Below are 72,089 nucleotides of genomic sequence, written 5' to 3'. Positions count from 1 at the left end.
AAAACGCATACGCCCTTTTTGGCCAAGTGCATCATTGTGGACGTTCTGCCTCTTTTCCTATGCTTTACATGCAATTCCAGTCTACCTCCTGAAATCGGTTTCCTGCAATTCTGCCCCGCTTTCAACTCCTCTTGGCAGCCTTACTTCAATATATTTTTGGAAGATAGCTGTCATTTATAACTCTGCAGGTTGGTGAATTACAGTGCCCCTGAGCTCCTTTCTTCAACTCGCTTTCTTGTGAGCTGGCCGCAACACCACAGGATTGCTTTAGGCCTTAGTGTGCTTCTGGCATGGCACGCTGAGCCTTTGGTTATTTCCTCTTCCTGGTGGGAAATGAGAGTTAAATTTGCCCGTCCAGACACCTCCAGCTAGTCTCTCATTGGTTATCCCTATTCCTGTTCATCTTACGCAGAAATTGCAAACTGGGCCAAACAGGAGGTTAAAGGCACTCACTCTCCAAGTGGGGGAGGGTTAGTAAAGCGTCTGGAATGTTGCACCCGAGTACCAGGGGAGGAAAACTGAGACACATTTTAACACGTTTCCCGATCACACGGTGGATCATACTCTGGGTTCCACATGCATGTTTTAGCTGAAGGAAGAATCCCTTAAACCTGGAGAGTTGAGACCCATGGAATGGGTACCATGCAATATGACTTCAAAGGGTCTGCATTTGCTCACCGAACCTCACCACTCCTATCACTGCTGCGTTTATGCCACTGTACACACGCTTGATTCTCTTTCGGAGACATATAAATCCATAGGTTTTAAGATTCTTACTAGTCAGGTATATTGTTAGGCGTTTAATATGGGGTGTTGAGTCCACTTCGTTGAGCAAGGAGTAGCTCTTGTCTATTACATATTTGGCTTATGGAACGGTATCTGTGCTAATTTCAATCTCTGGTTTTATGCAGCACCCCAACTCACCTTTCCCCTTAAGCAAGCATAAGTTGGTTTTCTACATTTGACACCATGTTCTGTTTTGTAATTCAGTTCCTGTGTAGCCAAGTTTACATTCCGTGTAGTAGTGATATCTTATGATGTTTCTTTTTCTGTGTGACTTATTTCACTTAGAATCATCGTACCTGAATCCACTCATTATGCTGCTATGGGCCTGATGACATAGATTTCATTGCTGAGTGATATTGCATTGTACGTAAGTACCACAACTTCTTTATCCATTTTTCGCTTTCTGTGATATTGAACTTGTACCGTAAACGAGGTTCTTGTAAACAGAGCCGTCCCAAACTTTGGGGTGGCTGTGTCTTTTTGATTTTAATTTCCCTAAGCTATAGGACCATAAGTGGAAGTGCCCTAGGCTCTGTTGCTTTGTTTTTTGGATGTTTCAGGAAACACCATACACTTCTCCAGAGTGGCTGCTGGCAATTTACATCCCGCCCATCAGCATAACAAGGCTCCCAGTTCTCCTTGGCCTGTCCTGCCTTTCTGGATTTTACACTTTTTTCAGATGGCCCTTTTGACCGGGAGGCAGTGAGACTTCATTGTAGTGCAGATTTCCTTTGCAAGCTTGCTTGGTTGGCCAAAAAGGGCGTATGCGTTTTTTCCTGAATATATTCAGGAAAAAACGCATACGCCCTTTTTGGCCCAGTGCATCATTGTGGACGTTCTGCCTCTTTTCCTATGCTTTACATGCAATTCCAGTCTACCTCCTGAAATCGGTTTCCTGCAATTCTGCCCCGCTTTCAACTCCTCTTGGCAGCCTTACTTCAATATATTTTTGGAGGATAGCTGTCATTTATAACTCTGCAGGTTTGTGAATTACAGTGCTCCTGAGCTCCTTTCTTCAACTCGCTTTCTTGTGAGCTGGCCGCAACACCGCAGGATTGCTTCAGGCCCTAGTTTGGTTACGGCACGGCATGCTGAGCCTTTGGTTAATTCCTCTTCCTGGTGGGAAATGAGAGTTAAATTTGCCCGTCCAGACACCTCCACCTAGTCTCTCATTGGTTCTCCCTATTCCTGTTCATTTTCCACAGAAATTGCAAACTGGGCCAAAGAGGAGGTTAAAGGCACTGACTCTCCAAGTGGGGAGAGTGTTAGTAAAGCATCTGGAATGTTGCACCCGAGTACCAGGGGACGAAAACTGAGACACATTTGAACACGTTTCCCGATCACACGGTGGGTCATACTCTGTGTTCCACATGCATGTTTTAGCTGAAGGAAGAATCCCTTAAACCTGGAGAGTTGAGACCCATGGAATGGGTACCATGCAATATGACTTCAAAGGGTCTGCATTTGCTCACCGAACCTCACCAATCCTATCACTGCTGCGTTTATGCCGCCGTACACACGCTTGATTCTCTTTGGGAGACATATAAATCGGTAGGTTTTAATATTCTTACTAGTCAGGTATATTCTTAGGCGTTTAATATGGTGTGTTGAGTCCACTTCTTTGAGCAAGGAGTAGCTCTTGTCTATTACATATTTGGCTTATGGAACGGTATCTGTGCTAATTTCAATCTCTGGTTTTATGCGGCACCCCAACTCACCTTTCCCCTTAAGCAAGCATAAGTTGGTTTTCTACATTTGAGACCCTGTTCTGTTTTGTAATTCAGTTCCTGTGTAGCCAACTTTACATTCCATGTTGTAGTGATATCTTATGATGTTTCTTTTTCTGTGTGACTTATTTCACTTAGAATCATCGTACCTGAATCCACTCATTATGCTGCTACGGGCCTGATGACATAGATTTCATTGCTGAGTGATATTGCATTGTACGTAAGTACCACAACTTCTTTATCCATTTTTCGCTTTTTGTGATATTGAACTTGTACCATAAACGAGGTTCTTGTAAACAGAGCCGTCCCAAGCTTTGGGGTGGCTGTGTCTTTTTGATTTTAATTCCCTAAGCTATAGGACCATAAGTGGAAATGCCCTAGGCTCTGTTGATTTGTTTTTTGGATGTTTCAGGAAACACCATACACTTCTCCAGAGTGGCTGTTGGCAATTTACATCCCGCCCATCAGCATAACAAGGCTCCCAGTTCTCCATGGCCTGTCCTGCCTTTCTGGATTTTACACTTTTTTCAGATAGCCTTTTGACTGGGGAGCAGTAAGACTTCATTGTAGTGCAGATTTCCTTTGCAAGCTTGCTTGGTTGGCCAAAAAGGGCGTATGCGTTTTTTCCTGAATATATTCAGGAAAAAACGCATACGCCCTTTTTGGCCAAGTGCATCATTGTGCACGTTCTGCCTCTTTTCCTATGCTTTACATGCAATTCCAGTCTACCTCCTGAAATCGGTTTCCTGCAATTCTGCCCCACTTTCAAGTCCTCTTGGCAGCCTTACTTCAATATATTTTTGGACGATAGCTGTCATTTATAACTCTGTAGGTTTGTGAATTACAGTACCCCTGAGTTCCTTTCTTCAACTTGCTTTCTGGTGAGCTCGCTGCAACACCGCAGGATTGCTTCAGGCCCTAGTGTGCTTCTGGTATGGCACGCTGAGCCTTTGGTTAATTCCTCTTCCTGGTGGGAAATGAGAGTTAAATTTGCCCGTCCAGACACCTCCGCCTAGTCTCTCAATGGTTCTCCCTATTCCTGTTCATCTTACGCAGAAATTGCAAACTGGGCCAACCAGGAGGTTAAAGGCACTGACTCTCCAAGTGTGGAGAGTGTTAGTAAAGCGTCTGGAATGTTGCACCCGAGTACCAGGGGACGAAAACTGAGACACATTTGAACACGTTTCCCGATCACACGATGGATCATACTCTGGGTTCCACATGCATGTTTTAGCGGAAGGAAGAATCCCTTAAACCTGGAGAGTTGAGACCCATGGAATGGGTACCATGCAATATGACTTCTAAGGGCCTGCATTTGCTCACTGAACCTCACCAATCCTATCACTGCTGCGTTTATGCCGCTGTACACACGCTTGATTCTCTTTTGGAGACATATAAATCCAAAGGTTTTAAGATTCTTACTAGTCAGGTATATTCTTAGGCGTTTATTATGGGGTGTTGAGTCCACTTCGTTGAGCAAGGAGTAGCTCTTGTCTATTACATATTTGGCTTATGGAACGGTATCTGTGCTAATTTCAATCTCTGGTTTTATGCCGCACCGCAACTCACGTTTCCCCTTAAGCAAGCATAAGTTGGTTTTCTACATTTGAGACCCTGTTCTGTTTTGTAATTCAGTTCCTGTGTAGCCAAGTTTACATTCCGTGTAGTAGTGATATCTTATGATGTTTCTTTTTCTGTGTGATTTATTTCACTTAGAATCATCGTACCTGAATCCACTCATTATGCTGCTACGGGCCTGATGACATAGATTTCATTGCTGAGTGATATTGCATTGTATGTAAGTACCACAACTTCCTTATCCATTTTTCGCTTTCTGTGATATAAACTTGTACAGTAAACGAGGTTCTTGTAAACAGAGCTGGCCCAAACTTTGGGGTGGCTGTGTCTTTTTGATTTTAATTTCCCTAAGCTATAGGACCATAAGTGGAAGTGCCCTAGGCTCTGTTGCTTTGTTTTTTAGATGTTTCAGGAAACACCATACACTTCTCCAGAGTGGCTGTTGGCAGTTTACATCCCGCCCACCAGCATAACAAGGCTCCCATTTCTCCATGGCCTGTCCTGCCTTTCTGGATTTTACACTTTTTCAGATGGCCCTTTTGACCGGGGGGCAGTGAGACTTCATTGTAGTGCAGATTTCCTTTGCAACTTGCTTGGTTGGCCAAAAAGGGCGTATGCGTTTTTTCCTGAATATATTCAGGAAGAAACGCATACGCCCTTTTTAGCCAAGTGCATCATTGTGGACGTTCTGCCTCTTTTCCTATGCTTTACATGCAATTCCCGTCTACCTCCTGAAATCGGTTTCCTGCAATTCTGCCCCGCTTTCAAGTCCTCTTGGCAGCCTTACTTCAATATATTTTTGGACGATAGCTGTCATTTATAACTCTGCAGGTTTGTGAATTACAGTGCCCCTGAGCTCCTTTCTTCAACTCGCTTTCTTGTGAGCTGGCCGCAACACCGCAGGATTGCTTCAGGCCCTAGTGTGGTTCCGGCACGGCACGCTGAGCCTTTGGTTAATTCCTCTTTCTGGTGGGAAATGAGAGTTAAATTTGCCCGTCCACACACCTCCAGCTAGTCTCTCATTGGTTCTCCCTATTCCTGTACATTTTCCGCAGAAATTGCAAACTGGGCCAAACAGGAGTTTAAAGGCACTGACTCTCCAAGTGGGGAGAGTGTTAGTAAAGCGTCTTGAATGTTGCACCTGATTACCAGGGGACGAAAACTGAGACACATTTGAACACGTTTCCTGATCACAGGGTGGATCATACTCTGTGTTCCACATGCATGTTTCAGCTGAAGGAAGAATCCCTTAAACCTGGAGAGTTGAGACCCATGGAATGGGTACCATGCAATATGACTTCAAAGGGTCTGCATTTGCTCACCGAACCTCACCAATCCTATCACTGCTGCGTTTATGCCGCTGTACACACGCTTGATTCTCTTTTGGAGACATATAAATCCAAAGGTTTTAAGATTCTTACTAGTAAGGTATATTCTTAGGCGTTTAATATGGGGTGTTGAGTCCACTTCGTTGAGCAAGGAGTAGCTCTTGTCTATTACATATTTGGCTTATGGAACGGTATCTGTGCTAATTTCAATCTCTGGTTTTATGCCGCACCGCAACTCACCTTTCCCCTTAAGCAAGCATAAGTTGGTTTTCTACATTTGAGACCATGTTCTGTTTTGTAATTCAGTTCCTGTGTAGCCAAGTTTACATTACGTGTAGTAGTGATATCTTATGATGTTTCTTTTTCTGTGTGATTTATTTCACTTAGAATCATCGTACCTGAATCCACTCATTATGAGGCTACGGGCCTGATGACATAGATTTCATTGCTGAGTGATATTGCATTGTACGTAAGTACCACAACTTCTTTATCCATTTTTCTCTTTCTGTGATATTGAACTTGTACCGTAAACGAGGTTCTTGTAAACAGAGCCGTCCCAAGCTTTGGGGTGGCTGTGTCTTTTTGATTTTAATTCCCTAAGCTATAGGACCATAAGTGGAAGTGCCCTAGGCTCTGTTGCTTTGTTTTTTGGATGTTTCAGGAAACACCATACACTTCTCCAGAGTGGCTGTTGGCAATTTACATCCCGCCCATCAGAAGAACAAGGCTCCAAGTTCTCCATGGCCTGCCCTGCCTTTTGGATTTTATACTTTTTTCAGATAGCCTTTTGACCGGGGAGCAGTGAGACTTCATTGTAGTGCAGATTTCCTTTGCAAGCTTGCTTGGTTGGCCAAAAAGGGCGTATGCGTTTTTTCCTGAATATATTCAGGAAAAAACGCATACGCCCTTTTTGGCCAAGTGCATCATTGTGCACGTTCTGCCTCTTTTCCTATGCTTTACATGCAATTCCAGTCTACCTCCTGAAATCGGTTTCCTGCAATTCTGCCCCACTTACAAGTCCTCTTGGCAGCCTTACTTCAATGTATTTTTGGACGATAGCTGTCATTTATAACTCTGTAGGTTTGTGAATTACAGTACCCCTGAGCTCCTTTCTTCAACTCGCTTTCTTGTGAGCTGGCCGCAACACCGCAGGATTGCTTCAGGCCCTAGTGTGGTTCCGGCACGGCACGCTGAGCCTTTGGTTAATTCCTCTTCCTGGTGGGAAATGAGAGTTAAATTTGCCCGTCCACACACCTCCAGCTAGTCTCTCATTGGTTCTCCCTATTCCTGTACATTTTCCGCAGAAATTGCAAACTGGGCCAAACAGGAGTTTAAAGGCACTCACTCTCCAAGTGGGGAGAGTGTTAGTAAAGGGTCTTGAATGTTGCACCCGATTACCAGGGGACGAAAACTTAGACACATTTGAACACGTTTCCTGATCACAGGGTGGATCATACTCTGTGTTCCACATGCATGTTTCAGCTGAAGGAAGAATCCCTTAAACCTGGAGAGTTGAGACCCATGGAATGGGTACCATGCAATATGACTTCAAAGGGTCTGCATTTGCTCACCGAACCTCACCAATCCTATCACTGCTGCGTTTATGCCGCTGTACACACGCTTGATTCTATTTCGGAGACATATAAATCCGTAGGTTTTAAGTTTATTTCTAGTCAGGTATATTCTTAGGCTTTTAATATGGGGTGTTGAGTCCACTGCGTTGAGCAAGGAGTAGCTCTTGTCTATTACATATTTGCTTATGGAACGGTATCTGTGCTAATTTCAATCTCTGGTTTTATGCAGCACCCCAACTCACCTTTACCCTTAAGCAAGCATAAGTTGGTTTTCTACATTTGAGACCCTGTTCTGTTTTGTAATTCAGTTCCTGTGTAGCCAAGTTTACATTCCGTGTAGTAGTGATATCTTATGATGTTTCTTTTTCTGTGTGACTTATTTCACTTAGAATCATCGTACCTGAATCCACTCATTATGCTGCGACGGGCCTGATGACATAGATTTCATTGCTGAGTGATATTGCATTGTACGTAAGTACCACAACTTCTTTATCCATTTTTCGCTTTCTGTGATATTGAACTTGTACCGTAAACGAGGTTCTTGTAAACAGAGCCGTCCCAAACTTTGGGGTGGCTGTGTCTCTTTGATTTTAATTTCCCTAAGCTATAGGACCATAAGTGGAAGTGCCCTAGGCTCTGTTGCTTTGTTTTTTAGATGTTTCAGGAAACACCATACACTTCTCCAGAGTGGCTGTTGGCAATTTACATCCCGACCATCAGCATAACAAGGCTCCCAGTTTTCCATGGCCTGTCCTGCCTTTCTGGATTTTACACTTTTTTCAGATGGCCCTTTTGACCGGGGGGCAGTCAGACTTCATTGTAGTGCAGATTTCCTTTGCAAGCTTGCTTGGTTGGCCAAAAAGGGCGTATGCGTTTTTTCCTGAATATATTCAGGAAAAAACGCATACGCCCTTTTTGGCCAAGTGCATCATTGTGGACGTTCTGCCTCTTTTCCTATGCTTTACATGCAATTCCAGTCTACCTCCTGAAATCGGTTTCGTGCAATTCTGCCCCGCTTTCAACGCCTCTTGGCAGCCTTACTTCAATTTATTTTTGGAAGATAGCTGTCATTTATAACTCTTTAGGTTTGTGAATTACAGTGCCCCTGAGCTCCTTTCATCAACTCGCTTTCTTGTGAGCTGGCCGCAACACCGCAGGATTGCTTCAGGCCCTAGTTTGGTTCTGGCATGGCATGCTGAGCCTTTGGTTAATTCCTCTTCCTGGTGGGAAATGAGAGTTAAATTTGCCCGTCCAGACACCTCCACCTAGTCTCTCATTGGTTCTCCCTATTCCTGTTCATTTTCCACAGAAATTGCAAACTGGGCAAAACAGGAGGTTAAAGGCACTGACTCTCCAAGTGGGGAGAGTGTTAGTAAAACGTATGGAATGTTGCACCCGAGTACCAGGGGACGAAAACTGAGACACATTTGAACACGTTTCCCGATCACACGGTGGATCATACTCTGGGTTCCACATGCATGTTTTAGCTGAAGGAAGAATCCCTTAAACCTGGAGAGTTGAGACCCGTGGAATGGGTACCATGCAATATGACTTCAAAGGGCCTGCATTTGCTCACGGAACCTCACCAATCCTATCACTGCTGCGTTTATGCCGCTGTACACACGCTTGATTCTCTTTTGGAGACATATAAATCCAAAGGTTTTAAGATTCTTACTAGTCAGGTATATTCTTAGGCGTTTATTATGGGGTGTTGAGTCCACTTCTTTGAGCAAGGAGTAGCTCTTGTCTATTACATATTTGGCTTATGGAACGGTATCTGTGCTAATTTCAATCTCTGGTTTTATGCGGCACCCCAACTCACCTTTCCCCTTAAGCAAGCATAAGTTGGTTTTCTACATTTGAGACCCTGTTCTGTTTTGTAATTCAGTTCCTGTGTAGCCAAGTTTACATTCCGTGTAGTAGTGATATCTTATGATGTTTCTTTTTCTGTGTGACTTATTTCACTTAGAATCATCGTACCTGAATCCACTCATTATTCTGCTACGGGCCTGATGACATAGATTTCATTGCTGAGTGATATTGCATTGTACGTAAGTACCACAACTTCTTTATCCATTTTTCTCTTTCTGTGATATTGAACTTGTACCGTAAACGAGGTTCTTGTAAACAGAGCCGTCCCAAGCTTTGGGGTGGCTGTGTCTTTTTGATTTTAATTCCCTAAGCTATAGGACCATAAGTGGAAGTGCCCTAGGCTGTGTTGCTTTGTTTTTTGGATGTTTCAGGAAACACCATACACTTCTCCAGAGTGGCTGTTGGCAATTTACATCCCGCCCATCAGAAGAACAAGGCTCCCAGTTCTCCATGGCCTGTCCTGCCTTTCTGGATTTTACACTTTTTTCAGATAGCCTTTTGACTGGGGAACAGTGAGACTTCATTGTAGTGCAGATTTCCTTTGCAAGCTTGCTTGGTTGGCCAAAAAGGGCGTATGCGTTTTTTCCTGAATATTCAGGAAAAAACGCATACGCCCTTTTTGGCCAAGTGCATCATTGTGCACGTTCTGCCTCTTTTCCTATGCTTTACATGCAATTCCAGTCTACCTCCTGAAATCGGTTTCCTGCAATTCTGCCCCACTTTCAAGTCCTCTTGGCAGCCTTACTTCAATATATTTTTGGACGATAGCTGTCATTTATAACTCTGTAGGTTTGTGAATTACAGTACCCCTGAGTTCCTTTCTTCAACTTGCTTTCTTGTGAGCTCGCTGCAACACGGCAGGATTGCTTCAGGCCCTAGTGTGCTTCTGGTATGGCACGCCAAGCCTTTGGTTAATTCCTCTTCCTGGTTGGAAATGAGAGTTAAATTTGCCCGTCCACACACCTCCACCTAGTCTCTCATTGGTTCTCCCTATTCCTGTTCATCTTACGCAGAAATTGCAAACTGGGCCAACCAGGAGGTTAAAGGCACTGACTCTCCAAGTGTGGAGAGTGTTAGTAAAGCGTCTGGAATGTTGCACCCGAGTACCAGGGGACGAAAACTGAGACACATTTGAACACGTTTCCCGATCACACGGTGGATCATACTCTGGGTTACACATGCATGTTTTAGCTGAAGGAAGAATCCCTTAAACCTGGAGAGTTGAGACCCATGGAATGGGTACCATGCAATATGACTTCAAAGGGCCTGCATTTGCTCACTGAACCTCACCAATCCTATCACTGCTGCGTTTATGCCGCTGTACACACGCTTGATTCTCTTTTGGAGACATATAAATCCAAAGGTTTTAAGATTCTTACTAGTAAGGTATATTCTTAGGCGTTTAATATGGGGTGTTGAGTCCACTTCGTTGAGCAAGGAGTAGCTCTTGTCTATTACATATTTGGCTTATGGAACGGTATCTGTGCTAATTTCAATCTGTGGTTTTATGCCGCACCGCAACTCACATTTCCCCTTAAGCAAGCATAAGTTGGTTTTCTACATTTGAGACCCTGTTCTGTTTTGTAATTCAGTTCCTGTGTAGCCAAGTTTACATTACGTGTAGTAGTGATATCTTATGATGTTTCTTTTTCTGTGTGATTTATTTCACTTAGAATCATCGTACCTGAATCCACTCATTATTCTGCTACGGGCCTGATGACATAGATTTCATTGCTGAGTGATATTGCATTGTACGTAAGTACCACAACTTCTTTATCCATTTTTCTCTTTCTGTGATATTGAACTTGTACCGTAAACGAGGTTCTTGTAAACAGAGCCGTCCCAAGCTTTGGGGTGGCTGTGTCTTTTTGATTTTAATTCCCTAAGCTATAGGACCATAAGTGGAAGTGCCCTAGGCTGTGTTGCTTTGTTTTTTGGATGTTTCAGGAAACACCATACACTTCTCCAGAGTGGCTGTTGGCAATTTACATCCCGCCCATCAGAAGAACAAGGCTCCCAGTTCTCCATGGCCTGTCCTGCCTTTCTGGATTTTACACTTTTTTCAGATAGCCTTTTGACTGGGGAACAGTGAGACTTCATTGTAGTGCAGATTTCCTTTGCAAGCTTGCTTGGTTGGCCAAAAAGGGCGTATGCGTTTTTTCCTGAATATTCAGGAAAAAACGCATACGCCCTTTTTGGCCAAGTGCATCATTGTGCACGTTCTGCCTCTTTTCCTATGCTTTACATGCAATTCCAGTCTACCTCCTGAAATCGGTTTCCTGCAATTCTGCCCCACTTTCAAGTCCTCTTGGCAGCCTTACTTCAATATATTTTTGGACGATAGCTGTCATTTATAACTCTGTAGGTTTGTGAATTACAGTACCCCTGAGTTCCTTTCTTCAACTTGCTTTCTTGTGAGCTCGCTGCAACACGGCAGGATTGCTTCAGGCCCTAGTGTGCTTCTGGTATGGCACGCCAAGCCTTTGGTTAATTCCTCTTCCTGGTTGGAAATGAGAGTTAAATTTGCCCGTCCACACACCTCCACCTAGTCTCTCATTGGTTCTCCCTATTCCTGTTCATCTTACGCAGAAATTGCAAACTGGGCCAACCAGGAGGTTAAAGGCACTGACTCTCCAAGTGTGGAGAGTGTTAGTAAAGCGTCTGGAATGTTGCACCCGAGTACCAGGGGACGAAAACTGAGACACATTTGAACACGTTTCCCGATCACACGGTGGATCATACTCTGGGTTACACATGCATGTTTTAGCTGAAGGAAGAATCCCTTAAACCTGGAGAGTTGAGACCCATGGAATGGGTACCATGCAATATGACTTCAAAGGGCCTGCATTTGCTCACTGAACCTCACCAATCCTATCACTGCTGCGTTTATGCCGCTGTACACACGCTTGATTCTCTTTTGGAGACATATAAATCCAAAGGTTTTAAGATTCTTACTAGTAAGGTATATTCTTAGGCGTTTAATATGGGGTGTTGAGTCCACTTCGTTGAGCAAGGAGTAGCTCTTGTCTATTACATATTTGGCTTATGGAACGGTATCTGTGCTAATTTCAATCTGTGGTTTTATGCCGCACCGCAACTCACATTTCCCCTTAAGCAAGCATAAGTTGGTTTTCTACATTTGAGACCCTGTTCTGTTTTGTAATTCAGTTCCTGTGTAGCCAAGTTTACATTACGTGTAGTAGTGATATCTTATGATGTTTCTTTTTCTGTGTGATTTATTTCACTTAGAATCATCGTACCTGAATCCACTCATTATGAGGCTACGGGCCTGATGACATAGATTTCATTGCTGAGTGATATTGCATTGTACGTAAGTACCACAACTTCTTTATCCATTTTTCTCTTTCTGTGATATTGAACTTGTACCGTAAACGAGGTTCTTGTAAACAGAGCCGTCCCAAGCTTTGGGGTGGCTGTGTCTTTTTGATTTTAATTCCCTAAGCTATAGGACCATAAGTGGAAGTGCCCTAGGCTCTGTTGCTTTGTTTTTTGGATGTTTCAGGAAACACCATACACTTCTCCAGAGTGGCTGTTGGCAATTTACATCCCGCCCATCAGAAGAACAAGGCTCCAAGTTCTCCATGGCCTGCCCTGCCTTTCTGGATTTTACACTTTTTTCAGATAGCCTTTTGACCGGGGAGCAGTGAGACTTCATTGTAGTGCAGATTTCCTTTGCAAGCTTGCTTGGTTGGCCAAAAAGGGCGTATGCGTTTTTTCCTGAATATATTCAGGAAAAAACGCATACGCCCTTTTTGGCCAAGTGCATCATTGTGCACGTTCTGCCTCTTTTCCTATGCTTTACATGCAATTCCAGTCTACCTCCTGAAATCGGTTTCCTGCAATTCTGCCCCACTTTCAAGTCCTCTTGGCAGCCTTACTTCAATATATTTTTGGACGATAGATGTCATTTATAACTCTGTAGGTTTGTGAATTACAGTACCCCTGAGTTCCTTTCTTCAACTTGCTTTCTTGTGAGCTCGCTGCAACACGGCAGGATTGCTTCAGGCCCTAGTGTGCTTCTGGTATGGCACGCCAAGCCTTTGGTTAATTCCTCTTCCTGGTTGGAAATGAGAGTTAAATTTGCCCGTCCACACACCTCCACCTAGTCTCTCATTGGTTCTCCCTATTCCTGTTCATCTTACGCAGAAATTGCAAACTGGGCCAACCAGGAGGTTAAAGGCACTGACTCTCCAAGTGTGGAGAGTGTTAGTAAAGCGTCTGGAATGTTGCACCCGAGTACCAGGGGACGAAAACTGAGACACATTTGAACACGTTTCCCGATCACACGGTGGATCATACTCTGGGTTCCACATGCATGTTTTAGCTGAAGGAAGAATCCCTTAAACCTGGAGAGTTGAGACCCATGGAATGGGTACCATGCAATATGACTTCAAAGGGCCTGCATTTGCTCACTGAACCTCACCAATCCTATCACTGCTGCGTTTATGCCGCTGTACACACGCTTGATTCTCTTTTGGAGACATACAAATCCAAAGGTTTTAAGATTCTTACTAGTAAGGTATATTCTTAGGCGTTTATTATGGGGTGTTGAGTCCACTTCGTTGAGCAAGGAGTAGCTCTTGTCTATTACATATTTGGCTTATGGAACGGTATCTGTGCTAATTTCAATCTGTGGTTTTATGCCGCACCGCAACTCACCTTTCCCCTTAAGCAAGCATAAGTTGGTTTTCTACATTTGAGACCCTGTTCTGTTTTGTAATTCAGTTCCTGTGTAGCCAAGTTTACATTACGTGTAGTAGTGATATCTTATGATGTTTCTTTTTCTGTGTGATTTATTTCACTTAGAATCATCGTACCTGAATCCACTCATTATGAGGCTACGGGCCTGATGACATAGATTTCATTGCTGAGTGATATTGCATTGTACGTAAGTACCACAACTTCTTTATCCATTTTTCTCTTTCTGTGATATTGAACTTGTACCGTAAACGAGGTTCTTGTAAACAGAGCCGTCCCAAGCTTTGGGGTGGCTGTGTCTTTTTGATTTTAATTCCCTAAGCTATAGGACCATAAGTGGAAGTGCCCTAGGCTCTGTTGCTTTGTTTTTTGGATGTTTCAGGAAACACCATACACTTCTCCAGAGTGGCTGTTGGCAATTTACATCCCGCCCATCAGAAGAACAAGGCTCCAAGTTCTCCATGGCCTGCCCTGCCTTTCTGGATTTTACACTTTTTTCAGATAGCCTTTTGACCGGGGAGCAGTGAGACTTCATTGTAGTGCAGATTTCCTTTGCAAGCTTGCTTGGTTGGCCAAAAAGGGCGTATGCGTTTTTTCCTGAATATATTCAGGAAAAAACGCATACGCCCTTTTTGGCCAAGTGCATCATTGTGCACGTTCTGCCTCTTTTCCTATGCTTTACATGCAATTCCAGTCTACCTCCTGAAATCGGTTTCCTGCAATTCTGCCCCACTTTCAAGTCCTCTTGGCAGCCTTACTTCAATATATTTTTGGACGATAGCTGTCATTTATAACTCTGTAGGTTTGTGAATTAGAGTACCCCTGAGTTCCTTTCTTCAACTTGCTTTCTTGTGAGCTCGCTGCAACACCGCAGGATTGCTTCAGGCCTTGGTGTGCTTCTGGTATGGCATGCTGAGCCTTTGGTTAATTCCTCTTCCTGGTGGGAAATGAGAGTTAAACTTGCCCGTCCAGACACCTCCACCTAGTCTCTCATTGGTTCTCCCTATTCCTGTTCATCTTACGCAGAAATTGCAAACTGGGCCAACCAGGAGGTTAAAGGCACTGACTCTCCAAGTGTGGAGAGTGTTAGTAAAGCGTCTGGAATGTTGCACCCGAGTACCAGGGGACGAAAACTGAGACACATTTGAACACGTTTCCCGATCACACGGTGGATCATACTCTGGGTTCCACATGCATGTTTTAGCTGAAGGAAGAATCCCTTAAACCTGGAGAGTTGAGACCCATGGAATGGGTACCATGCAATATGACTTCAAAGGGTCTGCATTTGCTCACCGAACCTCACCAATCCTATCACTGCTGCGTTTATGCCGCTGTACACACGCTTGATTCTCTTTCGGAGACATATAAATCCGTAGGTTTTAAGATTATTTCTAGTCAGGTATATACTTAGGCGTTTAATATGGGGTTTTGAGTCCACTTCGTTGAGCAAGGAGTAGCTCTTTTCTATTACATATTTGGCTTATGGAACGGTATCTGTGCTAATTTCAATCTCTGGTTTTATGCAGCACCCCAACTCACCTTTCCCCTTAAGCAAGCATAAGTTGGTTTTCTACATTTGACACCCTGTTCTGTTTTGTAATTCAGTTCTTGTGTAGCCAAGTTTACAATCCGTGTATTAGTGATATCTTATGATGTTTCTTTTTCTGTGTGACTTATTTCACTTACAATCATCGTACCTGAATCCACTCATTATTCTGCTACGGGCCTGATGACATAGATTTCATTGCTGAGTGATATTGCATTGTACGTAAGTACCACAACTTCTTTATCCATTTTTCTCTTTCTGTGATATTGAACTTGTACCGTAAACGAGGTTCTTGTAAACAGAGCCGTCCCAAGCTTTGGGGTGGCTGTGTCTTTTTGATTTTAATTCCCTAAGCTATAGGACCATAAGTGGAAATGCCCTAGGCTCTGTTGATTTGTTTTTTGGATGTTTCAGGAAACACCATACACTTCTCCAGAGTGGCTGTTGGCAATTTACATCCCGCCCATCAGAAGAACAAGGCTCCCAGTTCTCCATGGCCTGTCCTGCCTTTCTGGATTTTACACTTTTTTCAGATAGCCTTTTGACTGGGGAGCAGTAAGACTTCATTGTAGTGCAGATTTCCTTTGCAAGCTTGCTTGGTTGGCCAAAAAGGGCGTATGCGTTTTTTCCTGAATATATTCAGGAAAAAACGCATACGCCCTTTTTGGCCAAGTGCATCATTGTGCACGTTCTGCCTCTTTTCCTATGCTTTACATGCAATTCCAGTCTACCTCCTGAAATCGGTTTCCTGCAATTCTGCCCCACTTTCAAGTCCTCTTGGCAGCCTTACTTCAATATATTTTTGGACGATAGCTGTCATTTATAACTCTGTAGGTTTGTGAATTACAGTACCCCTGAGTTCCTTTCTTCAACTTGCTTTCTTGTGAGCTCGCTGCAACACCGCAGGATTGCTTCAGGCCCTAGTGTGCTTCTGGTATGGCACGCCAAGCCTTTGGTTAATTCCTCTTCCTGGTTGGAAATGAGAGTTAAATTTGCCCGTCCACACACCTCCACCTAGTCTCTCATTGGTTCTCCCTATTCCTGTTCATCTTACGCAGAAATTGCAAACTGGGCCAACCAGGAGGTTAAAGGCACTGACTCTCCAAGTGTGGAGAGTGTTAGTAAAGCGTCTGGAATGTTGCACCCGAGTACCAGGGGACGAAAACTGAGACACATTTGAACACGTTTCCCGATCACACGGTGGATCATACTCTGGGTTCCACATGCATGTTTTAGCTGAAGGAAGAATCCCTTAAACCTGGAGAGTTGAGACCCATGGAATGGGTACCATGCAATATGACTTCAAAGGGCCTGCATTTGCTCACTGAACCTCACCAATCCTATCACTGCTGCGTTTATGCCGCTGTACACACGCTTGATTCTCTTTTGGAGACATATAAATCCAAAGGTTTTAAGATTCTTACTAGTAAGGTATATTCTTAGGCGTTTATTATGGGGTGTTGAGTCCACTTCGTTGAGCAAGGAGTAGCTCTTGTCTATTACATATTTGGCTTATGGAACGGTATCTGTGCTAATTTCAATCTGTGGTTTTATGCCGCACCGCAACTCACATTTCCCCTTAAGCAAGCATAAGTTGGTTTTCTACATTTGAGACCCTGTTCTGTTTTGTAATTCAGTTCCTGTGTAGCCAAGTTTACATTACGTGTAGTAGTGATATCTTATGATGTTTCTTTTTCTGTGTGATTTATTTCACTTAGAATCATCATACCTGAATCCACTCATTATGAGGCTACGGGCCTGATGACATAGATTTCATTGCTGAGTGATATTGCATTGTATGTAAGTACCACAACTTCCTTATCCATTTTTCGCTTTCTGTGATATAAACTTGTACAGTAAACGAGGTTCTTGTAAACAGAGCTGGCCCAAACTTTGGGGTGGCTGTGTCTTTTTGATTTTAATTTCCCTAAGCTATAGGACCATAAGTGGAAGTGCCCTAGGCTCTGTTGCTTTGTTTTTTAGATGTTTCAGGAAACACCATACACTTCTCCAGAGTGGCTGTTGGCAGTTTACATCCCGCCCACCAGCATAACAAGGCTCCCATTTCTCCATGGCCTGTCCTGCCTTTCTGGATTTTACACTTTTTCAGATGGCCCTTTTGACCGGGGGCAGTGAGACTTCATTGTAGTGCAGATTTCCTTTGCAACTTGCTTGGTTGGCCAAAAAGGGCGTATGCGTTTTTTCCTGAATATATTCAGGAAGAAACGCATACGCCCTTTTTAGCCAAGTGCATCATTGTGGACGTTCTGCCTCTTTTCCTATGCTTTACATGCAATTCCCGTCTACCTCCTGAAATCGGTTTCCTGCAATTCTGCCCCGCTTTCAAGTCCTCTTGGCAGCCTTACTTCAATATATTTTTGGACGATAGCTGTCATTTATAACTCTGCAGGTTTGTGAATTACAGTGCCCCTGAGCTCCTTTCTTCAACTCGCTTTCTTGTGAGCTGGCCGCAACACCGCAGGATTGCTTCAGGCCCTAGTGTGGTTCCGGCACGGCACGCTGAGCCTTTGGTTAATTCCTCTTTCTGGTGGGAAATGAGAGTTAAATTTGCCCGTCCACACACCTCCAGCTAGTCTCTCATTGGTTCTCCCTATTCCTGTACATTTTCCGCAGAAATTGCAAACTGGGCCAAACAGGAGTTTAAAGGCACTGACTCTCCAAGTGGGGAGAGTGTTAGTAAAGCGTCTTGAATGTTGCACCTGATTACCAGGGGACGAAAACTGAGACACATTTGAACACGTTTCCTGATCACAGGGTGGATCATACTCTGTGTTCCACATGCATGTTTCAGCTGAAGGAAGAATCCCTTAAACCTGGAGAGTTGAGACCCATGGAATGGGTACCATGCAATATGACTTCAAAGGGTCTGCATTTGCTCACCGAACCTCACCAATCCTATCACTGCTGCGTTTATGCCGCTGTACACACGCTTGATTCTCTTTTGGAGACATATAAATCCAAAGGTTTTAAGATTCTTACTAGTAAGGTATATTCTTAGGCGTTTAATATGGGGTGTTGAGTCCACTTCGTTGAGCAAGGAGTAGCTCTTGTCTATTACATATTTGGCTTATGGAACGGTATCTGTGCTAATTTCAATCTCTGGTTTTATGCCGCACCGCAACTCACCTTTCCCCTTAAGCAAGCATAAGTTGGTTTTCTACATTTGAGACCATGTTCTGTTTTGTAATTCAGTTCCTGTGTAGCCAAGTTTACATTACGTGTAGTAGTGATATCTTATGATGTTTCTTTTTCTGTGTGATTTATTTCACTTAGAATCATCGTACCTGAATCCACTCATTATGAGGCTACGGGCCTGATGACATAGATTTCATTGCTGAGTGATATTGCATTGTACGTAAGTACCACAACTTCTTTATCCATTTTTCTCTTTCTGTGATATTGAACTTGTACCGTAAACGAGGTTCTTGTAAACAGAGCCGTCCCAAGCTTTGGGGTGGCTGTGTCTTTTTGATTTTAATTCCCTAAGCTATAGGACCATAAGTGGAAGTGCCCTAGGCTCTGTTGCTTTGTTTTTTGGATGTTTCAGGAAACACCATACACTTCTCCAGAGTGGCTGTTGGCAATTTACATCCCGCCCATCAGAAGAACAAGGCTCCAAGTTCTCCATGGCCTGCCCTGCCTTTTGGATTTTATACTTTTTTCAGATAGCCTTTTGACCGGGGAGCAGTGAGACTTCATTGTAGTGCAGATTTCCTTTGCAAGCTTGCTTGGTTGGCCAAAAAGGGCGTATGCGTTTTTTCCTGAATATATTCAGGAAAAAACGCATACGCCCTTTTTGGCCAAGTGCATCATTGTGCACGTTCTGCCTCTTTTCCTATGCTTTACATGCAATTCCAGTCTACCTCCTGAAATCGGTTTCCTGCAATTCTGCCCCACTTTCAAGTCCTCTTGGCAGCCTTACTTCAATGTATTTTTGGACGATAGCTGTCATTTATAACTCTGTAGGTTTGTGAATTACAGTACCCCTGAGCTCCTTTCTTCAACTCGCTTTCTTGTGAGCTGGCCGCAACACCGCAGGATTGCTTCAGGCCCTAGTGTGGTTCCGGCACGGCACGCTGAGCCTTTGGTTAATTCCTCTTCCTGGTGGGAAATGAGAGTTAAATTTGCCCGTCCACACACCTCCAGCTAGTCTCTCATTGGTTCTCCCTATTCCTGTACATTTTCCGCAGAAATTGCAAACTGGGCCAAACAGGAGTTTAAAGGCACTCACTCTCCAAGTGGGGAGAGTGTTAGTAAAGGGTCTTGAATGTTGCACCCGATTACCAGGGGACGAAAACTTAGACACATTTGAACACGTTTCCTGATCACAGGGTGGATCATACTCTGTGTTCCACATGCATGTTTCAGCTGAAGGAAGAATCCCTTAAACCTGGAGAGTTGAGACCCATGGAATGGGTACCATGCAATATGACTTCAAAGGGTCTGCATTTGCTCACCGAACCTCACCAATCCTATCACTGCTGCGTTTATGCCGCTGTACACACGCTTGATTCTATTTCGGAGACATATAAATCCGTAGGTTTTAAGTTTATTTCTAGTCAGGTATATTCTTAGGCTTTTAATATGGGGTGTTGAGTCCACTGCGTTGAGCAAGGAGTAGCTCTTGTCTATTACATATTTGCTTATGGAACGGTATCTGTGCTAATTTCAATCTCTGGTTTTATGCAGCACCCCAACTCACCTTTACCCTTAAGCAAGCATAAGTTGGTTTTCTACATTTGAGACCCTGTTCTGTTTTGTAATTCAGTTCCTGTGTAGCCAAGTTTACATTCCGTGTAGTAGTGATATCTTATGATGTTTCTTTTTCTGTGTGACTTATTTCACTTAGAATCATCGTACCTGAATCCACTCATTATGCTGCGACGGGCCTGATGACATAGATTTCATTGCTGAGTGATATTGCATTGTACGTAAGTACCACAACTTCTTTATCCATTTTTCGCTTTCTGTGATATTGAACTTGTACCGTAAACGAGGTTCTTGTAAACAGAGCCGTCCCAAACTTTGGGGTGGCTGTGTCTCTTTGATTTTAATTTCCCTAAGCTATAGGACCATAAGTGGAAGTGCCCTAGGCTCTGTTGCTTTGTTTTTTAGATGTTTCAGGAAACACCATACACTTCTCCAGAGTGGCTGTTGGCAATTTACATCCCGACCATCAGCATAACAAGGCTCCCAGTTTTCCATGGCCTGTCCTGCCTTTCTGGATTTTACACTTTTTTCAGATGGCCCTTTTGACCGGGGGGCAGTCAGACTTCATTGTAGTGCAGATTTCCTTTGCAAGCTTGCTTGGTTGGCCAAAAAGGGCGTATGCGTTTTTTCCTGAATATATTCAGGAAAAAACGCATACGCCCTTTTTGGCCAAGTGCATCATTGTGGACGTTCTGCCTCTTTTCCTATGCTTTACATGCAATTCCAGTCTACCTCCTGAAATCGGTTTCGTGCAATTCTGCCCCGCTTTCAACGCCTCTTGGCAGCCTTACTTCAATTTATTTTTGGAAGATAGCTGTCATTTATAACTCTTTAGGTTTGTGAATTACAGTGCCCCTGAGCTCCTTTCATCAACTCGCTTTCTTGTGAGCTGGCCGCAACACCGCAGGATTGCTTCAGGCCCTAGTTTGGTTCTGGCATGGCATGCTGAGCCTTTGGTTAATTCCTCTTCCTGGTGGGAAATGAGAGTTAAATTTGCCCGTCCAGACACCTCCACCTAGTCTCTCATTGGTTCTCCCTATTCCTGTTCATTTTCCACAGAAATTGCAAACTGGGCAAAACAGGAGGTTAAAGGCACTGACTCTCCAAGTGGGGAGAGTGTTAGTAAAACGTATGGAATGTTGCACCCGAGTACCAGGGGACGAAAACTGAGACACATTTGAACACGTTTCCCGATCACACGGTGGATCATACTCTGGGTTCCACATGCATGTTTTAGCTGAAGGAAGAATCCCTTAAACCTGGAGAGTTGAGACCCGTGGAATGGGTACCATGCAATATGACTTCAAAGGGCCTGCATTTGCTCACGGAACCTCACCAATCCTATCACTGCTGCGTTTATGCCGCTGTACACACGCTTGATTCTCTTTTGGAGACATATAAATCCAAAGGTTTTAAGATTCTTACTAGTCAGGTATATTCTTAGGCGTTTATTATGGGGTGTTGAGTCCACTTCTTTGAGCAAGGAGTAGCTCTTGTCTATTACATATTTGGCTTATGGAACGGTATCTGTGCTAATTTCAATCTCTGGTTTTATGCGGCACCCCAACTCACCTTTCCCCTTAAGCAAGCATAAGTTGGTTTTCTACATTTGAGACCCTGTTCTGTTTTGTAATTCAGTTCCTGTGTAGCCAAGTTTACATTCCGTGTAGTAGTGATATCTTATGATGTTTCTTTTTCTGTGTGACTTATTTCACTTAGAATCATCGTACCTGAATCCACTCATTATTCTGCTACGGGCCTGATGACATAGATTTCATTGCTGAGTGATATTGCATTGTACGTAAGTACCACAACTTCTTTATCCATTTTTCTCTTTCTGTGATATTGAACTTGTACCGTAAACGAGGTTCTTGTAAACAGAGCCGTCCCAAGCTTTGGGGTGGCTGTGTCTTTTTGATTTTAATTCCCTAAGCTATAGGACCATAAGTGGAAGTGCCCTAGGCTGTGTTGCTTTGTTTTTTGGATGTTTCAGGAAACACCATACACTTCTCCAGAGTGGCTGTTGGCAATTTACATCCCGCCCATCAGAAGAACAAGGCTCCCAGTTCTCCATGGCCTGTCCTGCCTTTCTGGATTTTACACTTTTTTCAGATAGCCTTTTGACTGGGGAACAGTGAGACTTCATTGTAGTGCAGATTTCCTTTGCAAGCTTGCTTGGTTGGCCAAAAAGGGCGTATGCGTTTTTTCCTGAATATTCAGGAAAAAACGCATACGCCCTTTTTGGCCAAGTGCATCATTGTGCACGTTCTGCCTCTTTTCCTATGCTTTACATGCAATTCCAGTCTACCTCCTGAAATCGGTTTCCTGCAATTCTGCCCCACTTTCAAGTCCTCTTGGCAGCCTTACTTCAATATATTTTTGGACGATAGCTGTCATTTATAACTCTGTAGGTTTGTGAATTACAGTACCCCTGAGTTCCTTTCTTCAACTTGCTTTCTTGTGAGCTCGCTGCAACACGGCAGGATTGCTTCAGGCCCTAGTGTGCTTCTGGTATGGCACGCCAAGCCTTTGGTTAATTCCTCTTCCTGGTTGGAAATGAGAGTTAAATTTGCCCGTCCACACACCTCCACCTAGTCTCTCATTGGTTCTCCCTATTCCTGTTCATCTTACGCAGAAATTGCAAACTGGGCCAACCAGGAGGTTAAAGGCACTGACTCTCCAAGTGTGGAGAGTGTTAGTAAAGCGTCTGGAATGTTGCACCCGAGTACCAGGGGACGAAAACTGAGACACATTTGAACACGTTTCCCGATCACACGGTGGATCATACTCTGGGTTACACATGCATGTTTTAGCTGAAGGAAGAATCCCTTAAACCTGGAGAGTTGAGACCCATGGAATGGGTACCATGCAATATGACTTCAAAGGGCCTGCATTTGCTCACTGAACCTCACCAATCCTATCACTGCTGCGTTTATGCCGCTGTACACACGCTTGATTCTCTTTTGGAGACATATAAATCCAAAGGTTTTAAGATTCTTACTAGTAAGGTATATTCTTAGGCGTTTAATATGGGGTGTTGAGTCCACTTCGTTGAGCAAGGAGTAGCTCTTGTCTATTACATATTTGGCTTATGGAACGGTATCTGTGCTAATTTCAATCTGTGGTTTTATGCCGCACCGCAACTCACATTTCCCCTTAAGCAAGCATAAGTTGGTTTTCTACATTTGAGACCCTGTTCTGTTTTGTAATTCAGTTCCTGTGTAGCCAAGTTTACATTACGTGTAGTAGTGATATCTTATGATGTTTCTTTTTCTGTGTGATTTATTTCACTTAGAATCATCGTACCTGAATCCACTCATTATGAGGCTACGGGCCTGATGACATAGATTTCATTGCTGAGTGATATTGCATTGTACGTAAGTACCACAACTTCTTTATCCATTTTTCTCTTTCTGTGATATTTAACTTGTACCGTAAACGAGGTTCTTGTAAACAGAGCCGTCCCAAGCTTTGGGGTGGCTGTGTCTTTTTGATTTTAATTCCCTAAGCTATAGGACCATAAGTGGAAGTGCCCTAGGCTCTGTTGCTTTGTTTTTTGGATGTTTCAGGAAACACCATACACTTCTCCAGAGTGGCTGTTGGCAATTTACATCCCGCCCATCAGAAGAACAAGGCTCCAAGTTCTCCATGGCCTGCCCTGCCTTTCTGGATTTTACACTTTTTTCAGATAGCCTTTTGACCGGGGAGCAGTGAGACTTCATTGTAGTGCAGATTTCCTTTGCAAGCTTGCTTGGTTGGCCAAAAAGGGCGTATGCGTTTTTTCCTGAATATATTCAGGAAAAAACGCATACGCCCTTTTTGGCCAAGTGCATCATTGTGCACGTTCTGCCTCTTTTCCTATGCTTTACATGCAATTCCAGTCTACCTCCTGAAATCGGTTTCCTGCAATTCTGCCCCACTTTCAAGTCCTCTTGGCAGCCTTACTTCAATATATTTTTGGACGATAGATGTCATTTATAACTCTGTAGGTTTGTGAATTACAGTACCCCTGAGTTCCTTTCTTCAACTTGCTTTCTTGTGAGCTCGCTGCAACACGGCAGGATTGCTTCAGGCCCTAGTGTGCTTCTGGTATGGCACGCCAAGCCTTTGGTTAATTCCTCTTCCTGGTTGGAAATGAGAGTTAAATTTGCCCGTCCACACACCTCCACCTAGTCTCTCATTGGTTCTCCCTATTCCTGTTCATCTTACGCAGAAATTGCAAACTGGGCCAACCAGGAGGTTAAAGGCACTGACTCTCCAAGTGTGGAGAGTGTTAGTAAAGCGTCTGGAATGTTGCACCCGAGTACCAGGGGACGAAAACTGAGACACATTTGAACACGTTTCCCGATCACACGGTGGATCATACTCTGGGTTCCACATGCATGTTTTAGCTGAAGGAAGAATCCCTTAAACCTGGAGAGTTGAGACCCATGGAATGGGTACCATGCAATATGACTTCAAAGGGCCTGCATTTGCTCACTGAACCTCACCAATCCTATCACTGCTGCGTTTATGCCGCTGTACACACGCTTGATTCTCTTTTGGAGACATACAAATCCAAAGGTTTTAAGATTCTTACTAGTAAGGTATATTCTTAGGCGTTTATTATGGGGTGTTGAGTCCACTTCGTTGAGCAAGGAGTAGCTCTTGTCTATTACATATTTGGCTTATGGAACGGTATCTGTGCTAATTTCAATCTGTGGTTTTATGCCGCACCGCAACTCACCTTTCCCCTTAAGCAAGCATAAGTTGGTTTTCTACATTTGAGACCCTGTTCTGTTTTGTAATTCAGTTCCTGTGTAGCCAAGTTTACATTACGTGTAGTAGTGATATCTTATGATGTTTCTTTTTCTGTGTGATTTATTTCACTTAGAATCATCGTACCTGAATCCACTCATTATGAGGCTACGGGCCTGATGACATAGATTTCATTGCTGAGTGATATTGCATTGTACGTAAGTACCACAACTTCTTTATCCATTTTTCTCTTTCTGTGATATTGAACTTGTACCGTAAACGAGGTTCTTGTAAACAGAGCCGTCCCAAGCTTTGGGGTGGCTGTGTCTTTTTGATTTTAATTCCCTAAGCTATAGGACCATAAGTGGAAGTGCCCTAGGCTCTGTTGCTTTGTTTTTTGGATGTTTCAGGAAACACCATACACTTCTCCAGAGTGGCTGTTGGCAATTTACATCCCGCCCATCAGAAGAACAAGGCTCCAAGTTCTCCATGGCCTGCCCTGCCTTTCTGGATTTTACACTTTTTTCAGATAGCCTTTTGACCGGGGAGCAGTGAGACTTCATTGTAGTGCAGATTTCCTTTGCAAGCTTGCTTGGTTGGCCAAAAAGGGCGTATGCGTTTTTTCCTGAATATATTCAGGAAAAAACGCATACGCCCTTTTTGGCCAAGTGCATCATTGTGCACGTTCTGCCTCTTTTCCTATGCTTTACATGCAATTCCAGTCTACCTCCTGAAATCGGTTTCCTGCAATTCTGCCCCACTTTCAAGTCCTCTTGGCAGCCTTACTTCAATATATTTTTGGACGATAGCTGTCATTTATAACTCTGTAGGTTTGTGAATTAGAGTACCCCTGAGTTCCTTTCTTCAACTTGCTTTCTTGTGAGCTCGCTGCAACACCGCAGGATTGCTTCAGGCCTTGGTGTGCTTCTGGTATGGCATGCTGAGCCTTTGGTTAATTCCTCTTCCTGGTGGGAAATGAGAGTTAAACTTGCCCGTCCAGACACCTCCACCTAGTCTCTCATTGGTTCTCCCTATTCCTGTTCATCTTACGCAGAAATTGCAAACTGGGCCAACCAGGAGGTTAAAGGCACTGACTCTCCAAGTGTGGAGAGTGTTAGTAAAGCGTCTGGAATGTTGCACCCGAGTACCAGGGGACGAAAACTGAGACACATTTGAACACGTTTCCCGATCACACGGTGGATCATACTCTGGGTTCCACATGCATGTTTTAGCTGAAGGAAGAATCCCTTAAACCTGGAGAGTTGAGACCCATGGAATGGGTACCATGCAATATGACTTCAAAGGGTCTGCATTTGCTCACCGAACCTCACCAATCCTATCACTGCTGCGTTTATGCCGCTGTACACACGCTTGATTCTCTTTCGGAGACATATAAATCCGTAGGTTTTAAGATTATTTCTAGTCAGGTATATACTTAGGCGTTTAATATGGGGTTTTGAGTCCACTTCGTTGAGCAAGGAGTAGCTCTTTTCTATTACATATTTGGCTTATGGAACGGTATCTGTGCTAATTTCAATCTCTGGTTTTATGCAGCACCCCAACTCACCTTTCCCCTTAAGCAAGCATAAGTTGGTTTTCTACATTTGACACCCTGTTCTGTTTTGTAATTCAGTTCTTGTGTAGCCAAGTTTACAATCCGTGTATTAGTGATATCTTATGATGTTTCTTTTTCTGTGTGACTTATTTCACTTACAATCATCGTACCTGAATCCACTCATTATTCTGCTACGGGCCTGATGACATAGATTTCATTGCTGAGTGATATTGCATTGTACGTAAGTACCACAACTTCTTTATCCATTTTTCTCTTTCTGTGATATTGAACTTGTACCGTAAACGAGGTTCTTGTAAACAGAGCCGTCCCAAGCTTTGGGGTGGCTGTGTCTTTTTGATTTTAATTCCCTAAGCTATAGGACCATAAGTGGAAATGCCCTAGGCTCTGTTGATTTGTTTTTTGGATGTTTCAGGAAACACCATACACTTCTCCAGAGTGGCTGTTGGCAATTTACATCCCGCCCATCAGAAGAACAAGGCTCCCAGTTCTCCATGGCCTGTCCTGCCTTTCTGGATTTTACACTTTTTTCAGATAGCCTTTTGACTGGGGAGCAGTAAGACTTCATTGTAGTGCAGATTTCCTTTGCAAGCTTGCTTGGTTGGCCAAAAAGGGCGTATGCGTTTTTTCCTGAATATATTCAGGAAAAAACGCATACGCCCTTTTTGGCCAAGTGCATCATTGTGCACGTTCTGCCTCTTTTCCTATGCTTTACATGCAATTCCAGTCTACCTCCTGAAATCGGTTTCCTGCAATTCTGCCCCACTTTCAAGTCCTCTTGGCAGCCTTACTTCAATATATTTTTGGACGATAGCTGTCATTTATAACTCTGTAGGTTTGTGAATTACAGTACCCCTGAGTTCCTTTCTTCAACTTGCTTTCTTGTGAGCTCGCTGCAACACCGCAGGATTGCTTCAGGCCCTAGTGTGCTTCTGGTATGGCACGCCAAGCCTTTGGTTAATTCCTCTTCCTGGTTGGAAATGAGAGTTAAATTTGCCCGTCCACACACCTCCACCTAGTCTCTCATTGGTTCTCCCTATTCCTGTTCATCTTACGCAGAAATTGCAAACTGGGCCAACCAGGAGGTTAAAGGCACTGACTCTCCAAGTGTGGAGAGTGTTAGTAAAGCGTCTGGAATGTTGCACCCGAGTACCAGGGGACGAAAACTGAGACACATTTGAACACGTTTCCCGATCACACGGTGGATCATACTCTGGGTTCCACATGCATGTTTTAGCTGAAGGAAGAATCCCTTAAACCTGGAGAGTTGAGACCCATGGAATGGGTACCATGCAATATGACTTCAAAGGGCCTGCATTTGCTCACTGAACCTCACCAATCCTATCACTGCTGCGTTTATGCCGCTGTACACACGCTTGATTCTCTTTTGGAGACATATAAATCCAAAGGTTTTAAGATTCTTACTAGTAAGGTATATTCTTAGGCGTTTATTATGGGGTGTTGAGTCCACTTCGTTGAGCAAGGAGTAGCTCTTGTCTATTACATATTTGGCTTATGGAACGGTATCTGTGCTAATTTCAATCTGTGGTTTTATGCCGCACCGCAACTCACATTTCCCCTTAAGCAAGCATAAGTTGGTTTTCTACATTTGAGACCCTGTTCTGTTTTGTAATTCAGTTCCTGTGTAGCCAAGTTTACATTACGTGTAGTAGTGATATCTTATGATGTTTCTTTTTCTGTGTGATTTATTTCACTTAGAATCATCATACCTGAATCCACTCATTATGAGGCTACGGGCCTGATGACATAGATTTCATTGCTGAGTGATATTGCATTGTACGTAAGTACCACAACTTCTTTATCCATTTTTCTCTTTCTGTGATATTGAACTTGTACCGTAAACGAGGTTCTTGTAAACAGAGCCGTCCCAAGCTTTGGGGTGGCTGTGTCTTTTTGATTTTAATTCCCTAAGCTATAGGACCATAAGTGGAAGTGCCCTAGGCTCTGTTGCTTTGTTTTTTGGATGTTTCAGGAAACACCATACACTTCTCCAGAGTGGCTGTTGGCAATTTACATCCCGCCCATCAGAAGAACAAGGCTCCAAGTTCTCCATGGCCTGCCCTGCCTTTCTGGATTTTACACTTTTTTCAGATAGCCTTTTCACCGGGGAGCAGTGAGACTTCATTGTAGTGCAGATTTCCTTTGCAAGCTTGCTTGGTTGGCCAAAAAGGGCGTATGCGTTTTTTCCTGAATATATTCAGGAAAAAACGCATACGCCCTTTTTGGCCAAGTGCATCATTGTGCACGTTCTGCCTCTTTTCCTATGCTTTACATGCAATTCCAGTCTACCTCCTGAAATCGGTTTCCTGCAATTCTGCCCCACTTTCAAGTCCTCTTGGCAGCCTTACTTCAATATATTTTTGGACGATAGATGTCATTTATAACTCTGTAGGTTTGTGAATTACAGTACCCCTGAGTTCCTTTCTTCAACTTGCTTTCTTGTGAGCTCGCTGCAACACCGCAGGATTGCTTCAGGCCCTAGTGTGCTTCTGGTATGGCACGCCAAGCCTTTGGTTAATTCCTCTTCCTGGTTGGAAATGAGAGTTAAATTTGCCCGTCCACACACCTCCACCTAGTCTCTCATTGGTTCTCCCTATTCCTGTTCATCTTACGCAGAAATTGCAAACTGGGCCAACCAGGAGGTTAAAGGCACTGACTCTCCAAGTGTGGAGAGTGTTAGTAAAGCGTCTGGAATGTTGCACCCGAGTACCAGGGGACGAAAACTGAGACACATTTGAACACGTTTCCCGATCACACGGTGGATCATACTCTGGGTTCCACATGCATGTTTTAGCTGAAGGAAGAATCCCTTAAACCTGGAGAGTTGAGACCCATGGAATGGGTACCATGCAATATGACTTCAAAGGGCCTGCATTTGCTCACTGAACCTCACCAATCCTATCACTGCTGCATTTATTCCGCTGTACACACGCTTGATTCTCTTTTGGAGACATATAAATCCAAAGGTTTTAAGATTCTTACTAGTAAGGTATATTCTTAGGCGTTTATTATGGGGTGTTGAGTCCACTTCGTTGAGCAAGGAGTAGCTCTTGTCTATTACATATTTGGCTTATGGAACGGTATCTGTGCTCATTTCAATCTGTGGTTTTATGCCGCACCGCAACTCACCTTTCCCCTTAAGCAAGCATAAGTTGGTTTTCTACATTTGAGACCCTGTTCTGTTTTGTAATTCAGTTCCTGTGTAGCCAAGTTTACATTACGTGTAGTAGTGATATCTTATGATGTTTCTTTTTCTGTGTGATTTATTTCACTTAGAATCATCGTACCTGAATCCACTCATTATGAGGCTACGGGCCTGATGACATAGATTTCATTGCTGAGTGATATTGCATTGTACGTAAGTACCACAACTTCTTTATCCATTTTTCTCTTTCTGTGATATTTAACTTGTACCGTAAACGAGGTTCTTGTAAACAGAGCCGTCCCAAGCTTTGGGGTGGCTGTGTCTTTTTGATTTTAATTCCCTAAGCTATAGGACCATAAGTGGAAGTGCCCTAGGCTCTGTTGCTTTGTTTTTTGGATGTTTCAGGAAACACCATACACTTCTCCAGAGTGGCTGTTGGCAATTTACATCCCGCCCATCAGAAGAACAAGGCTCCAAGTTCTCCATGGCCTGCCCTGCCTTTCTGGATTTTACACTTTTTTCAGATAGCCTTTTGACCGGGGAGCAGTGAGACTTCATTGTAGTGCAGATTTCCTTTGCAAGCTTGCTTGGTTGGCCAAAAAGGGCGTATGCGTTTTTTCCTGAATATATTCAGGAAAAAACGCATACGCCCTTTTTGGCCAAGTGCATCATTGTGCACGTTCTGCCTCTTTTCCTATGCTTTACATGCAATTCCAGTCTACCTCCTGAAATCGGTTTCCTGCAATTCTGCCCCACTTTCAAGTCCTCTTGGCAGCCTTACTTCAATATATTTTTGGACGACAGCTGTCATTTATAACTGTGTAGGTTTGTGAATTAGAGTACCCCTGAGTTCCTTTCTTCAACTTGCTTTCTTGTGAGCTCGCTGCAACACCGCAGGATTGCTTCAGGCCTTGGTGTGCTTCTGGTATGGCATGCTGAGCCTTTGGTTAATTCCTCTTCCTGGTGGGAAATGAGAGTTAAACTTGCCTGTCCAGACACCTCCACCTAGTCTCTCATTGGTTCTCCCTATTTCTGTTCATCTTACGCAGAAATTGCAAACTGGGCCAACCAGGAGGTTAAAGGCACTGACTCTCCAAGTGTGGAGAGTGTTAGTAAAGCGTCTGGAATGTTGCACCCGAGTACCAGGGGACGAAAACTGAGACACATTTGAACACGTTTCCCGATCACACGGTGGATCATACTCTGGGTTCCACATGCATGTTTTAGCTGAAGGAAGAATCCCTTAAACCTGGAGAGTTGAGACCCATGGAATGGGTACCATGCAATATGACTTCAAAGGGTCTGCATTTGCTCACCGAACCTCACCAATCCTATCACTGCTGCGTTTATGCCGCTGTACACACACTTGATTCTCTTTCGGAGACATATAATTCCGTAGGTTTTAAGATTATTTCTAGTCAGGTATATTCTTAGGCGTTTAATATGGGGTTTTGAGTCCACTTCGTTGAGCAAGGAGTAGCTCTTTTCTATTACATATTTGGCTTATGGAACGGTATCTGTGCTAATTTCAATCTCTGGTTTTATGCAGCACCCCAACTCACCTTTCCCCTTAAGCAAGCATAAGTTGGTTTTCTACATTTGACACCCTGTTCTGTTTTGTAATTCAGTTCTTGTGTAGCCAAGTTTACAATCCGTGTATTAGTGATATCTTATGATGTTTCTTTTTCTGTGTGACTTATTTCACTTACAATCATCGTACCTGAATCCTGTCATTATTCTGCTACGGGCCTGATGACATAGATTTCATTGCTGAGTGATATTGCATTGTACGTAAGTACCACAACTTCTTTATCCATTTTTCTCTTTCTGTGATATTGAACTTGTACCGTAAACGAGGTTCTTGTAAACAGAGCCGTCCCAAGCTTTGGGGTGGCTGTGTCTTTTTGATTTTAATTCCCTAAGCTATAGGACCATAAGTGGAAATGCCCTAGGCTCTGTTGATTTGTTTTTTGGATGTTTCAGGAAACACCATACACTTCTCCAGAGTGGCTGTTGGCAATTTACATCCCGCCCATCAGAAGAACAAGGCTCCCAGTTCTCCATGGCCTGTCCTGCGTTTCTGGATTTTACACTTTTTTCAGATAGCCTTTTGACTGGGGAGCAGTAAGACTTCATTGTAGTGCAGATTTCCTTTGCAAGCTTGCTTGGTTGGCCAAAAAGGGCGTATGCGTTTTTTCCTGAATATATTCAGGAAAAAACGCATACGCCCTTTTTGGCCAAGTGCATCATTGTGCACGTTCTGCCTCTTTTCCTATGCTTTACATGCAATTCCAGTCTACCTCCTGAAATCGGTTTCCTGCAATTCTGCCCCACTTTCAAGTCCTCTTGGCAGCCTTACTTCAATATATTTTTGGACGATAGCTGTCATTTATAACTCTGTAGGTTTGTGAATTACAGTACCCCTGAGTTCCTTTCTTCAACTTGCTTTCTTGTGAGCTCGCTGCAACACCGCAGGATTGCTTCAGGCCCTAGTGTGCTTCTGGTATGGCACGCCTAGCCTTTGGTTAATTCCTCTTCCTGGTTGGAAATGAGAGTTAAATTTGCCCGTCCACACACCTCCACCTAGTCTCTCATTGGTTCTCCCTATTCCTGTTCATCTTACGCAGAAATTGCAAACTGGGCCAACCAGGAGGTTAAAGGCACTGACTCTCCAAGTGTGGAGAGTGTTAGTAAAGCGTCTGGAATGTTGCACCCGAGTACCAGGGGACGAAAACTGAGACACATTTGAACACGTTTCCCGATCACACGGTGGATCATACTCTGGGTTCCACATGCATGTTTTAGCTGAAGGAAGAATCCCTTAAACCTGGAGAGTTGAGACCCATGGAATGGGTACCATGCAATATGACTTCAAAGGGCCTGCATTTGCTCACTGAACCTCACCAATCCTATCACTGCTGCGTTTATGCCGCTGTACACACGCTTGATTCTCTTTTGGAGACATATAAATCCAAAGGTTTTAAGATTCTTACTAGTAAGGTATATTCTTAGGCGTTTATTATGGGGTGTTGAGTCCACTTCGTTGAGCAAGGAGTAGCTCTTGTCTATTACATATTTGGCTTATGGAACGGTATCTGTGCTAATTTCAATCTGTGGTTTTATGCCGCACCGCAACTCACATTTCCCCTTAAGCAAGCATAAGTTGGTTTTCTACATTTGAGACCCTGTTCTGTTTTGTAATTCAGTTCCTGTGTAGCCAAGTTTACATTACGTGTAGTAGTGATATCTTATGATGTTTCTTTTTCTGTGTGATTTATTTCACTTAGAATCATCATACCTGAATCCACTCATTATGAGGCTACGGGCCTGATGACATAGATTTCATTGCTGAGTGATATTGCATTGTACGTAAGTACCACAACTTCTTTATCCATTTTTCTCTTTCTGTGATATTGAACTTGTACCGTAAACGAGGTTCTTGTAAACAGAGCCGTCCCAAGCTTTGGGGTGGCTGTGTCTTTTTGATTTTAATTCCCTAAGCTATAGGACCATAAGTGGAAGTGCCCTAGGCTCTGTTGCTTTGTTTTTTGGATGTTTCAGGAAACACCATACACTTCTCCAGAGTGGCTGTTGGCAATTTACATCCCGCCCATCAGAAGAACAAGGCTCCAAGTTCTCCATGGCCTGCCCTGCCTTTCTGGATTTTACACTTTTTTCAGATAGCCTTTTCACCGGGGAGCAGTGAGACTTCATTGTAGTGCAGATTTCCTTTGCAAGCTTGCTTGGTTGGCCAAAAAGGGCGTATGCGTTTTTTCCTGAATATATTCAGGAAAAAACGCATACGCCCTTTTTGGCCAAGTGCATCATTGTGCACGTTCTGCCTCTTTTCCTATGCTTTACATGCAATTCCAGTCTACCTCCTGAAATCGGTTTCCTGCAATTCTGCCCCACTTTCAAGTCCTCTTGGCAGCCTTACTTCAATATATTTTTGGACGATAGATGTCATTTATAACTCTGTAGGTTTGTGAATTACAGTACCCCTGAGTTCCTTTCTTCAACTTGCTTTCTTGTGAGCTCGCTGCAACACCGCAGGATTGCTTCAGGCCCTAGTGTGCTTCTGGTATGGCACGCCAAGCCTTTGGTTAATTCCTCTTCCTGGTTGGAAATGAGAGTTAAATTTGCCCGTCCACACACCTCCACCTAGTCTCTCATTGGTTCTCCCTATTCCTGTTCATCTTACGCAGAAATTGCAAACTGGGCCAACCAGGAGGTTAAAGGCACTGACTCTCCAAGTGTGGAGAGTGTTAGTAAAGCGTCTGGAATGTTGCACCCGAGTACCAGGGGACGAAAACTGAGACACATTTGAACACGTTTCCCGATCACACGGTGGATCATACTCTGGGTTCCACATGCATGTTTTAGCTGAAGGAAGAATCCCTTAAACCTGGAGAGTTGAGACCCATGGAATGGGTACCATGCAATATGACTTCAAAGGGCCTGCATTTGCTCACTGAACCTCACCAATCCTATCACTGCTGCATTTATTCCGCTGTACACACGCTTGATTCTCTTTTGGAGACATATAAATCCAAAGGTTTTAAGATTCTTACGAGTAAGGTATATTCTTAGGCGTTTATTATGGGGTGTTGAGTCCACTTCGTTGAGCAAGGAGTAGCTCTTGTCTATTACATATTTGGCTTATGGAACGGTATCTGTGCTCATTTCAATCTGTGGTTTTATGCCGCACCGCAACTCACCTTTCCCCTTAAGCAAGCATAAGTTGGTTTTCTACATTTGAGACCCTGTTCTGTTTTGTAATTCAGTTCCTGTGTAGCCAAGTTTACATTACGTGTAGTAGTGATATCTTATGATGTTTCTTTTTCTGTGTGATTTATTTCACTTAGAATCATCGTACCTGAATCCACTCATTATGAGGCTACGGGCCTGATGACATAGATTTCATTGCTGAGTGATATTGCATTGTACGTAAGTACCACAACTTCTTTATCCATTTTTCTCTTTCTGTGATATTTAACTTGTACCGTAAACGAGGTTCTTGTAAACAGAGCCGTCCCAAGCTTTGGGGTGGCTGTGTCTTTTTGATTTTAATTCCCTAAGCTATAGGACCATAAGTGGAAGTGCCCTAGGCTCTGTTGCTTTGTTTTTTGGATGTTTCAGGAAACACCATACACTTCTCCAGAGTGGCTGTTGGCAATTTACATCCCGCCCATCAGAAGAACAAGGCTCCAAGTTCTCCATGGCCTGCCCTGCCTTTCTGGATTTTACACTTTTTTCAGATAGCCTTTTGACCGGGGAGCAGTGAGACTTCATTGTAGTGCAGATTTCCTTTGCAAGCTTGCTTGGTTGGCCAAAAAGGGCGTATGCGTTTTTTCCTGAATATATTCAGGAAAAAACGCATACGCCCTTTTTGGCCAAGTGCATCATTGTGCACGTTCTGCCTCTTTTCCTATGCTTTACATGCAATTCCAGTCTACCTCCTGAAATCGGTTTCCTGCAATTCTGCCCCACTTTCAAGTCCTCTTGGCAGCCTTACTTCAATATATTTTTGGACGACAGCTGTCATTTATAACTGTGTAGGTTTGTGAATTAGAGTACCCCTGAGTTCCTTTCTTCAACTTGCTTTCTTGTGAGCTCGCTGCAACACCGCAGGATTGCTTCAGGCCTTGGTGTGCTTCTGGTATGGCATGCTGAGCCTTTGGTTAATTCCTCTTCCTGGTGGGAAATGAGAGTTAAACTTGCCTGTCCAGACACCTCCACCTAGTCTCTCATTGGTTCTCCCTATTTCTGTTCATCTTACGCAGAAATTGCAAACTGGGCCAACCAGGAGGTTAAAGGCACTGACTCTCCAAGTGTGGAGAGTGTTAGTAAAGCGTCTGGAATGTTGCACCCGAGTACCAGGGGACGAAAACTGAGACACATTTGAACACGTTTCCCGATCACACGGTGGATCATACTCTGGGTTCCACATGCATGTTTTAGCTGAAGGAAGAATCCCTTAAACCTGGAGAGTTGAGACCCATGGAATGGGTACCATGCAATATGACTTCAAAGGGTCTGCATTTGCTCACCGAACCTCACCAATCCTATCACTGCTGCGTTTATGCCGCTGTACACACACTTGATTCTCTTTCGGAGACATATAATTCCGTAGGTTTTAAGATTATTTCTAGTCAGGTATATTCTTAGGCGTTTAATATGGGGTTTTGAGTCCACTTCGTTGAGCAAGGAGTAGCTCTTTTCTATTACATATTTGGCTTATGGAACGGTATCTGTGCTAATTTCAATCTCTGGTTTTATGCAGCACCCCAACTCACCTTTCCCCTTAAGCAAGCATAAGTTGGTTTTCTACATTTGACACCCTGTTCTGTTTTGTAATTCAGTTCTTGTGTAGCCAAGTTTACAATCCGTGTATTAGTGATATCTTATGATGTTTCTTTTTCTGTGTGACTTATTTCACTTACAATCATCGTACCTGAATCCACTCATTATTCTGCTACGGGCCTGATGACATAGATTTCATTGCTGAGTGATATTGCATTGTACGTAAGTACCACAACTTCTTTATCCATTTTTCTCTTTCTGTGATATTGAACTTGTACCGTAAACGAGGTTCTTGTAAACAGAGCCGTCCCAAGCTTTGGGGTGGCTGTGTCTTTTTGATTTTAATTCCCTAAGCTATAGGACCATAAGTGGAAATGCCCTAGGCTCTGTTGATTTGTTTTTTGGATGTTTCAGGAAACACCATACACTTCTCCAGAGTGGCTGTTGGCAATTTACATCCCGCCCATCAGAAGAACAAGGCTCCCAGTTCTCCATGGCCTGTCCTGCCTTTCTGGATTTTACACTTTTTTCAGATAGCCTTTTGACTGGGGAGCAGTAAGACTTCATTGTAGTGCAGATTTCCTTTGCAAGCTTGCTTGGTTGGCCAAAAAGGGCGTATGCGTTTTTTCCTGAATATATTCAGGAAAAAACGCATACGCCCTTTTTGGCCAAGTGCATCATTGTGCACGTTCTGCCTCTTTTCCTATGCTTTACATGCAATTCCAGTCTACCTCCTGAAATCGGTTTCCTGCAATTCTGCCCCACTTTCAAGTCCTCTTGGCAGCCTTACTTCAATATATTTTTGGACGATAGCTGTCATTTATAACTCTGTAGGTTTGTGAATTACAGTACCCCTGAGTTCCTTTCTTCAACTTGCTTTCTTGTGAGCTCGCTGCAACACCGCAGGATTGCTTCAGGCCCTAGTGTGCTTCTGGTATGGCACGCTGAGCCTTTGGTTAATTCCTCTTCCTGGTGGGAAATGAGAGTTAAATTTGCCCGTCCAGACACCTCCACCTAGTCTCTCATTGGTTCTCCCTATTCCTGTTCATCTTACGCAGAAATTGCAAACTGGGCCAACCAGGAGGTTAAAGGCACTGACTCTCCAAGTGTGGAGAGTGTTAGTAAAGCGTCTGGAATGTTGCACCCGAGTACCAGGGGACGAAAACTGAGACACATTTGAACACGTTTCCCGATCACACGATGGATCATACTCTGGGTTCCACATGCATGTTTTAGCTGAAGGAAGAATCCCTTAAACCTGGAGAGTTGAGACCCATGGAATGGGTACCATGCAATATGACTTCAAAGGGCCTGCATTTGCTCACTGAACCTCACCAATCCTATCACTGCTGCGTTTATGCCACTGTACACACGCTTGATTCTCTTTTGGAGACATATAAATCCAAAGGTTTTAAGATTCTTACTAGTCAGGTATATTCTTAGGCGTTTATTATGGGGTGTTGAGTCCACTTCGTTGAGCAAGGAGTAGCTCTTGCCTATTACATATTTGGCTTATGGAATGGTATCTGTGCTAATTTCAATCTCTGGTTTTATGCCGCACCGCAACTCACGTTTCCCCTTAAGCAAGCATAAGTTGGTTTTCTACATTTGAGACCCTGTTCTGTTTTGTAATTCAGTTCCTGTGTAGCCAAGTTTACATTACGGGTAGTAGTGATATCTTATGATGTTTCTTTTTCTGTGTGATTTATTTCACTTAGAATCATCGTACCTGAATCCACTCATTATGCTGCTACGGGCCTGATGACATAGATTTCATTGCTGAGTGATATTGCATTCTATGTAAGTACCACAACTTCCTTATCCATTTTTCGCTTTCTGCGATATGAACTTGTACAGTAAACGAGGTTTTGTAAACAGAGCTGGCCCAAACTTTGGGGTGGCTGTGTCTTTTTGATTTTAATTTCCCTAACCTATAGGACCATAAGTGGAAGTGCCCTAGGCTCTGTTGCTTTGTTTTTTAGATGTTTCAGGAAACACCATACACTTCTCCAGAGTGGCTGTTGGCTGTTAACATCCCGCCCACCAGCATAACAAGGCTCCCAGTTCTCCATGGCCTGTCCTGCCTTTCTGGATTTTACACTTTTTTAAGATGGCCCTTTTGACCGGGGGGCAGTGAGACTTCATTGTAGTGCAGATTTCCTTTGTAACTTGCTTGGTTGGCCAAAAAGGGCGTATGCGTTTTTTCCTGAATATATTCAGGAAGAAACGCATACGCCCTTTTTGTCCAAGTGCATCATTGTGGACGTTCTGCCTCTTTTCCTATGCTTTACATGCAATTCCCGTCTACCTCCTGAAATCGGTTTCCTGCAATTCTGCCCCGCTTTCAAGTCCTCTTGGCAGCCTTACTTCAATATATTTTTGGACGATAGCTATCATTTATAACTCTACAGGTTTGTGAATTACAGTGCCCCTGAGCTCGTTTCTTCAACTCGTTTTCTTGTGAGCTGGCCGCAACACCGCATGATTGCTTCAGGCCCTAGTGTGGTTCCGGCACGGCACGCTGAGCGTTTGGTTAATTCCTCTTCCTGGTGGGAAATGAGAGTTAAATTTGCCCGTCCAGACACCTCCAGCTATTCTGTCTTTGGTTCTCCCTATTCCTGTTCATTTTCCACAGAAATTACAACCTGGGCCAAACAGGAGGTTAAAGGCACTGACTCTCCAAGTGGGGAGAGTGTTAGTAAAGCATCTGGAATGTTGCACCCGAGTACCAGGGGACGAAAACGAGACACATTTGAACACGTTTCCCGATCACACGGTGGATCATATTCTGGGTTCCACATGCATGTTTTAGCTGAATGAAGAATCCCTTAAACCTGGAGAGTTGAGACCCATGGAATGGGTACCATGCAATATGACTTCAAAGGGTCTGCATTTGCTCACCGAACCTCACCAATCCTATCACTGCTGCGTTTATGGCGCTGTACACACGCTTGATTCTCTTTCGGAGACATATAAATCCGTAGGTTTTAAGATTATTTCTAGTCAGGTATATTCTTAGGCGTTTAATATGGGGTGTTGAGTCCACTGCGTTGAGCAAGGAGTAGCTCTTGTCTATTACATATTTGGCTTATGGAACGGTATCTGTGCTAATTTCAATCTCTGGTTTTATGCAGCACCCCAACTCACCTTTCCCCTTAAGCAAGCATAAGTTGGTTTTCTACATTTGAGACCCTGTTCTGTTTTGTAATTCAGTTCCTGTGTAGCCAAGTTTACATTCCGTGTAGTAGTGATATCTTATGATGTTTCTTTTTCTGTGTGACTTATTTCACTTAGAATCATCGTACCTGAATCCACTCATTATGCTGCGACGGGCCTGATAACATAGATTTCATTGCTGAGTGATATTGCATTGTACGTAAGTACCACAACTTCTTTATCCATTTTTCGCTTTCTGTGATATTGAACTTGTACCGTAAACGAGGTTCTTGTAAACAGAGCCGTCCCAAACTTTGGGGTGGCTGTGTCTTTTTGATTTTAATTTCCCTAAGCTATAGGACCATAAGTGGAAGTGCCCTAGGCTCTGTTGCTTTGTTTTTTAGATGTTTCAGGAAACACCATACACTTCTCCAGAGTGGCTGTTGGCAATTTACATCCCGCCCATCAGCATAACAAGGCTCCCAGTTCTCCATGGCCTGTCCTGCCTTTCTGGATTTTACACATTTTTAAGATGGCCCTTTTGACCGGGGGGCAGTGAGACTTCATTGTAGTGCAGATTTCCTTTGCAAGCTTTCTTGGTTGGCCAAAAAGGGCGTATGCTTTTTTTCCTGAATATATTCAGGAAAAAACGCATACGCCCTTTTTGGCCAAGTGCATCGTTGTGGACGTTCTGCCTCTTTTCCTATGCTTTACATGCAATTCCAGTCTACCTCCTGAAATCGGTTTCGTGCAATTCTGCACCACTTTCAAGTCCTCTTGGCAGCCTTACTTCAATATATTTTTGGACGATAGCTGTCATTTATAACTCTGCAGGTTTGTGAATTACAGTGCCCCTGAGCTCCTTTCTTCAACTCGCTTTCTTGTGAGCTGGCCGCAACACCGCAGGATTGTTTCAGGCCCTAGTGTCATTCCGGCACGGCACGCAGAGCCTTTGGTTAATTCCTCTTCCTGGTGGGAAATGAGAGTTAAATTTGCCCGTCCACACACCTCCAGCTAGTCTCTCATTGGTTCTCCCTATTCCTGTACATTTTCCGCAGAAATTGCAAACTGGGCCAAACAGGAGTTTAAAGGCAATGACTCTCCAAGTGGGGAGAGTGTTAGTAAAGCGTCTTGAATGTTGCACCCGAGTACCAGGGGACGAAAACGAGACACATTTTAACACGTTTCCCGATCACACGGTGGATTATACTCTGGGTTCCACATGCATGTTTTAGCTGAAGGAAGAATCCCTTAAACCTGGAGAGTTGAGACCCATGGAATGGGTACCATGCAATATGACTTCAAAGGGTCTGCATTTGCTCACCGAACCTCCCCAATCCTATCACTGCTGCGTTTATGCCGCCGTACACACACTTGATTCTCTTTCGGAGACATATAAATCCGTAGGTTTTAAGATTATTTCTAGTCAGTTATATTCTTAGGCGTTTAATATGGGGTGTTGAGTCCACTTCGTTCAGCAAGGAGTAGCTCTTGTCTATTGCATATTTGGCTTATAGAATGGTGTCTGTGCTAATTTCAATCTCTGGTTTCATGCAGCACCCCAACTCACCTTTCCCCTTAAGCAAGCATAAGTTGGTGTTCTACATTTGAGACACTGTTCTGTTTTGTAATTCAGTTCCTGTGTAGCCAAGTTTATATTCCGTGTAGTAGTGATATCTTATGATGTTTCTTTTTCTGTGTGACTTATTTCACTTAGAATCATCGTACCTGAATCCACTCATTATGCTGCGACGGGCCTGATGACAAGATTTCATTGCTGAGTGATATTGCATTGTACTTAAGTACCACAACTTCTTTATCCATTTTTCGCTTTTGTGGTATTGAACTTGTACCGTAAACAAGATTTTTGTAAACAGAGCCGTCCCAAACTTTGGGGTGGCTGTGTCTTTTTGATTTTAATTTCCCTAAGCTATAGGACCATAAGTGGAAGTGCCCTAGGCTCCGTTGCTTGTTTTTTAGATGTTTCAGGAAACACCATACACTTCTCCAGAGTGGCTGTTGGCAATTTACATCCTGACCATCAGCATAACAAGGCTCCCAGTTCTCCATGGCCTGTTCTGCCTTTCTGGATTTTACACTTTTTTCAGATGGCCCTTTTGACCAGGGGGCAGTGAGACTTCATTGTAGTGCAGATTTCCTTTGAAAGCTTGCTTGGTTGGCCAAAAAGGGCGTATGCGTTTTTTCCTGCAGGAAAAAACGCATACGCCCTTTTTGGCCAAGTGCATCATTGTGGACGTTCTGCCTCTTTTCCTATGCTTTACATGCAATTCCCGTCTACCTCCTGAAATCGGTTTCCTGCAATTCTGCCCCGCTTTCAAGTCCTCTTGGCAGCCTTACTTCAATATATTTTTGGACAATAACTGTCATTTATAACTCTGCAGGTTTGTGAATTACAGTGCCCCTGAGCTCCTTTCTTCAACTCGCTTTCTTGTGAGCTGGCCGCAACACCGCAGGATTGCTTCAGGCCCTAGTGTGGTTCTGGCACGGCACGCTGAGCCTTTGGTTAATTCCTCTTCCTGGTGGGAAATGAGAGTTAAATTTGCCCGTCCACACACCTCCAGCTAGTGTCTCATTGGTTCTCCCTATTCCTGTACATTTTCCGCAGAAATTGCAAACTGGGCCAAACAGGAGTTTAAAGACACTGACTCTCCAAGTGGGGAGAGTGTTAGTAAAGCGTCTTGAATGTTGCACCCGAGTACCAGGGGACGAAAACTGAGACACATTTGAACACGTTTCCTGACACACGGTGGATCATACTCTGTGTTCCACATGCATGTTTCAGCTGAAGGAAGAATCCCTTAAACCTGGAGAGTTGAGACCCATGGAATGGGTACCATGCAATATGACTTCAAAGGGTCTGCATTTGCTCACCGAACTTCACCAATCCTATCACTGCTGCGTTTATGCCGCCGTACACACGCTTGATTCTTTTTCAGAGACATATAAATCGGTAGGTTTTAATATTCTTACTAGTCAGGTATATTCTTAGGCGTTTAATATGGGGTGTTGAGTCCACTTCGTTCAGCAAGGAGTAGCTCTTGTCTATTACATATTTGGCTTATGGAACGGTATCTGTGCTAATTTCAATCTCTGGTTTCATGCAGCACCCCAACTCACCTTTCCCCTTAAGCAAGCATAAGTTGGTTTTCTACATTTGAGACCCTGTTCTGTTTTGTAATTCAGTTCTTGTGTAGCCAAGTTTACCTTCCGTGTAGTAGTGATATCTTATGGTGTTGCTTTTTCTGTGTGAATTATTTCACTTAGAATCATCATACCTGAATCCACTCATTATGCTGCTACGAGCCTGATGACATAGATTTCATTGCTGAGTGATATTGCATTGTACGTAAGTACCACAACTTCTTTATCCATTTCTCGCTTTTTGCGATATTGAACTTGTACCGTAAACGAGGTTCTTGTAAACAGAGCCGTCCCAATCTTTGGGGTGACTGTGTCTTTTTGATTTTAATTTCCCTAAGCTATAGGACAATAAGTGGAAGTGCCCTAGGCTCTGTTGCTTTGTTTTTTAGATGTTTCAGGAAACACCATACACTTCTCCAGAGTGGCTGTTGGCAATTTACATCCCGCCCATCAGCATAACAAGGCTCCCAGTTCTCCATGGCCTGTCCTGCCTTTCTGGATTTTACACTTTTTTCAGATGGCCCTTTTGACCGGGGGGCAGTGAGACTTCATTGTAGTGCAGATATCCTTTGCAAGCTTGCTTGGTTGGCCAAAAAGGGCGTATGCATTTTTTCCTGAATATATTCAGGAAGAAACGCATACGCCCTTTTTGGCCAAGTGCATCATTGTGGACGTTCTGCCTCTTTTCCTATGCTTTACATGCAATTCCAGTGTACCTCCTGAAATCGATTTCCTGCAATTCTGCCCCGCTTTCAAGTCCTCTTGGCAGCCTTACTTCAATATATTTTTGGATGATCGCTGTCATTTATAACTCTGCAGGTTTGTGAATTACAGTGCCCCTGAGGTCGTTTCTTCAACTCGCTTTTTTGTAAGCTGGCCGCAACACCGCAGGATTGCTTCAGTCCCTAGTGTAGTTCCGGCACGGCACGCTGAGCCTTTGGTTAATTCCTCTTCCTGGTGGGAAATGAGAGTTAAATTTGCCCGTCCAGACACCTCCAGCTAGTCTCTCTTTCGTTCTCCCTATTCCTGTTCATTTTCCACAGAAATTACAAACTGGGCCAAACAGGAGGTTAAAGGCACTGACTCTCCAAGTGGGGAGAGTGTTAGTAAAGCATGTGGAATGTTGCACCCGAGTACCAGGGGATGAAAACGAGACACATTTGAACACGTTTCCCGATCACACGGTGGATCATACTCTGGGTTCCACATGCATGTTTTAGCTGAAGGAAGAATCCCTTAAACCTGGAGAGTTGAGACCCATGGAATGGGTACCATGCAATATGACTTCAAAGGGTCTGCATTTGCTCACCGAACCTCACCAATCCTATCACTGCTGCGTTTATGCCGCTGTACACACGCTTGATTCTCTTTCGGAGACATATAAATCCGTAGGTTTTAAGATTATTTCTAGTCAGGTATATTCTTAGGCGTTTAATATGGGGTGTTGAGTCCACTTCGTTCAGCAAGGAGTAGCTCTTGTCTATTACATATTTGGCTTATGGAACGGTATCTGTGCTAATTTCAATCTCTAGTTTCATGCAGCACCCCAACTCACCTTTCCCCTTAAGCAAGCATAAGTTGGTTTTCTACATTTGAGACCCTGTTCTGTTTTGTAATTCAGTTCCTGTGTAGCCAAGTTTACATTCCGTGTATTGGTGATATCTTATGATGTTTCTTTTTCTGTGTGACTTATTTCACTTAGAATCATCGTACCTGAATCCACTCATTATGCTGCTACGGGCCTGATGACATAGATTTCATTGCTGAGTGATATTGCATTGTACGTAAGTACCACAACTTCTTTATCCATTTTTCGCTTTCTGTGATATTGAACTTGTACCATAAACGAGGTTCTTGTAAACAGAGCCATCCCAAACTTTGGGGTGGCTGTGTCTTTTTGATTTTAATTTCCCTAAGCTATAGGACCATAAGTGGAAGTGCCCTAGGCTCTGTTGCTTTGTTTTTTAGATGTTTCAGGAAACACCATACACTTCTCCAGAGTGGCTGTTGGCAATTTACATCCCGCCCATCAGCATAACAAGGCTCCCAGTTGTCCATGGCCTGTCCTGCCTTTCTGGATTTTACACATTTTTCAGATGGCCCTTTTGACTGGGCGGCAGTGAGACTTCATTGTAGTGCAGATTTCCTTTGCAAGCTTTCTTGGTTGGCCAAAAAGGGCGTATGCGTTTTTTCCTGAATATATTCAGGAAAAAACGCATACGCCCTTTTTGGCCAAGTGCATCCTTGTGGACGTTGTGCCTCTATTCCTATGCTTTACATGCAATTCCAGTCTACCTCCTGAAATCGGTTTCGTGCAATTCTGCACCACTTTCAAGTCCTCTTGGCAGCCTTACTTCAATATATTTTTGGACGATAGCTGTCATTTATAACTCTGCAGGTTTGTGAATTACAGTGCCCCTGAGCTCCTTTCTTCAACTCGCTTTTTTGTGAGCTGGCCGCAACACCGCAGGATTGCTTCAGGCCCTAGTGTGGATCCCGCACGGCACGCTGAGCCTTTGGTTAATTCCTCTTCCTGGTGGGAAATGAGAGTTAAATTTGCCCGTCCAGACACCTCCAGCTAGTTTATCATTGGTTCTCCCTATTCCTGTACATTTTCCGCAGAAATTGCAAACTGGGCCATACAGGAGGTTAAAGGCACTGACTCTCCAAGTGGAGAGAGTGTTAGTAAAGCGTCTGGAGTGTTGCACCCGAGTACCAGGGGACGAAAACTGAGACACATTTGAACACGTTTCCTGATCACACGGTGGATCATACTCTGTGTTCCACATGCATGTTTTAGCTGAAGGAAGAATCCCTTAAACTTGGAGAGTTGAGACCCATGGAATGGGTACCATGCAATATGACTTCAAAGGGTCTGCATTTGCTCACCGAACCTCACCAATCCTATCACTGCTGCGTTTATGCCGCTGTACACACGCTTGATTCTCTTTCGGAGACATATAAATCCGTAGGTTTTAAGATTATTTCTAGTCAGGTATATTCTTAGGCGTTTAATATGGGGTGTTGAGTCCACTTCGTTCAGCAAGGAGTAGCTCTTGTCTATTGCATATTTGGCTTATGGAACGGTATCTGTGCTAATTTCAATCTCTGGTTTCATGCAGCACCCCAACTCACCTTTCCCCTTAAGCAAGCATAAGTTGGTTTTCTACATTTGACACCATGTTCTGTTTTGTAATTCAGTTCCTGTGTAGCCAAGTTTACATTCCGTGTAGTAGTGATATCTTATGATGTTTCTTTTTCTGTGTGACTTATTTCACTTAGAATCATCATACCTGAATCCACTCATTATGCTGCTATGGGCCTGATGACATAGATTTCATTGCTGAGTGATATTGCATTGTACGTAAGTACCACAACTTCTTTATCCATTTTTCGCTTTCTGTGATATTGAACTTGTACCGTAAACGAGGTTCTTGCAAACAGAGCCGTCCCAAAGTTTGGGGAGGCTGTGTCTTTTTGATTTTAATTTCCCTAAGCTATAGGACCATAAGTGGAAGTGCCCTAGGCTCTGTTGCTTTGTTTTTTAGATGTTTCAGGAAACACCATACACTTCTCCAGAGTGGCTGTTGGCAATTTACATCCCACCCATCAGGATAACAAGGCTCCCAGTTCTCCATGCCCTGTCCTGCCTTTCTGGATATTACACTTTTTTCAGATGGCCCTTTTGACCGGGGGGCAGTGAGACTTCTTTGTAGTGTAGATTTCCTTTGCAAGCCTGTTTGGTTGGCCAAAAAGGGCGTATGCGTTTTTTCCTGAATATATTCAGGAAAGAACACATACACCCTTTTTGGCCAAGTGCATCATTGTGGACGTTCTGCCTCTTTTCCTATGCTTTACATGCAATTCCCGTCTACCTCCTGAAATCGGTTTCCTGCAATTCTGCCCCGCTTTCAAGTCCTCTTGGCAGCCTTACTTCAATATATTTTTGGACTATAGCTGTCATTTATAACTCTGCAGGTTTGTGAATTACAGTGCCCCTGAGCTCCTTTCTTCAACTCGCTTTCTTGTGAGCTGGCCGCAACACCGCAGGATTGCTTCAGGCCCTAGAGTGGTTCCGGCACGGCATGCTGAGCCTTTGGTTAATTCCTCTTTCTGGTCGGAAATGAGAGTTAAATTTGCCCGTCCAGACACCTCCAGCTAGTTTCTCATTGGTTCTCCCTATTCCTGTACATTTTCCGCAGAAATTGCAAACTGGGCCATACAGGAGTTTAAAGGCACTGACTCTCCAAGTGGGGAGAGTGTTAGTAAAGCGTCTGGATTGTTGCACCCGATTACCAGGGGATGAAAACTGAGACACATTTGAACACGTTTCCTGATCACACGGTGGATCATACTCTGTGTTCCACATGCATGTTTTAGCTGAAGGAAGAATCCCTTAAACTTGGAGAGTTGAGACCCATGGAATGGGTACCATGCAATATGACTTCAAAGGGTCTGCATTTGCTCACTGAACCTCACCAATCCTATCACTGCTGCGTTTATGCCACTGCACACACGCTTGATTCTCTTTCGGAGACATATAAATCCGTAGGTTTTAAGATTATTTCTAGTCAGGTATATTCTTAGGCGTTTAATATGCGGTGTTGAGGCCACTTCGTTGAGCAAGGAGTAGCTCTTGTCTATTACATATTTGGCTTATGGAACGGTATCTGTGCTAATTTCAATCTCTGGTTTCATGCAGTACCCAACTCACCTTTCCCCTTAAGCAAGCATAAGTTGGTGTTCTACATTTGAGACCCTGTTCTGTTTTGTAATTCAGTTCCTTTGTAGCCAAGTTTACATTGCGTGTATTAGTGATACCTTATGATGTTTCTTTTTCTGTGTGACTTATTTCACTTAGAATCATCGTACCTGAATCCACTCATTATGCTGCTACGGGCCTGATGACATAGATTTCATTGCTGAGTGATATTGCATTGTACGTAAGTACCACAACTTCTGTATCCATTTTTCGCTTTCTGTGATATTGAACTTGTACCGTAAACGAGGTTCTTGTAAACAGAGCCGTCCCAAAGTTTGGGGAGGCTTTGTCTTTTTGATTTTAATTTCCCTAAGCTATAGGACCATAAGTGGAAGTGCCCTAGGCTCTGTTGCTTTGTTTTTTAGATGTTTCGGGAAACACCATACACTTCTCCAGAGTGGCTGTTGGCAATTTACATCCCGCCCATCAGCATAACAAGGCTCCCAGTTCTCCATGCCAAGTCCTGCCTTTCTGGATATTACACTTTCTTCAGATGGCCCTTTTGACCGGGGGGCAGTGAGACTTCATTGTAGTGCAGATATCCTTTGCAAGCTTGCTTGGTTGGCCAAAAAGGGCGTATGCGTTTTTTCCTGAATATATTCAGGAAAAAACGCATACGCCCTTTTTGGCCAAGTGCATCATTGTGGACGTTCTGCCTCTTTTCCTATGCTTTACATGTAATTCCAGTGTACCTCCTGCAATCGATTTCCTGCAATTCTGCCCCGCCTTCAAGTCCTCTTGGCAGCCTTACTTCAATATATTTTTGGACGATAGCTGTCGTTTATAACTCTGCACGTTTGTGAATTACAGTGTCCCTGAGCTCGTTTCTTCAACTCGCTTTTTTGTAAGCTGGCCGCAACACCGCAGGATTGCTTCAGTCCCTAGTGTAGTTCCGGCACGGCACGCTGAGCCTTTGGTTAATTCCTCTTCCTGGTGGGAAATGAGAGTTAAATTTGCGCGTCCAGACACCTCCAGCTAGTGTCTCATTGGTTCTCCCTATTCCTGTACATTTTCCGCAGAAATCGCAAACTGGGCCAAACAGGAGTTTAAAGACACTGACTCTCCAAGTGGGGAGAGTGTTAGTAAAGCGTCTTGAATGTTGCACCCGAGTACCAGGGGACGAAAACTGAGACACATTTGAACACGTTTCCTGATCACACGGTAGATCATACTCTGTGTTCCACATGCATGTTTCAGCTGAAGGAAGAATCCCTTAAACCTGGAAAGTTGAGACCCATGGAATGGGTACCATGCAATATGACTTCAAAGGGTCTGCATTTGCTCACCGAACTTCACCAATCCTATCACTGCTGCGTTTATGCCGCCGTACACACGCTTGATTCTTTTTTGGAGACATATAAATCGGTAGGTTTTAATATTCTTACTAGTCAGGTATATTCTTAGGCGTTTAATATGGGGTGTTGAGTCCACTTCGTTGAGCAAGGAGTAGCTGTTGTCTATTACATATTTGGCTTATGGAACGGTATCTGTGCTAATTTCAATCTCTGGTTTCATGCAGCACCCCAACTCACCTTTCCCCTCAAGCAAGCATAAGTTGGTTTTCTACATTTGAGACCCTGTTCTGTTTTGTAATTCAGTTCTTGTGTAGCCAAGTTTACCTTCCGTGTAGTAGTGATATCTTATGGTGTTTCTTTTTCTGTGTGACTTATTTCACTTAGAATCATCATACCTGAATCCACTCATTATGCTGCTACGGGCCTGATGACATAGATTTCATTGCTGAGTGATATTGCATTGTACGTAAGTACCACAACTTCTTTATCCATTTTTCGCTTTCTGTGATATTGAACTTGTACCGTAAACGAGATTCTTGTAAACAGAGCCATCCCAAACTTTGGGGTGACTGTGTCTTTTTGATTTTAATTTCCCTAAGCTATAGGACCATAAGTGGAAGTGCCCTAGGCTCTGTTGCTTTGTTTTTTAGATGTTTCAGGAAACACCATACACTTCTCCAGAGTGGCTGTTGGCAATTTACATCCCGCCCATCAGCATAACAAGGCTCCCAGTTCTCCATGGCCTGTCCTGCCTTTCTGGATTTTACACTTTTTTCAGATAGCCCTTTTGACTGGGGAGCAGTGAGACTTCATTGTAGTGCAGATATCCTTTGCATGCTTGCTTGGTTGGCCAAAAAGGGCGTATGCGTTTTTTCCTGAATATATTCAGGAAAAAACACATACGCCCTTTTTGGCCAAGTGCATCATTGTGGACGTTCTGCCTCTTTTCCTATGCTTTACATGCAATTCCAGTGTACCTCCTGAAATCGATTTCCTGCAATTCTGCCCCACTTTCAAGTCGTCTTGGCAGCCTTACTTCAATATATTTTTGGACGATCGCTGTCATTTATAACTCTGCAGGTTTGTGAATTACAGTGCCCCTGAGCTCCTTTCTTCAACTCGCTTTCTTGTGAGCTGGCCGCAACACCGCAGGATTGCTTCAGGCCCTAGTGTAGTTCCGGCACGGCACGCTGAGCCTTTGGTTAATTCCTCTTCCTGGTGGGAAATGAGAGTTAAATTTGCCCGTCCAGACACCTCCAGCTAGTCTCTCTTTCGTTCTCCCTATTCCTGTTCATTTTCCACAGAAATTACAAACTGGGTCAAACAGGAGGTTAAAGGCACTGACTCTCCAAGTGGGGAGAGTGTTAGTAAAGCATCTGGAATGTTGCACCCGAGTACCAGGGGACGAAAACGAGACACATTTGAACACGTTTCCCGATCACACGGTGGATCATACTCTGGGTTCCACATGCATGTTTTAGCTGAAGGAAGAATCCCTTAAACCTGGAGAGTTGAGACCCATGGAATGGGTACCATGCAATATGACTTCAAAGGGTCTGCATTTGCTCACCGAACCTCACCAATCCTATCACTGCTGCGTTTATGCCGCTGTACACACGCTTGATTCTCTTTCGGAGACATATAAATCCGTAGGTTTTAAGATTATTTCTAGTCAGGTATATTCTTAGGCGTTTAATATGGGGTGTTGAGTCCACTTCGTTCAGCAAGGAGTAGCTCTTGTCTATTGCATATTTGGCTTATGGAACGGTATCTGTGCTAATTTCAATCTCTGGTTTCATGCAGCACCCCAACTCACCTTTCCCCTTAAGCAAGCATAAGTTGGTTTTCTACATTTGGGACCCTGTTCTGTTTTGTAATTCAGTTCCTGTGTAGCCAAGTTTACATTCCGTGTATTGGTGATATCTTATGATGTTTCTTTTTCTGTGTGACTTATTTCACTTAGAATCATCGTACCTGAATCCACTCATTATGCTGCTATGGGCCTGATGACATAGATTTCATTGCTGAGTGATATTGCATTGTACGTAAGTACCACAACTTCTTTATCCATTTTTCGCTTTCTGTGATATTGAACTTGTACCATAAACGAGGTTCTTGTAAACAGAGGCGTCCCAAACTTTGGGGTGGCTGTGTCTTTTTGATTTTAATTTCCCTAAGCTATAGGACCATAAGTGGAAGTGCCCTAGGCTCTGTTGCTTTGTTTTTTAGATGTTTCAGGAAACACCATACACTTCTCCAGAGTGTCTGTTGGCAATTTACATCCCGCCCATCAGCATAACAAGGCTCCCAGTTCTCCATGGCCTGTCCTGCCTTTCTGGATTTTACACATTTTTCAGATGGCCCTTTTGACTGGGCGGCAGTGAGACTTCATTGTAGTGCCGATTTCCTTTGCAAGCTTTCTTGGTTGGCCAAAAAGGGCGTATGCGTTTTTTCCTGAATGGAAAAAACGCATACGCCCTTTTTGGCCAAGTGCATCGTTGTGGACGTTCTGCCTCTTTTCCTATGCTTTACATGCAATTCCAGTCTACCTCCTGAAATCGGTTTCATGCAATTCTGCACCACTTTCAAGTCCTCTTGGCAGCCTTACTTCAATATATTTTTGGACGATAGCTGTCATTTATAACTCTGCAGGTTTGTGAATTACAGTGCCCCTGAGCTCCTTTCTTCAACTCGCTTTCTTGTGAGCTGGCCGCAACACCGCAGGATTGCTTCAGGCCCTAGTGTGGATCCGGCACGGCACGCTGAGCCTTTGGTTAATTCCTCTTCCTGGTGGGAAATGAGAGTTAAATTTGCCCGTCCAGACACCTCCAGCTAGTTGATCATTGGTTCTCCCTATTCCTGTACATTTTCCGCAGAAATTGCAAACTGGGCCATACAGGAGGTTAAAGGCACGGACTCTCCAAGTGGAGAGAGTGTTAGTAAAGCGTCTGGAGTGTTGCACCCGAGTACCATGGGACGAAAACTGAGACACATTTGAACACGTTTCCTGATCACATGGTGGATCATACTCTGTGTTCCACAGGCATGTTTTAGCTGAAGGAAGAATCCCTTAAACTTGGAGAGTTGAGACCCATGGAATGGGTACCATGCAATATGACTTCAAAGGGTCTGCATTTGCTCACCGAACCTCACCAATCCTATCACTGCTGCGTTTATGCCGCTGTACACACTCTTGATTCTCTTTCGGAGACATATAAATCCGTAGGTTTTAAGATTATTTCTAGTCAGGTATATTCTTAGGTGTTTAATATGGGGTGTTGAGTCCACTTCGTTGAGCAAGGTGTAGCTGTTGTCTATTACATATTTGGCTTATGGAGCGGTATCTGTGCTAATTTCAATCTCTGGTTTCATGCAGCACCCCAACTCACCTTTCCCCTTAAGCAAGCATAAGTTGGTTTTCTACATTTGACACCCTGTTCTGTTTTGTAATTCAGTTCCTGTGTAGCCAAGTTTACATTCCGTGTAGTAGTGATATCTTATGATGTTTCTTTTTCTGTGTGACTTATTTCACTTAGAATCATCATACCTGAATCCACTCATTATGCTGCTACGGGCCTGATGACATAGATTTCATTGCTGAGTGATATTGCATTGTACGTAAGTACCACAACTTCTGTATCCATTTTTCGCTTTCTGTGATATTGAACTTGTACCGTAAACGAGGTTCTTGTAAACAGAGCCGTCCCAAAGTTTGGGGAGGCTGTGTCTTTTTGAGTTTAATTTCCCTAAGCTATAGGACCATAAGTGGAAGTGCCCTAGGTTCTGTTGCTTTGTTTTTTAGATGTTTCAGGAAACACCATACACTTCTCCAGAGTGGCTGTTGGCAATTTACATCCCGACCATCAGGGTAACAAGGCTCCCAGTTCTCCATGCCCTGTCCTGCCTTTCTGGATATTACACTTTTTTCAGATGGCCCTTTTGACTGGGGGGCAGTGAGACTTCATTGTAGTGTAGATTTCCTTTGCAAGCCTGCTTGGTTGGCCAAAAAGGGCGTATGCGTTTTTTCCTGAATATATTCAGGAAAGAACACATACACCCTTTTTGGCCAAGTGCATCATTGTGGACGTTCTGCCTCTTTTCCTATGCTTTACATGCAATTCCCGTCTACCTCCTGAAATCGGTTTCCTGCAATTCTGCCCCGCTTTCAAGTCCTCTTGGCAGCCTTACTTCAATATATTTTTGGACGATAGCTGTCATTTATAACTCTGCAGGTTTGTGAATTACAGTGCCCCTGAGCTCCTTTCTTCAACTTGCTTTCTTGTGAGCTGGCCGCAACACCGCAGGATTGCTTCAGGCCCTAGTGTGGTTCCGGCACGGCATGCTGAGCCTTTGGTTAATTCCACTTTCTGGTGGGAAATGAGAGTTAAATTTGCCCGTCCAGACACCTCCAGCTAGTTTCTCATTGGTTCTCCCTATTCCTGTACATTTTCCGCAGAAATTGCAAACTGGGCCATACAGGAGGTTAAAGGCACTGACTCTCCAAGTGGGGAGAGTGTTAGTAAAGCGTCTGGATTGTTGCACCCGAGTACCAGGGGACGAAAACTGAGACACATTTGAACACGTTTCCTGATCACACGGTGGATCATACTCTGTGTTCCACATGCATGTTTTAGCGGAAGGAAGAATCCCTTAAACTTGGAGAGTTGAGACCCATGGAATGGGTACCATGCAATATGACTTCAAAGGGTCTGCATTTGCTCACTGAACCTCACCAATCCTATCACTGCTGCGTTTATGCCGCTGTACACACGCTTGATTCTCTTTCGGAGACATATAAATCCGTAGGTTTTAAGATTATTTCTAGTCAGGTATATTCTTAGGCGTTTAATATGGGGTGTTGAGTCCACTTCGTTCAGCAAGGAGTAGCTCTTGTCTATTGCATATTTGGCTTATGGAACGGTATCTGTGCTAATTTCAACCTCTGGTTTCATGCAGCACCCCAACTCACCTTTCCCCTCAAGCAAGCATAAGTTGGTTTTCTACATTTGAGACCCTGTTCTGTTTTGTAATTCAGTTCCTGTGTAGCCAAGTTTACCTTCCGTGTATTGGTGATATCTTATGATGTTTCTTTTTCTGTGTGACTTATTTCACTTAGAATCATCGTACCTGAATCCACTCATTATGCTGCTAAGGGCCTGATGACATAGATTTCATTGCTGAGTGATATTGCATTGTACGTAAGTACCACAACTTCTTTATCCATTTTTCGCTTTCTGTGATATTGAACTTGTACCATAAACGAGGTTCTTGTAAACAGAGCCGTCCCAAAGTTTTGGGTGGCTCTGTCTTTTTGATTTTAATTTCCCTAAGCTATAGGACCATAAGTGTAAGTGCCCTAGGCTCTGTTGCTTTGTTTTTTAGATGTTTCAGGAAACACCATACACTTCTCCAGAGTGGCTGTTGGCAATTTACATCCCGCCCATCAGCATAACAAGGCTCCCAGTTCTCCATGGCCTGTCCTGCCTTTCTGGATTTTACACATTTTTCAGATGGCCCTTTTGACTGGGCAGCAGTGAGACCTCATTGTAGTGCAGATTTCCTTTGAAAGCTTGCTTGGTTGGCCAAAAAGGGCGTATGCGTTTTTTCCTGAATATATTCAGGAAAAAACGCATACGCCCTTTTTGGCCAAGTGCATCATTGTGGACGTTCTGCCTCTTTTCCTATGCTTTACATGCAATTCCAGTGTACCTCCTGAAATCGATTTCCTGCAATTCTGCCCCGCTTTCAAGTCCTCTTGGCAGCCTTACTTCAATATATTTTTGGACGATAGCTGTCATTTATAACTCTGCAGGTTTGTGCATTACAGTGCCCCTGAGCTCGTTTCTTCAACTCGCTTTCTTGTGAGCTGGCCGCAATACCGCAGGATTGCTTCAGGCCCTAGTGTAGTTCCGGCACGGCACGCTGAGCCTTTGGTTAATTCCTCTTCCTGGTGGGAAATGAGAGTTAAATTTGCCCGTCCAGACACCTCCAGCTAGTCTCTCTTTCGTTCTCCCTATTCCTGTTCATTTTCCACAGAAATTACAAACTGGGCCAAACAGGAGGTTAAAGGCACTGACTCTCCAAGTGGGGAGAGTGTTAGTAAAGCATCTGGAATGTTGCACCCGAGTACCAGGGGACGAAAACGAGACACATTTGAACACGTTTCCCGATCACACGGTGGATCATACTCTGGGTTCCACATGCATGTTTTAGCTGAAGGAAGAATCCCTTAAACCTGGAGAGTTAAGACCCATGGAATGGGTACCATGCAATATGACTTCAAAGGGTCTGCATTTGCTCACCGAACCTCACCAATCCTATCACTGCTGCGTTTATGCCGCTGTACACACGCTTGATTCTCTTTCGGAGACATATAAATCCGTAGGTTTTAAGATTATTTCTAGTCAGGTATATTCTTAGGCGTTTAATATGGGGTGTTGAGTCCACTTCGTTCAGCAAGGAGTAGCTCTTGTCTATTGCATATTTGGCTTATGGAACGGTATCTGTGCTAATTTCAATCTCTGGTTTCATGCAGCACCCCAACTCACCTTTCCCCTTAAGCAAGCATAAGTTGGTTTTTTACATTTGAGACCCTGTTCTGTTTTGTAATTCAGTTCCTGTGTAGCCAAGTTTACATTCCGTGTATTCGTGATATCTTATGATGTTTCTTTTTCTGTGTGACTTATTTCACTTAGAATCATCATACCTGAATCCACTCATTATGCTGCGACGGGCCAGATGACACAGATTTCATTGCTGAGTGATATTGCATTGTACGTAAGTACCACAACTTCTTTATCCATTTTTCGCTTTCTGTGATATTGAACTTGTACCATAAACGAGGTTCTTGTAAACAGAGCCGTCCCAAACTTTGGGGTGGCTGTGTCTTTTTGATTTTAATTTCCCTAAGCTATAGGACCATAAGTGGAAGTGCCCTAGGCTCTGTTGCTTGTTTTTTAGATGTTTCAGGAAACACCATACACTTCTCCAGAGTGGCTGTTGGCAATTTACATCCCGCCCATCAGCATAACAAGGCTCCCAGTTCTCCATGGCCTGTCCTGCCTTTCTGGATTTTACACTTTTTTCAGATGGCCCTTTTGACCGGGGGGCAGTGAGACTTCATTGTAGTGCAGATTTCCTTTGAAAGCTTGCTTGGTTGGCCAAAAAGGGCGTATGCGTTTTTTCCTGAATATATTCAGGAAAAAACGCATACGCCCTTTTTGGCCAAGTGCATCATTGTGGACGTTCTGCCTATTTTCCTATGCTTTACATGCAATTCCAGTGTACCTCCTGAAATCGATTTCCTGCAATTCTGCCCCGCTTTCAAGTCCTCTTGGCAGCCTTACTTCAATATATTTTTGGACGATAGCTGTCATTTATAACTCTGCAGGTTTGTGAATTACAGTGCCCCTGAGCTCGTATCTTCAACTCGCTTTCTTGTGAGCTGGCCGCAACACCGCAGGATTGCTTCAGGCCCTAGTGTAGTTCCGGCACGGCACGCTGAGCCTTTGGTTAATTCCTCTTCCTGGTGGGAAATGAGAGTTAAATTTGCCCGTCCAGACACCTCCAGCTAGTCTCTCTTTCGTTCTCCCTATTCCTGTTCATTTTCCACAGAAATTACAAACTGGGCCAAACAGGAGGTTAAAGGCACTGACTCTCCAAGTGGGGAGAGTGTTAGTAAAGCATCTGGAATGTTGCACCCGAGTACCAGGGGACGAAAACGAGACACATTTGAACACGTTTCCCGATCACACGGTGGATCATACTCTGGGTTCCACATGCATGTTTTAGCTGAAGGAAGAATCCCTTAAACCTGGAGAGTTGAGACCCATGGAATGGGTACCATGCAATATGATTTCAAAGGGTCTGCATTTGCTCACCGAACCTCACCAATCCTATCACTGCTGCGTTTATGCCGCTGTACACACGCTTGATTCTCTTTCGGAGACATATAAATCCGTAGGTTTTAAGATTATTTCTAGTCAGGTATATTCTTAGGCGTTTAATATGGGGTGTTGAGTCCACTTCGTTCAGCAAGGAGTAGCTCTTGTCTATTGCATATTTGGCTTATGGAACGGTATCTGTGCTAATTTCAATCTCTGGTTTCATGCAGCACCCCAACTCACCTTTCCCCTTAAGCAAGCATAAGTTGGTTTTCTACATTTGAGACCCTGTTCTGTTTTGTAATTCAGTTCCTGTGTAGCCAAGTTTACATTCCGTGTATTGGTGATATCTTATGATGTTTCTTTTTCTGTGTGACTTATTTCACTTAGAATCATCGTACCTGAATCCACTCATTATGCTGCTACGGGCCTGATGACATAGATTTCATTGCTGAGTGATATTGCATTGTACGTAAGTACCACAACTTCTTTATCCATTTTTCGCTTTCTGTGATATTGAACTTGTACCATAAACGAGGTTCTTGTAAACAGAGCCGTCCCAAACTTTTGGGTGGCTGTGTCTTTTTTATTTTAATTTCCCTAAGCTATAGGACCATAAGTGGAAGTGCCCTAGGCTCTGTTGCTTTGTTTTTTAGATGTTTCAGGAAACACCATACACTTCTCCAGAGTGGCTGTTGGCAATTTACATCCCGCCCATCAGCATAACAAGGCTCCCAGTTGTCCATGGCCTGTCCTGCCTTTCTGGATTTTACACATTTTTCAGATGGCCCCTTTGACTGGGCGGCAGTGAGACTTCATTGTAGTGCAGATTTCCTTTGCAAGCTTTCTTGGTTGGCCAAAAAGGGCGTATACGTTTTTTCCTGAATATATTCAGAAAAAAACGCATACGCCCATTTTGGCCAAGTGCATCGTTGTGGACGTTCTGCCTCTTTTCCTATGCTTTACATGCAATTCCAGTCTACCTCCTGAAATCGGTTTCCTGCAATTCTGCACCACTTTCAAGTCCTCTTGGCAGCCTTACTTCAATATATTTTTGGACGATAGCTGTCATTTATAACTCTGCAGGTTTGTGAATTACAGTGCCCCTGAGCTCCTTTCTTCAACTTGCTTTTTTGTGAGCTGGCCGCAACACCGCAGGATTGCTTCAGGCCCTAGTGTGGATCCGGCACGGCACGCTGAGCCTTTGGTTAATTCCTCTTCCTGGTGGGAAATGAGAGTTAAATTTGCCCGTCCAGAAACCTCCAGCTAGTTTCTCATTGGTTCTCCCTATTGCTGTACATTTTCCACAGAAATTGCAAACTGCACCATACAGGAGGTTAAAGGCACTGACTCTCCAAGTGGAGAGAGTGTTAGTAAAGCGTCTGGAGTGTTGCACCCGAGTACCAGGGGACGAAAACTGAGACACATTTGAACACGTTTCCTGATCACACGGTGGATCATACTCTGTGTTCCACATGCATGTTTTAGCTGAAGGAAGAATCCCTTAAACTTGGAGAGTTGAGACCCATGGAATGGGTACCATGCAATATGACTTCAAAGGGTCTGCATTTGCTCACCGAACCTCACCAATCCTATCACTGCTGCGTTTATGCCGCTGTACACACGCTTGATTCTCTTTCGGAGACATATAAATCCGTAGGTTTTAAGATTATTTCTAGTCAGGTATATTCTTAGGCGTTTAATATGGGGTGTTGAGTCCACTTCGTTGAGCAAGGTGTAGCTGTTGTCTATTACATATTTGGCTTATGGAGCGGTATCTGTGCTAATTTCAATCTCTGGTTTCATGCAGCACCCCAACTCACCTTTCCCCTTAAGCAAGCATAAGTTGGTTTTCTACATTTGAGACCCTGTTCTGTTTTGTAATTCAGTTCCTGTGTAGCCAAGTTTACATTCCGTGTATTCGTGATATCTTATGATGTTTCTTTTTCTGTGTGACTTATTTCACTTAGAATCATCATACCTGAATCCACTCATTATGCTGCTACGGGCCTGATGACATAGATTTCATTGCTGAGTGATATTGCATTGTACGTAAGTTCCACAACTTCTGTATCCATTTTTCGCTTTCTGTGATATTGAACTTGTACAGTAAACGAGGTTCTTGTAAACAGAGGCGTCCCAAACTTTGGGGTGGCTGTGTCTTTTTGATTTTAATTTCCCTAAGCTATAGGACCATAAGTGGAAGTGCCCTAGGCTCTGTTGCTTTGTTTTTTAGATGTTTCAGGAAACACCATACACTTCTCCAGAGTGGCTGTTGGCAATTTACATCCCGCCCATCAGCATAACAAGGCTCCCAGTTCTCCATGGCCTGTCCTGCCTTTCTGGATATTACACTTTTTTCAGATGGCCCTTTTGACCGGGGGGCAGTGAGACTTCATTGTAGTGTAGATTTCCTTTGCAAGCCTGTTTGGTTGGCCAAAAAGGGCGTATGCGTTTTTTCCTGAATATATTCAGGAAAGAACACATACGCCCTTTTTGGCCAAGTGCATCATTGTGGACGTTCTGCCTCTTTTCCTATGCTTTACATGCAATTCCCGTCTACCTCCTGAAATCGGTTTCCTGCAATTCTGCCCCGCTTTCAAGTCCTCTTGGCAGCCTTACTTCAATATATTTTTGGACGATAGCTGTCATTTATAACTCTGCAGGTTTGTGAATTACAGTGCCCCTGAGCTCCTTTCTTCAACTCGCTTTCTTGTGAGCTGGCCGCAACACCGCAGGATTGCTTCAGGCCCTAGTGTGGTTCCGGCACGGCATGCTGAGCCTTTGGTTAATTCCTCTTTCTGGTCGGAAATGAGAGTTAAATTTGCCCGTCCAGACACCTCCAGCTAGTTTCTCATTGGTTCTCCCTATTCCTGTACATTTTCCGCAGAAATTGCAAACTGGGCCATACAGGAGGTTAAAGGCACTGACTCTCCAAGTGGGGAGAGTGTTAGTAAAGCGTCTGGAGTGTTGCACCCGAGTACCAGGGGATGAAAACTGAGACACATTTGAACATGTTTCCTGATCACACGGTGAATCATACTCTGTGTTCCACATGCATGTTTTAGCTGAAGGAAGAATCCCTTAAACTTGGAGAGTTGAGACCCATGGAATGGGTACCATGCAATATGACTTCAAAGGGTCTGCATTTACTCACTGAACCTCACCAATCCTATCACTGCTGCGTTTATGCCGCTGTACACACGCTTGATTCTCTTTCGGAGACATATAAATCCGTAGTTTATAAGATTATTTCTAGTCAGGTGTATTTTTAAGCGTTTAATATGGGGTGTTGAGTCCACTTCGTTGAGCAAGGAGTAGCTCTTGTCTATTACATATTTGGCTTATGGAGCGGTATCTGTACTAATTTCAATCTCTGGTTTCATGCAGCACCCCAACTCACCTTTCCCCTCAAGCAAGCATAAGTTGGTTTTCTACATTTGAGACCCTGTTCTGTTTTGTAATTCAGTTCCTGTGTAGCCAAGTTTACATTCCGTGTAGTAGTGATATCTTATGATGTTTCTTTTTCTGTGTGACTTATTTCACTTAGAATCATCATACCTGAATTCACTCATTATGCTGCTACGGGCCTGATGACATAGATTTCATTGCTGAGTGATATTGCATTGTACGTAAGTACCACAACTTCTTTATCCATTTCTCGCTTTTTGCGATATTGAACTTGTACCGTAAACGAGGTTCTTGTAAACAGAGCCGTCCCAAACTTTGGGGTGACTGTGTCTTTTTGATTTTAATTTCCCTAAGCTATAGGACCATAAGTGGAAGTGCCCTAGGCTCTGTTGCTTTGTTTTTTAGATGTTTCAGGAAACACCATACACTTCTCCAGAGTGGCTGTTGGCAATTTACATCCCGCCCATCAGCATAACAAGGCTCCCAGTTCTCCATGGCCTGTCCTGCCTTTCTGGATTTTACACTTTTTTCAGATGGCCCTTTTGACCGGGCGGCAGTGAGACTTCATTGTAGTGCAGATATCCTTTGCAAGCTTGCTTGGTTGGCCAAAAAGGGCGTATGCGTTTTTTCCTGAATATATTCTGGAAAAAACGCATACGCCCTTTTTGGCCAAGTGCATCATTGTGGACGTTCTGCCTCTTTTCCTATGCTTTACATGCAATTCCAATCTACCTCCTGAAATCGATTTCGTGCAATTCTGCCCCGCTTTCAAGTCCTCTTGGCAGCCTTACTTCAATATATTTTTGGACGATAGCTGTCATTTATAACTCTGCCGGTTTGTGAATTACACTGCCCCTGAGCTCGTTTCTTCAACTCGCTTTCTTGTGAGCTGGCCGCAACACCGCAGGATTGCTTCAGGCCCTAGTGTAGTTCCGGCACGGCACGCTGAGCCTTTGGTTAATTCCTCTTCCTGGTGGGAAATGAGAGTTAAATTTGCCCGTCCAGACACCTCCAGCTAGTCTCTCTTTCGTTCTCCCTCTTCCTGTTCATTTTCCACAGAAATTACAAACTGGGCCAAACAGGAGGTTAAAGGCACTGACTCTCCAAGTGGGGAGAGTGTCAGTAAAGCATCTGGAATGTTGCACCCGAGTAGCAGGGGACGAAAACGAGACACATTTGAACACGTTTCCCGATCACCCAGTGGATCATACTCTGGGTTCCACATGCATGTTTTAGCTGAAGGAAGAATCCCTTAAACCTGGAGAGTTGAGACCCATGGAATGGGTACCATGCAATATGACTTCAAAGGGTCTGCATTTGCTCACCGAACCTCACCAATCCTATCACTGCTGCGTTTATGCCGCTGTACACACGCTTGATTCTCTTTCGGAGACATATAAATCCGTAGGTTTTAAGATTATTTCTAGTCAGGTATATTCTTAGGCGTTTAATATGGGGTGTTGAGTCCACTTCGTTCAGCAAGGAGTAGCTCTTGTCTATTACATATTTGGCTTATGGAACGGTATCTGTGCTAATTTCAATCTCTGGTTTCATGCAGCACCCCAACTCACCTTTCCCCTTAAGCAAGCATAAGTTGGTTTTCTACATTTGAGACCCTGTTCTGTTTTGTAATTCAGTTCCTGTGTAGCCAAGTTTACATTCCGTGTATTGGTGATATCTTATGATGTTTCTTTTTCTGTGTGACTTATTTCACTTAGAATCATCGTACCTGAATCCACTCATTATGCTGCTACGGGCCTGATGACATAGATTTCATTGCTGAGTGATATTGCATTGTACGTAAGTACCACAACTTCTTTATCCATTTTTCGCTTTCTGTGATATTGAACTTGTACCATAAACGAGGTTCTTGTAAACAGAGCCGTCCCAAACTTTTGGGTGGCTGTGTCTTTTTGATTTTAATTTCCCTAAGCTATAGGACCATAAGTGGAAGTGCCCTAGGCTCTGTTGCTTTGTTTTTTAGATGTTTCAGGAAACACCATACACTTCTCCAGAGTGGCTGTTGGCAATTGACATCCCGCCCATCAGCATAACAAGGCTCCCAGTCCTCCATGGCCTGTCCTGCCTTTCTGGATTTTACACATTTTTCAGATGGCCCTTTTGATTGGGCGGCAGTGAGACTTCATTGTAGTGCAGATTTCCTTTGCAAGCTTTCTTGGTTGGCCAAAAAGGGCGTATGCGTTTTTTCCTGAATATATTCAGGAAAAAACGCATACGCCCATTTTGGCCAAGTGCATCGTTGTGGACGTTCTGCCTCTTTTCCTATGCTTTACATGCAATTCCAGTCTACCTCCTGAAATCGGTTTCGTGCAATTCAGCACCACTTTCAAGTCCTCTTGGCAGCCTTACTTCAATATATTTTTGGACGATAGCTGTCATTTATAACTCTGCAGGTTTGTGAATTACAGTGCCCCTGAGCTCCTTTCTTCAACTCGCTTTTTTGTGAGCTGGCCGCAACACCGCAGGATTGCTTCAGGCCCTAGTGTGGATCCGGCACGGCACGCTGAGCCTTTGGTTAATTCCTCTTCCTGGTGGGAAATGAGAGTTAAATTTGCCCGTCCAGACACCTCCAGCTAGTTTATCATTGGTTCTCCCTATTGCTGTACATTTTCCGCAGAAATTGCAAACTTGGCCATACAGGAGGTTAAAGGCACTGACTCTCCAAGTGGAGAGAGTGTTAGTAAAGCGTCTGGAGTGTTGCACCCGAGTACCAGGGGACGAAAACTGAGACACATTTGAACACGTTTCCTGATCACATGGTGGATCATACTCTGTGTTCCACATGCATGTTTTAGCTGAAGGAAGAATCCCTTAAACTTGGAGAGTTGAGACCCATGGAATGGGTACCATGCAATATGACTTCAAAGTGTCTGCATTTGCTCACCGAACCTCACCAATCCTATCACTGCTGCGTTTATGCCGCTGTACACACGCTTGATTCTCTTTCGGAGACATATAAATCCGTAGGTTTTAAGATTATTTCTAGTCAGGTATATTCTTAGGCGTTTAATATGGGGTGTTGAGTCCACTTCGTTGAGCAAGGTGTAGCTGTTGTCTATTACATATTTGGCTTATGGAGCGGTATCTGTGCTAATTTCAATCTCTGGTTTCATGCAGCACCCCAACTCACCTTTCCCCTTAAGCAAGCATAAGTTGGTTTTCTACATTTGAGACCCTGTTCTGTTTTGTAATTCAGTTCCTGTGTAGCCAAGTTTACATTCCGTGTAGTAGTGATATCTTATGATGTTTCTTTTTCTGTGTGACTTATTTCACTTAGAATCATCATACCTGAATCCACTCATTATTCTGCTACGGGCCTGATGACATAGATTTCATTGCTGAGTGATATTGCATTGTACGTAAGTACCACAACTTCTGTATCCATTTTTCGCTTTCTGTGATATTGAACTTGTACAGTAAACGAGGTTCTTGTAAACAGAGCCGTCCCAAAGTTTGGGGAGGCTGTGTCTTTTTGATTTTAATTTCCCTAAGCTATAGGACCATAAGTGGAAGTGCCCTAGGCTCTGTTGCTTTGTTTTTTAGATGTTTCAGGAAACACCATACACTTCTCCAGAGTGGCTGTTGGCAATTTACATCCCGCCCATCAGCATAACAAGGCTCCCAGTTCTCCATGCCAAGTCCTGCCTTTCTGGATATTACACTTTCTTCAGATGGCCCTTTTGACCGGGGTGCAGTGAGACTTCATTGTAGTGCAGATTTCCTTTGCAAGCCTGCTTGGTTGGCGAAAAAGGGCGTATGCGTTTTTTCCTGAATATATTCAGGAAAGAACACATACGCCCTTTTTGGCCAAGTGCATCATTGTGGACGTTCTGCCTCTTTTCCTATGCTTTACATGCAATTCCCGTCTACCTCCTGAAATCGGTTTCCTGCAATTCTGCCCCGCTTTCAAGTCCTCTTGGCAGCCTTACTTCAATATATTTTTGGACGATAGCTGTCATTTATAACTCTGCAGGTTTGTGAATTACAGTGCCCCTGAGCTTCTTTCTTCAACTCGCTTTCTTGTGAGCTGGCCGCAACACCGCAGGATTGCTTCAGGCCCTAGTGTGGTTCCGGCACGGCACGCTGAGCCTTTGGTTAATTCCTCTTCCTGGTGGGAAATGAGAGTTAAATTTGCCCGTCCAGACACCTCCAGCTAGTTTATCATTGGTTCTCCCTATTCCTGTACATTCTCCGCAGAAATTGCAAACTGGGCCATACAGGAGGTTAAAGGCACTGACTCTCCAAGTGGGGAGGGTGTTAGTAAAGCGTCTGGAGTGTTGCACCCGAGTACCAGGGGAGGAAAACTGAGACACATTTGAACACGTTTCCCGATCACACGGTGGATCCTACTCTGGGTTCCACATGCATGTTTTAGCTGAAGGAAGAATCCCTTAAACCTGGAGAGTTGAGACCCATGGAATGGGTACCATGCAATATGACTTCAAAGGGTCTGCATTTGCTCACCGAACCTCACCAATCCTATCACTGCTGCGTTTATGCCGTTGTACACACGCTTGATTCTCTTTCGGAGACATATAAATTCGTACTTTTTAAGATTATTTCTAGTCAGGTGTATTCTTAAGCGTTTAATATGGGGTGTTGAGTCCACTTCGTTGAGCAAGGAGTAGCTCTTGTCTATTACATATTTGGCTTATGGAACGGTATCTGTGCTAATTTCAATCTCTGGTTTTATGCAGCACCCCAACTCACCTTTCCCCTTAAGCAAGCATAAGTTGGTTTTCTACATTTGAGACCCTGTTCTGTTTTGTAATTCAGTTCCTGTGTAGCCAAGTTTACATTCCGTGTAGTAGTGATATTTTATGATGTTTCTTTTTCCGTGTGACTTATTTCACTTAGACTCATCATACCTGCATCCACTCATTATGCTGCTACGGGCCTGATGACATAGATTTCATTGCTGAATGATATTGCATTGTACGTAAGTACCACAACTTCTTTATCCATTTTTCACTTTCTGTGATATTGAACTTGTACCGTAAACGAGGTTCTTGTAAACAGAGCCGGCCCAAACTTTGCGGTGGCTGTGTCTTTTTGATTTTAATTTCCCTAAGCTATAGGACCATAAGTGGAAGTGCCCTAGGCTCTGTTGCTTAGTTTTTTAGATGTTTCAGGAAACACCATACACTTCTCCAGAGTGGCTGTTGGCAATTTACATCCCGCCCATCAGCATAACAAGGCTCCCAGTTCTCCATGGCCTGTCCTGCCTTTCTGGATTTTACACTTTTTTAAGATGGCCCTTTTGACCGGAAGGGCAGTGAGACTTCATTGTAGTGCAGATTTCGTTTGCAAGCTTGCTTGGTTGGCCAAAAAGGGCGTATGCGTTTTTTCCTGAATATATTCAGGAAAATACGCATACACCCTTTTTGGCCAAGTGCATCATTGTGGACGTTCTGCCTCTTTTCTTATGCTTTACATGCAATTCCCGTCTACCTCCTGAAATCGGTTTCCTGCAATTCTGCCCCACTTTCAAGTCCTCTTGGCAGCCTTACTTCAATATATTTTTGGACGATAGCTGTCATTTATAACTCTGCAGGTTTGTGAATTACAGTGCCCCTGAGCTCCTTTCTTCAACTCACTTTTTTGTGAGCTGGCCGCAACACCGCAGGATTGCTTCAGGCCCTAGTGTGGTTCCGGCACGGCACGCTGAGCCTTTGGTTAATTCCTCTTCCTGGTGGGAAATGAGAGTTAAATTTGCCCGTCCAGACACCTCCAGCTAGTCTCTCTTTCGTTCTCCCTATTCCTGTTCATTTTCCACAGAAATTGCAAACTGGGCCAAACAGGACGTTAAAGGCACTGACTCTCCAAGTGGGGAGAGTGTTAGTAAAGCATCTGGAATGTTGCACCCGAGTACCAGGGGACGAAAACTAGACACATTTGAACACGTTTCCCGATCACACGGTGGATCATACTCTGGGTTCCACATGCATGTTTTAGCTGAAGGAAGAATCCCTTAAACCTGGAGAGTTGAGACCCATGGAATGGGTACCATGCAATATGACTTCATAGGTTCTGCATTTGCTCACCGAACCTCACCAATCCTATCACTGCTGCGTTTATGTCACTGTACACACGCTTGATTCTCTTTCGGAGACATATAAATTGGTAGGTTTTTAGATTATTTCTAGTCAGGTATATTCTTAGGCGTTTAATATGGGGTGTTGAGTCCACTTCGTTGAGCAAGGAGTAGCTCTTGTCTATCACATATTTGGCTTATGGAACGGTATCTGTGCTAATTTCAATCTCTGGTTTCATGCAGCACCCCAACTCACCTTTCCCCTTAAGCAAGCATAAGTTGGTTTTCTACATTTGAGACCCTGTTCTGTTTTGTAATTCAGTTCCTGTGTAGCCAAGTTTACATTCCGTGTAGTAGTGATATCTTATGATGTTTCTTTTTCTGTGTGACTTATTTCACTTAGAATCATCGTACGTGCATCCACTCATTATGCTGCTACGGGCCTGATGACATAGATTTCATTGCTGAGTGATATTGCACTGTACGTAAGTACCACAACTTCTTTATCCATTTTTCGCTTTCTGTGATATTGAACTTGTACCGTAAACGAGGTTCTTGTAAAAAGAGCCGTCCCAAAGTTTGGGGTGGCTGTGTCTTTTTGATTATAATTTCCCTAAGCTATAGGACCATAAGTGGAAGTGCCCTAGGCTCTGTTGCTTTGTTTTTTAGATGTTTCAGGAAATACCATATACTTCTCCAGAGTGGCTGTTGGCAATTTACATTCCGCCCATCAGAATAACAAGTCTCCCAGTTCTCCATGGCCTGTCATGCCTTTCTGGATTTTACACTTTTTTTTAGATGGCCCTTTTGACCGGGGGGAAGTGAGACTTCATTTTAGTGCAGATGTCCTTTGCAAGCTTGCTTTGTTGGCGAAAACGGGCATATGCGTTTTTTCCTGAATATATTCAGGAAAAAAGGTATAGGGCCTTTTTGGCCAAGTGCATCATTGTGGATGTTCTGCCTCTTTTCTTATGCTTTAAATGCAATTCCAGTCTACCTCCTGAAATCCGTTTTTTGCAATTCTGCCCCACTTTCAAGTCCTCTTGGCAGCCTCACTTCAATATATTTTTGGACGATAGCTGTCATTTATAACTCTGCAGGTTTGTGAATTACAGTGCCCCTGAGCTCCTTTCTTTAACTCGCTTTCTTGTGAGCTGGCCGCAACACTGCATGATTGCTTCAGGACCTCTTCTGGTTACGGCATGGCACGCTGAGCCTTTGGTTAATTCCTCTTCCTCGTGGGAAGTGAGAGTTAAATTTGCCCGTCCAGACACCTCCAGCTAGTCTCTCATTGGTTCTCCCTATTCCTTTTCATCTTCCATAGAAATTGTAGCTCTCTTTTTTAGATGATTTAGGAACCACCATACACTTCTCCAGAGTGGCTCTCGGCAGTTCACACACTGTCCATCAGCGTATAAAGGCTCCCTGTTCTCCATGGCCTGTCCTGCATTTCTGGTGTTTACAATTTTTTCGGATGGCCCTTTTGACCGGTGGGAAATGAGACTTCTTTGTTGTGCACATTTGCATTGCTTGCTTGCTTGGTTGCCCATAAAGTGCGTATGCGTTTTTTCCTGGATATATTCAGGAAATAACGCATACTCCCTTTTGGGCCAACTGCATCATTGTCGAAATTCTGCCGCTTTTCATGTGCTTTAAAGGTGAGTTCAATCTATCTCTTGAAATCTGTTTCTTGCAATTCTGTCTTGCATTCAGATCCTCTTCTTTGCCTTACCTCAACATATTTTTGGACGTTAGTTTTCATTTATAACTCTGCAGGTTTGTGAATTGCAGTGACCCTGAGCTCCATTTTTTAACTTGCTCTTTTGTGAGCTGGCCTCAAAACTGCAGGATTGCTTCAGGCCCTATTTTGGCTCCGGCGAGGCGGGCTGAGCCTTTTTTTAATTCTTATTCTTAATGGGAAATTAGAGTGACATGTGCCCGTCCAAACCCCTACAACTATTCTCTCATTGTTTCCCCCTCTTCCCGTTCATCCTCCTCACAATTTGCAAAATGTGTGAAACAGAAGTTTAAATGTGCTGATTCTCTAAGTGGGGAGATTCTAAGTAACGTGGCTGGAATGATGAACAGGAGCACCAGGAGAGGATAAATGAGGTGCATTTTAGACACATCTCCCGATCACATGGTGTACAGTCCTCTGGGTTTTCCATGCATGTTTTAGCTGTAGGAAGATTCCTTGAACCTGCAGATTTGGGACCCATTGAATGGGTACCAGGTAGTATTACTTTAAAGGGTGTGCATTTCCTCACCCAACCTCACATTTCTCTTAGCGCGAACAGTTTCCAGCCTTATGTCTCATCCTGCTGTGGGTCTAGATGTGTTCAATCCATGTTGCATCACCGTCCCTGAGGAAAAGTTGTAAGAGGTTTTCTCTGTCTCTCTGTCGTTTATTTTTTTCAATTTATTACTATATTGGTTACAGCTGATTTTCAAAGCTCTGTTTCTTGCTGCTGTACATCCACTTGATTCACGTACAGAGAGACATCAATAAATTCTTTTTCAGATTCTTACCAGTCATAGATATTCTTTTCCGGTGACTTGAGTGTGCTGAGTGCAGTTCTTTTAGCTACCGTGTAGGCCTTGTTGATTATCAGTTTGGTATTTGGAATGGTATCTTTGCTAATTTCAACCTCCTGGATGATGCCTCACCCCTCCCCACCTTTCCCGTTTAGCAGCCTTACGCGTGTTTTCTACATATTTGACTATGTTTTTGTTTTGTAATTTATTTCATGTGTAGCCATTTTGGATTCCACCTTTAAGTGATATCTTATGATATGTGTCTTTTTCTTTTTGAATTATGTCACTTAGAATGATCATACGTAACTCCTCCGGAGTTGTTACAACTGGCCATATTTCATTGATTTCCAGGCTGAGTAATATTCCACTCTACATAAGTACCACATCTCTATCCATTTTTTCCCTCCAGAGACATTTAAGTTATATCCTAGTCGAGGATCTTTTAAACAGAGAGGCAGTAAACATTGGGGTGCCTGTGTCCTCTCGATTTTTGTTTTTCCCAAGATATACGCCCATGAGTGCAAGTGCCCTATGCTCTGTAGCTCATTTTTTAGATGCTTTAGTAAACACAATACACTTCTCCAGAATGGCCGTTGGCAATATACATTTCCACTATAAGCCTCACAGGGCTCCCTCTTCTCCTTGCCCTGTCCTGCATTTCTGGCGTTTACACTTTATGAGGATGGCTCTTCTGACTGATGCGAAGTGATATCTTTTGTAGTATTGATTTCCAGTGCCCACCTGTTTGGTTGGCTAAAAAAGTGTATGCCCTTTTCTTGAATATATACAGAAAAAAACGCATACAGCCTTTTTGGCCAACTGCAATGTCGGAAATGTTCAGCCCCTTTTCTTGTGCTTAATGGCGAATCCTTTCTACCTCCTCAAATCCCTTTCCTGCCATTCTCCCTTGCTTGCCAATCCTTTTCTCTGACTTTCCTCAAGACATTTTTCAGTGATAGATATTTTCAACTCTGCAGTTTCGTGAATTTTACTGCCCCTGAGTTCCATTGTTCAACTTGTGTTTATGGGAACTGGCCACAAAGCAGTGGGATTTCCTCAAGCCCTATACTGTTTCCATGGGCAACCCTAGCCTTTGGTCAATTCATCTTCCTGATTGGAAATTAGAGTGACATGTGCCTGTCTGAACACCTAGGACTTGTCTCTCATTGTTCCTCATCCTTCCGCTTCATCCTCTGGACAAATTCCAAACTGTACGCAACAGGATGTTGACAGTGTTGACATCTCCAAGTGGGGAGACTGTTAGTAAAGACGCTGGAGGGGTGAACCCGAGCACCAGGAGATGAGGAGATGAGATGCCTTTTCCAAACTCTTCCCGATCAGACGGTATACCATCCTCTGGGTGTGACAGACATGTTTTAGCAGTAGGAAGAGTCCCATTCATGTAAGGAGAACACCAGGGCTTTTTCAAAATCAGTGTCTCCCCGAAACCCAAACTGGGGAGTTTTTTAAGCTACGGCTACACATATGTTCATTAAGGGCCTTGGGAAGTAGGCAGAGTCCAAACTTTAGATGACTGAAGTCTTCAGGGTCAGAAGCACTCACCACCGGCTTCCCTTAGGTTACACTTTAACTGTCATTGATAGATGATGTCAATAAAAATATCTATTCTTTTTCCGATTATTTCCCCTTATAGGTTATTGCACAATATTGAGTGTAGTTCCCTGTGCTATACAGTAGTTCCTTGTTGATGATCTATTTTATACATAGCAGTGTGTATGTGTTAATTCCAAACTGTTAATTTATCCCTCCTCCCACCTTTCCCCTTTGGTAATAATAAATTATAAGATTTTATACTTCTCAGAAATGGGGGAGCTGAAAGAGAGGTATCATTTTCAATGGAAAAGCATTTAAAACAAGATTGAAGCTTTAACCAAGATTATTAGATGTACATCCTTGGAAAGAAATCACTTCATTTCTCTAATATTGACCTGACAAATAAGACAAACCTTTTCACTGAACTTGCTTATAATAAAGTGATGGAAATATCAAATGGAAGTGTTAGAAACATCTTATTTTACCCGAGCCTTATAAACTGTTCTATGTTAACTACAGTTTGGCTCACACATCTGTTCATTGAAGTTACAATAGTCTCAATTTCTGTTACTGATCCTCCAGAGTGGACCCCAACAAGGGTCCCCCTGCCCAGTGTCATTGGGGCCAACAGATCGAGACTGAGTTTGGTTCCCAAGCAAAGGAAACTTTATATTTTCATCAGAGAATGGAGAGGTGAGAGCATGCACTACCCCGTGGGCTGTGGGCTGGGCTGCTGTGTAGAGATCCTGTCAGAGTCAGTGAGAGGGAGGGGGCGGAGCTCTCAAGGGCCGGGTTGGCTGCAGCTCAGGCTCTATATCTCGGAGTCTGCACTGGGCCCCAGGAGCTGAGGTGTCGACCCAGCCATTCTGCACCAGGAAATCTGGTCTGAAGTGCCGGGTGTGGAACCTCTGCATGCGGGACCCTAGGAGCACGTGAAATTAGACAAAGCACAAAGGATAAAAAAGGTCAGACTTGACTTTATTGCCCACATTCTATTTTTATCTCCCAGGGATTTTTAATGGGCTTTGCTGGGGACAAACCCCTCCTCTGCCTTTTGTCCCGTTCCTCATTCTTGGAGTGCTGAGGGTGCAGACCCTTCTTCTGTAACTGCTGAGTGCTGAGTTGGGAGCCCTCATACCAGGGGACGAGGGTCAGAACTTCTCCCCAGCAGCCTCCAGGTGACGTTGATTGGCCCCAGGACCCCTGCCTCCCTGCTCGTCCGCCTGAGCACCAGCATTGGAAGTGTTATAGATTCTAATGACCTTTAAGGGTCCAGGAAAGAGATGTGCAGAGACGCTGTGGGGGCCGGTTTCACCCCGTCCCACATTTGTTCGGCCACCTTAGGCTGACCGTTTCTGCCAGCCTAGATGTTCTGACCAGTAGTCTGCTCTTTCTTCAATTAGGCCCCTGAATTAACGTAAAAACAGCACCAGGTGTCAGAGCCCTGCCCGCTCAACTCCCAGACAGTCCAGGGTCAGTGGTGATCAAGGACCATGATGGCCACTGAGTCAACAGCCTTTTGAAGTAAACAGGAGTCCAGCCGGTCTTATTGGCCACCATCATCACGGTGTCTGTAGGCTTTTCTATGGTGACGGTGTGATATACGGTTCCCCCGCCAAGATTATTAGCTCCCCTCCGGGTGCAGGAAGTCCTGCAAGCAGTAGTCTACTCCTTCGGGACACACTATTGTTGTTTTATGAGAGAAACTCCAGGTCAAGTGATGTTCACACGAGTCGTCATGGTGCCCTGTTGCCCCCGGTTATCTCTCTGGATGTTGGAGTTGGAGGGCCTCCTCACTCGAGGTCGGTGTGCCCACGGAGCGAACCCTGCAACTTCAGGGCATGGTTGGTGATTAGGATCACCACGTGGGGTCCTTTTCCCTTAGGAGGGAGGTGGCCTTTTGGGCTGCTGATTTCCAGGTTTTTAGATACCGCCAGTATCTTGGCCAGATGTGGCAGTGGGCCAAGCCCCTTGGTGACTGTAGTTTATCCTACCTGGATGGCATTCTTGCGTTGTTCCATTTCAAGTGGTCCCAGTTTTTGCACTAATTCTCCAATGGCGATTCACCTTTCACCGGGAATGGAAAGGTCAAAGGGTTTAGCTCAATTAGGGAGTTCCAGGGCAAGGGTCTGAATTGACTGCTCTTTCCATTCTTGAAAGGCCACTTCTGGATTCTGTTCAAAAGGATCATCATCTTTTCCTTTCAGTGTTTCATATAGAGGCCCAGCTAGTAGACTGTAGTTAGGGATCCAGAAGCAGCAAACCCTGGCCTCCCCAGGAACCCCTAAGCTGTCTTCTAGTTTTAGAAAGGGGTAAGGCTGCAAATGGTTTCTTCCCTTTCCTGGGATGGGCTTCTCTGACCTTGTGTGAGAATGAAGCCCAGGCAGGTCACTGCAGTCTGTGATATTTGAGCTTTTTCTTGGACAACTTCTATCCTTTATTGGCTTGGTAGTTCAGAGGCCTCCTTAGTAGGGCTGGCGATCAGAATGTCGTCTGCATATTGAAGGAGGGTTTCCTTTTCCAGAGGTAGAACTTTTCGGTCGTTAGCTAAGCTTTCCCCAAAGATGGTGTGGGAATTTTTGAACCCTTGGGGCAAGACGGCCCGGAAGTATTGTTTTAGTTGTATGTTGAGTCCT

Source organism: Leucopleurus acutus, assembly GCF_964270905.1.
Source record: "Leucopleurus acutus genome assembly, chromosome: 1".
NCBI lineage: Eukaryota > Metazoa > Chordata > Mammalia > Artiodactyla > Delphinidae > Leucopleurus > Leucopleurus acutus.
Note: the sequence above shows the minus strand (reverse complement) of the source record.